Below are 57,249 nucleotides of genomic sequence, written 5' to 3' on the forward strand. Positions count from 1 at the left end.
AAGGGAGGGAAGGAGGGGGGAGAAAGAGGGGGAGGGGGGAGAAAGAGTGACAAGGGAGGGGGGAGAAAGAGAGTGACAAGGGAGGGAGGGGGGAGAAAGAGAGTGACCTTCCCTGCCCTTTGCGTAAGCCGCGTGCCGTGACGTCACGCGGAGGCACTGGATCTTGGGTGAGTTCCCACACTTTTTTTCCCAGGACTTGACCCCTGCTCTGCGGTCATTTGTATGTTATTCATATTGCATTTTATTTTTATTGAATTTTATTGCATGTGATTGTATTTTATTATACCTTTTTGAACCATATGTTGGTTGATATTAAGTACCTCGATAAATAATTATTCTTCGATTGAACCACATATTTGAGTGCCAGCCTTTAACTTTTTTATTCTATAATCCATTTTACTGATTGGGTGATCAGTTTTCAGGCTAGAGCACCAGTCCCTGTTGGAGAGGTGGTGAGCTATCCACTATTGTGTCATTAGTACTGTATAATGTTGCAGTTTTTCCACACAAGGATTTGCGAAGAAAAAAAAACCTGCACCTCATCCATAACGTGCAGGTAGCCATATTGTTTTTGTTGAGTGATCCCTATGATCATACAGAATGACACATCCTAGCAATATATAGCACCACTTTAGAAGATGGGAATACCTATTAAAGATGCAGCTTTGGTAAGTGCTAAATGTGTGTATGTGTGAACATCCACTTGGATGATGATCCTCTCTGACTTGCCGCCTACATTGTGGCGTTGTCTCATTATTGCCGGTTGAAATTTCTTCCAACCCCTTAAGGGCATCTGTCAGTGGATTTGTAGTTAGGAAACTGGCTGACCTGTTACATGTGTACGCTTGGCAGCTGAAGGCATCTGTGTTGGTGCCATGTTCATATGTGCCAGGATTGCTGAGGAACATTTATTAAAGGGGTTGGCCACTTTCTGGTTATCGATGGCCAATGTGTTTGTGAGATGATTTTATGGCACTAACTAATATAGTCTTTGTTGAAATTATGCACCATTTTATAAGATGTGCTTAGTTGTTTACAAAGTCTTTTGTGCTGTCCACAAGATGGCCGCCAATAGAGGGTCATGTCACCAGGCAAATCATTTCATGCGATGTCTCCTCCATTTAAAGTCACTGCACCTGACGTCTACACTTGTTCTGTTAGGAGTTTAGTGTAGGTGCAGTGTGTTTCATTGGCGGAGACTTCACATGGAGGTGATCTGCCTGGTCACATGACCCTCCATCAGCGGCCATTTTATGGACAGGACCTCTGTGTGGACAGCACAAATAACTTTGTAAACAAGGGAGAATACCTTATGAACTATAGAAAATAATTAGTAAGTGCCCTATAATCATCTCACAAACACATTGATCAACAGTAACCAGGAAGTGGCCAACTCCTTTAACCCCTTAAGGACCAGGCTGATTTTTGCAAATCTGACCAGTGTCACTTTATGTGGTGATCACTTTAAAACGCTTTGACTTATCCAAGCCATTCTGAGATTTTTTTTACTCCACTTTACCAGTGTCATGAAGTACAATATGTGACGAAAAAAAAAATCTTTTTTATTTATAAAAAAGCCAGATTTACCAAAAATTTTCAATTTTCCAAGTTTCAATTTCTTTACTTCTATAATACATAGTAATACCTCCAAAAATAATTAATTTACATTCCCTATATGTCTACTTCATGTTTTGGATTATTTTCAGAATTACATTTTATTTTTTGGGGACGTTACAGGGCTTAGAAGTTTGGAAGCAAATCTTAACATTTTTTAGAAATAAAATTTTCAAAAACCCACAGTTCAGGTTTGAAGTCACTTTGTGAGGCTTACATAATAGAAACCACCCAAAAATGACCCCATTCTAGAAACTACACCCCTCAAGGTATTCAAAACTGATTTTTACAAACTTTGTTAACCCTTTAGGTGTTCCACAAGAGTTAATGGCAAATTGAGATAACATTTCAGAATTTTCTGGCAAATTTTCCATTTTAATCAATTTTCTCCAGTAACAAAGCAAGGGTTAACAGCCAAAGAAAACTCAATATTTATTGCCCTGACTCTGTAGTTTACAGAAACACCCCATATGTGGCAGTAAACTACTGTACGGGCACACGGTAGGGCGTAGAGGGAAAGGAGCGCCGTGTGGTTTTTGGAAGGCAGATTTTGCTGGACTGGTTTTTTACACCATGTCCCATTTGAAGCCCCCCTGATGCACCCCTAGAGTAGAAACCCCATTTTGAAAACTACGGGATAAGGTAGCAGTTTTGATTGGACTATTTTTAGGGTACATATGATTTTTGGTTGCTCTATATTACATTTTTGTGAGGCAAGGTTACCAAAAATAGAAATTCCGACATTTCATCTCTATTTGCCATAAACTGTTGGGGAACACCTAAAGGGTTTATAAACTTTGTAAAATCAGTTTTGAATACCTTGAGGGGTGTAGTTTCTTAGATGGGGGTCACTTGTGATGAGCGAAGTGACGTCCTCAAAGGTCCTATTCCTCAAAGAAGGCAGAAGAGATGTCGACTGCGCGAACAAGTGGATTAAGGCGAGTTAATTTATTTTTTAACCCCGCCAGTCCTATTGTACTATGCATTCTGTATTCAGAACGCTATTATTTTCCCTTATAACCATGTTATAAAGGAAAAATAATAAAGATCGGGTCCCCATCCCGATAGTCTCCTAGCAACCGTGCGTAAAAAAATTAATTTAAAAACGCGCTGATCAGCGGTACAAAGCTTGTCAGCGGTGGGGTCAGCGCATGCAAAAAAAAACATGGGGGGGGGTCTAGGGTCACACAGCTGAGTGCTGTGGACCCTAGACACCCGATCCAGGTGCTAGACTGCAATAAAAAAAAACTCCTCTCTCTACAGCTCCACGGACCTGTATGAGGGAGGATCTCCGGCAATTCAAACTGCCGCTCAGCCCACCTACCTGCCCAGCCGACCAATCAGAAGCGATCCTGAGAGGTGGCGTGACAGCCACCTCTAAGGACGGTGATTGGTGGTGTATTCTCACCACCGATCACCGTCCTATTCCGGGTTATCGGGTCACCAGAGACCCGAATAACCCGGAAACGCAGCAAACCGCAGATCTGAATTGACCTGCGGTTTGCTGCGATCGCCGACACGGGGGGGGGGGTCACAGGACCCCCCGGGCATTGTACCAAGGTGCCTGCTCAATGATTTGAGAAGGCACCTTGTTCCGATCACCGTGCGGCGGTGATCGGAAATACACAGGGCGTACAGTTACACCCTGTGTCCTTAAGTACCAGAACATCAGGGCGTACCTGTAAGAGGTCAGAAGAAGAATTCTGGTGTAAAATGCACCAAAAAGAATGGTGTTTTGATTTGCACCAAATAGGTCAACTGTTTTCTCCAGAATTTTCACCAAAAAGAATGCATCATGCCAGAAATTAGTTATAAATGTCAAAGTGGGCGAACTATCACAATTGTCGCCGTTTACGCCTCATTTATCATCCTCATATGGGGAGAAATGGCTCAAATTGTTGCAGACAATTAAGCCAACTTATGTGGTGGTGTTTTGTGTAAAAAGTCGCCTTTAAAAGGGTTCTGTTAGAAAATTGACATTCAACAAAAATAAAACAACAAAACAGTCCAGAGTCTGAGAAAAGTCGCAATTTACCACTGGAAATGTCGCAAATATGCTTCAAAAGTCATCAGTGCGGTCTGGCAGGGTTGGATGAAATGGCACTAAAATGTTGCAAATCGAGAGAAATAGGCGGAGAATCAAGTTTAGATTTAAAAAAGTCACATTTTAAAAAGTGGCGTGCGCCTTGTGATATAGGAGATGAAACCACTTTTGATTTGTAATTGTGTAATTTGCGTCACAAAAAAAAACAACACACACTAAAATTGATAAATGTCCCCCATAAATTTTGAATATATGCAACTGAGCCTCTAGGAGCAACAGGGGCGTTGCCGTTACACCTAGACGCTCAGATCTCTCTGCCACAGTCGTGCCCTTGATTGACAGTACTTTATTTCGCTAACAATTGGCACATTATTATTGCATCTCATTATTCCCATGTCAGGATCTTTATTAAGTGTCATTTTGTATGCGCTATTGCAGTTGTTGTAGCCCTTTATTTAAAGTGATAGTGCCTTACTATAGGTATTGAGCTCTTTTTATCATTGTTTTATACTACGCCCCGGTTTTTGGACTGTGTAGTCCAAACGCTGGGGGGGGATTCAGCAGACAACTTCCCCCCCTTCCTGTTCTATTTTTTATAAATGCTAGTTTCTGCTGTTCTAAGTTTAAGATCCTCTTTCTGATAAAGGTTTCATTTCTTCTGTCTTTGTGGTTTATGTGACGCCCGGCTGTTGGGCGTCTACCAATAATCATGGTATAACATTGTCTGCTAAAATTCTATAAAGCAGATTACTGATTACAACCATTGCATGCATCAGCCTTCTCTATGCACATTACGCTATTTGAATTCGGAACCCATAATCATAGACGCAGGGGTAATTGCCCTCACAATATATCAATAAAAGGATTTTTATTTTATATTTTTGGGGAAAGGGGGGGGGGGGGTTAGATTCATGGTGTTGAGCTATTCCTAGTTACCATATGGTTATATAATGAAGGACATTTGGGAACTTTGACAGGGCCAGACAGTGTAAACATGATCACGCCTGGCCTCAACTTCTCCTAAGTCTCGCACTGCGCTGTGCTCTTCAGTATCTGACAGTACAGCGAGCCTCTTTTCTGTACTGCACCCGTGCCGGGTACTGATACGCACAGTGCTGTGCAAGACTTTAGGAGAAGTCAGGGCCAGGTGTAATCACGGTTTCACTGTGCAGATAGCGCAGCAGGTGTAGAGAGCAGAGCCTCTATTGCTCTTATAGAGGCTCATTTGCATATATTAAAACTTAGGTCAGCCATTTTCATAGGTACAAATCTGCTAAAAGATGCTCTTTACGGCAAATTATTTATTAAACAAAAAACTAAGAACACAACACCACTTCCGGGTAAAAATGTACCTTAATTTGCAGTGAAATAAAAAAAAAAAAAAAAAATGCAATAATCACATTTACTAATTTGATGGCGGCAGTTTGGCACACCTAGTTTTAGAAAAGGACACTGCACCAAGCTTGCAGAAGGGCAGTAGCTTGGCTGGAAAGAGACATGATTTAAGATGCTACATTTTTTCACCAAAATTTCACTAAAACTTTAGCAAATGATACCGCCACAAAGTAAAGCAACCAATAGGTGCTATGAAGTTAAACACGGGTGTCTATCCCTGCACCAGACATCATCCAGCCTGAGCCACTGTGATAAATTTACACATCTATAGGATTAGTAAATGTGACCCACAGTTTTGCCTTGTGCTTGAAACCTACAACCTGCCTTCTACAACCATGTACTTCCTCATGGATTTGTCAAGGATTTGCTCTGGAAAATATGAAAACGTACAAGAGAAGCCTAGAAAATAAAGCACCTTTATTTACAGATCTTCGTACTTTCAATCATTTCCATGAGGGATTCATAGTCAGAAAATTCACTAAGATCCTGAATCATCTCATCTAAAAGTTCATCACCCAACAAGAATCCATCAATGTTGTGCACAGACTTGCCAATCCGATGGTCTGTAACACGGTCCTGAGGGAAGTTGTAAGTACGAATTTTTTCTGACCTTCCTTTTGTCCCGACCTAGAGAAAGCCATTGACAATATATGAGACTATCCCTTTCAAAACAAGCATCAACTACATAAATGAAGCTACCTAGGATTACCCCAGAAATGGCACCCTGGGGCTTGTTGAATTACAATATTACAACACAGTCAAGTCACATTATTACGACTACTTTTGATATCGGAAGTGTATAGCTCTTGAAGCAAGTCACATGTGGTGAGCTGGCTTGGTGGATATATAAGGTGTGTGATTGGCTGTCTGGACACATATCCCTTGTTCCCGTGATTGGTGAAAGGGCCAAGTTGCCAAAAGGGCTTTTAGTCCAAGGGTTGCCTACCCCTGGTGTAGCAGCTCAACGCCAAAATGAACCAGGGGTCTACCAATAGTTCAGCAAGCCCTACTGTGTATAGAGCTCCAAAACAGATGGATGCTCACTGGGCCTCTGCAAACAAAGTTGCATCTGCAAAAAAAAGGCTTTAATATTTGCAGCATTAGTGGAACTAGACCTCCACTGATTGGCAAAGTTTTCTGCTTCATTGAACAGATCAGGTGAGAAACCTCAGAGAACAAACACCCTGCGACCATTGCTGGAAGAACACAAGCTGGTGGTGACAGCGTTGGTCTGGGGAATGTTTTTGTGGTATTCTCTGGCCCCACTCATTCATGAAAGGCACTCAACAGATTTTTGGGTATGAATCCATCCTTGCAGATCACGTACACCTATACATACCGATCGTCTTTGCTCTTGTGGATGGGATCTTCCAGCAAGACAATGTGACACATGGCTAGAAATATTGCACATTGGTTGGAAGAGTGTGACAAACACTTCCAAGTACTACCCTGGCTCTCAAATACCCCAGACTTGAACTTAATTAAGCATCTGTGGGACCACCTCGATCATCGTGTTTGATCTTCCCTCAAGCACTCTCCAGCAGCTGTGGGATGCACTGCAGTCAGCAGATAGCTGTGACAACCTACCAAGACCTTACTGAGACCCTTCCGGCCCATCTAAATGCTGCACACAGCGGTCACTCTGGGCAGGAGAAACAGTGGTTAGTTGTCAGCTATCTCATGGAGCCTAGTGCAAGTTGGTCTACTGGATGAACTCACATTCCAAGCCACAAAAACATTTGTCGTTTTCAGGGTTATTTACCTGGATTTTTCTTGCATTTTGTCGTTTATTAACCTGCTCTTCTAACTTCATGTTGTATAACTTTGCACTGAGAACTTTCATGGCAGTCTCTTTGTTTTTGATTTGAGATCTTTCTTGCTGGCATTCAGAAACTATGCCTACAAAAAACAGAAAATATAATACAATATATTCCTATTTACTTTGTACTTACTGGAAAATCAGTCATTCCCTATTAACCACTTCAGCCCCGCTAGGTGAAACCCCCTTCATGACCAGAGCACTTTTTACACTTCGGCACTACACTCCTTTCACCGTTTATCGCTCGGTCATGCAACTTACCACCCAAATGAATTTTACCTCCTTTTCTTCTCACTAATGGAGCTTTCATTTGGTGGTATTTTATTGCTGCTGACATTTTTACTTTTTTTGTTATTAATCAAAATGTAACGATTTTTTTGCAAAAAAATGACATTTTTCACTTTCAGCTGTAAAATTTTGCAAAAAAAACGACATCCATATATAAATTTTTCGCCAAATTTATTGTTCTACATGTCTTTGATAAAAAAAAAATGTTTGGGCAAAAAAAAAATGGTTTGGGTAAAAGTTATAGCATTTACAAACTATGGTACAAAAATGTGAATTTCCGCTTTTTGAAACAGCTCTGACTTTCTGAGCACCTGTCATGATTCCTGAGGTTCTACAATGCCCAAACAGTACAAACACCCCACAAATGACCCCATTTCGGAAAGTAGACACCCTAGGTATTCGCTGATGGGCATAGTGAGTTCATAGAACTTTTTATTTTTTGTCACAAGTTAGCGGAAAATGATGATTTTTTTTTTTTTTTTCTTACAAAGTCTCATATTCCACTAACTTAAGACAAATAATAAAAAATTCTAGGAACTCGCCATGCCCCTCACGGAATACCTTGGGGTGTCTTCTTTCCAAAATGGGGTCACTTGTGGCGTAGTTATACTGCCCTGGCAATTTAGGGGCCCAAATGTGTAAGAAGTACCTTGCAACCAAAATGTGTAAAAAATGGCCTGTGAAATCCGAAAGGTGCACTTTGGAATGTGTGCCCCTTTGCCCACCTTGGCTGCAAAAAAGTGTCACACATCTGGTATTGCCGTACTCAGGAGAAGTTGGGGAATGTGTTTTGGGGTGTCATTTCACATATAACCATGCTGGGTGAGAGAAATATCTTGGCAAAAGACAACTTTTCCCATTTTTTTATACAAAGTTGGCATTTGACCAAGATATTTTTCTCACCCAGCATGGGTATATGTAAAATGACACCCCAAAACACATTCCCCAACTTCTCCTGAGTACGGCGATACCAGATGTGTGACACTTTTTTGCAGCCTAGATGCGCAAAGGGGCCCAAATTCCTTTTAGGAGGGCATTTTTAGACATTTGGATCCCAGACTTCTTCTCACACTTTCGGGCCCCTAAAAAGCCAGGGCAGTATAAATACCCCACATGTGACCCCACTTTGGAAAGAAGACACCCCAAGGTATTCAATGAGGGGCCTGGCGAGTTCCTAGAAATTTTTTATTTTTTGCATAAGTTAGCGGAAATTGATTTTTTTGGTTTTTTTCTCACAAAGTCTCACTTTCCGCTAACTTAGGACAAAAATTTCAATCTTTCATGGACTCAATATGCCCCTCAGCGAATACCTTGGGGTGTCTTCTTTCCGAAATGGGGTCACATGTGGGGTATTTATACTGCCCTGGCTTTTTAGGGGCCCTAAAGCGTGAGAAGAAGTCTGGAATATAAATGTCTAAAAATGTTTACGCATTTGGATTCCGTGAGGGGTATGGTGAGTTCATGGGAGATTTTATTTTTTGACACAAGTTAGTAGAATATGAGACTTAGGCTACTTTCACACTAGCGTTCGGGTTTCCGTTCGTGAGCTCCGTTTGAAGGAGCTCACGAGCGGACCCGAACGCAGCCGTCCAGCCCTGATGCAGTCTGAATGGAGGCGGATCCGCTCAGACTGCATCAGTCTGGCGGCGTTCAGCCTCCGCTCCGCTCGCCTCCGCACGGACAGGCGGACAGCTGAACGCTGCTTGCAGCGTTCGGGTGTCCGCCTGGCCGTTCGGAGGCGTGCGGATCCGTGCGGATCCGTCCAGACTTTCAATGTAAGTCAATGGGGACGGATCCGTTTGAAGATGCCACAATGTGGCTCAATCTTCAAGCGGATCCGTCCCCCATTGACTTTACATTGAAAGTCTGGACGGATCCGTCCCAGGCTATTTTCACACTTAGCTTTTTTTTGCTAATATAATGCAGACGGATCCGTTCTGAACGGAGCCTCCGTCTGCATTATTATGAGCGGATCCGTTCAGAACGGATCCGCCCGAACGCTAGTGTGAAAGTAGCCTTAGTAAGAAAAAAACAAAAATAAACAAAAAATTTCCGCTAACTTGTGCCAAAAAAATTGTCTGAATGGAGCCTTACAGGGGGGGGTGATCAATGACAGGGGGGTGATCAATGACAGGGGGGTGATCACCCATATAGACTCCCTGATCACCCCCCTGTAAGGCTCCATTCAGACGTCCATGGATCGGATCCGCAAAACACATGCAGACGTCTGAATGGAGCCTTACAGGGGGGTTATCAATGACAGGGGGTGATCAGGGTGATCACCCCCCTGTCACTGATCACCCCCCCCTGTAAGGCTCCATTCAGACGTCCGCATGATTTTTTACGGATCCATGGATACATGGATCGGATCCACAAAACACATGCGGACGTCTGAATGGAGCCTTACAGGGGGGTTATCAATGACAGGGGGTGATCAGGGTGATCACCCCCCTGTCACTGATCACCCCCCCTGTAAGGCTCCATTCAGATGTCCGCATGATTTTTTACGGATCCATGGATACATGGATCGGATCCACAAAACACATGCGGACGTCTGAATGGAGCCTTACAGGGGGGTTATCAATGACAGGGGGTGATCAGGGTGATCACCCCCCTGTCACTGATCACCCCCCCTGTAAGGCTCCATTCAGACATCCGCATGATTTTTTACGGATCCATGGATACATGGATCGGATCCACAAAACACATGCGGACGTCTGAATGGAGCCTTACAGGGGGGTTATCAATGACAGGGGGTGATCAGGGTGATCACCCCCCTGTCACTGATCACCCCCCCTGTAAGGCTCCATTCAGACATCCGCATGATTTTTTACGGATCCATGGATACATGGATCGGATCCACAAAACACATGCGGACGTCTGAATGGAGCCTTACAGGGGGGTTATCAATGACAGGGGGTGATCAGGGTGATCACCCCCCTGTCACTGATCACCCCCCCGTAAGGCTCCATTCAGACATCCGCATGATTTTTTACGGATCCATGGATACATGGATCGGATCCACAAAACACATGCGGACGTCTGAATGGAGCCTTACAGGGGGGTTATCAATGACAGGGGGTGATCAGGGTGATCACCCCCCCTGTCACTGATCACCCCCCCTGTAAGGCTCCATTCAGACATCCGCATGATTTTTACGGATCCATGGATACATGGATCGGATCCACAAAACACATGCGGACGTCTGAATGGAGCCTTACAGGGGGGTGATCAGGGAGTGTATATGGGTGATCACCCGCCTGTCATTGATCACCCCCTGTAAGGCTCCATTCAGACGTCCGCATGTGTTTTGCGGATCCGATCCATGTATCCATGGATCCGTAAAAATCATGCGGACGTCTGAATGGAGCCTTACAGGGGGGTGATCAATGACAGGGGGGTGATCAATGACAGGGGGTGATCAGGGAGTGTATATGGGTGATCACCCGCCTGTCATTGATCACCCCCCTGTAAGGCTCCATTCAGACGTCCGCATGTGTTTTGCGGATCCGATCCATGTATCCATGGATCCGTAAAAATCATGCGGACGTCTGAATGGAGCCTTACAGGGGGGTGATCAATGACAGGGGGGTGATCAGGGAGTGTATATGGGTGATCACCCGCCTGTCATTGATCACCCCCCTGTAAGGCTCCATTTATACGTCCGTATGCGTTTTGCGGATCCGATCCATGTATCCGTGGATCCGTAAAAATCATACAGACGTCTGAACGGAGCCTGACAGGGGGGTGATCAATGACAGGGGGGTGATCAGGGAGTTTATATGGGGTGATCAGGGGTTTATAAGGGGTTAATAAGTGACGGGGGGGGGGTGGGTGTAGTGTAGTGTAGTGTAGTGTGGTGTTTGGTGCGACTGTACTGACCTACCTGAGTCCTCTGGTGGTCGATCCTAACAAAAGGGACCACCAGAGGACCAGGTAGGAGGTATATTAGACGCTGTTATGAAAACAGCGTCTAATATACCTGTTAGGGGTTAAATAATTCGGATCTCCAGCCTGCCAGCGAGCGATCGCCGCTGGCAGGCTGGAGATCCACTCGCTTACCTTCCGTTCCTGTGTGCGCGCGTTCACAGGAAATCTCGCGTCTCGCGAGATGACGCATATATGCGTGACTGTGCGCAGGGCTGCCACCTCCGGACCGCACATCTGCGTTAGGCGGTCCGGAGTTGGTTAAAGGGCTGCTGGGAATTCAGCAGCAGATGGGGCCAACGGAAGAAATAGAGCACTTCTGGCCCTGTCTATCAAGAGGAGATGGGGCGTGTCTACAAGCGGCAGATGCAGCGGCTACCAGCAAGTACACGCCCAACGTGCTGGTAGTGAAGATATTTGCATATGATAAAAGTATGATTTTTACAAGAAATAAGCCACAGACAAAAAGGTAGGACATGTATGATTGCACTCAGCTGACATTACCAAATCGCTAATGTCAGATAATGAAAATTGCACAATGGGGGGGGGGGGTGACAGACAGAAGCCCTTTGACCTCTTCGCATCATTAAGCCTTTTTTTTCACCTCTCTCCTTGAGTTGCAGCCCGATTTATTCTCCCTTTTGATCTTTAATGGTGCATGCATACTGTGAATGGTGAAGAGTGGTGTTTCACCGACTTTAGATGACATATAGGGTGGATTGGGGATCAAAAACTACGTGACCGGTTCTCTTAACTGTGATTGAACCCTTTCGCTGCCCGGGGCTTTCACACATTTTGCAGCTCTGGTAGCCAGGATCATTTTCGCAATGTTCACGTATACAAATAAAACCTAAATTACAAAATGAAATAAATCCTCAAACCCATATATTTTTGAAAAACTGATCCCTGGCACATTGTCAAGTTGCTACCCGAGAGCTTGTGCTCTCAAAATACTGGAACTTAAAGGGGTTGTGCCAACAGCTTTTTAAACAATTAGGCATCTTTAACACAAACGTCCCGGGCAACGTCCGTGCAGCTGCCGGAACGGATCCAGACCCATTCAACTTGATTCGTCTGTACAGCAAAAAGATAGAACAAGTTCTATTTTTTTGCGGAACAGAAGCGTAATGTAGTGCTTCCGTGGAGTTCTGTTCTGTGCTTCCGTTCCACACTGTACCTCCGGATTTGCGGATGCATTCAAGTGAATCAGGTGTTTTTATTTTATATATAAAATTGGCTATAACCTACGAACTTCTGATTGCTTGTCTCATAGACCATAATAGAGAACTACACAAAACAAAAAAAACGCAGCACTTTCGGTTTCGCTCCTATTTTGCATGAGCTGAACTCAAAGATCTGAAACATTTTATACATACACAAAGGACCCATTACTGTCAAATATTGTTCACAAATCTGTCTAAGGCATCATGCACACGACCGTTGTTTTGGTCCACATCTGAGCCACAGTTTTTGCGGCTTGGATGCAGACCCATTCACTTCAATAGGGCCGCAATAGATGCGGACAGCACTCTGTGTTCGGTCCGCATCCGTTGCTCCGTTCCGTGGTCCGCAAAACGGACAAGAATAGGCAGTTATATCAAAGGCTGTCCGTGCCGTTCCGCAAATTGCGGAATGCACACGGACGCCATCCGTGTTTTGCGGATCCGCAATTTGCAAAACACACAACGATCATGTGCATGTAGCCTAAATCTGTGTTAGTGAGAACTTCTCCTTTGCCGAGATAATCTATCCCACCTCACAGGCATATCAAGGTGCTGATTAGACAGCATGAATATTGCACAGGTGTGCCTTAGACTGCCCACAATAAAAGGCCACTCTGAAATGTGCAGTCTGATCACACAGCACAATGCCACAGATGTCGCAACGTTTGAGGGAGCATGCAATTGGCATGCTGACTGCAGGAATGTCTACCAGAGCTGTTGCCCGTGCAACAAATGTTAATTTCTCTACCATTAGCCATCTCCAAAGGCGTTTCAGAGAATTTGGCAGTACATCCAACTGGCCTCACAACCACAGACCATGTGTAACCACACCAGCCCAGGACCTTCACATCCAGCATTTTCACCTCCATGATCGTCTGAGACCAGCCATCGGACAGCTGCAGCAACAATCTGTTTGCATAACCAAAGAATTTCTGCACAAACTGTCAGAAACAGTCTCAGGGAAGCTCATCTCCATGCTCGTCGTCCTCATCGGGGTTTGGACCTGACTGCAGTTAGTTTTCGTAACCGGGCAAATGCTCACATTCGATGGCGTCTGGTACGTTGGAGAGGCGTTCTGTTCACGGATGAGTCCCGGTTTTCACTGTTCAAGGCAGATGGCAGACAGGCTGTGTGGGTTAGTGGTTTGCTGACGTCAACGTTGTGGATCCAGTGGCCCATGGTGGTGGTGGGGTTATGGTATGGGCAGGCGTATGTTATGGACAACAAACACAGGTGCATTTTATTGATGGCATTTTGAATGCACAGAGATACCATGACGAGATCCTGAGGCCCATTGTTGTGCCATTCATCCACGTCCATCACCTCATGTTGCAGCATGATAATGCACGGCCTCATATTGCAAGGATCTGTACACAATTCCTGGCAGCTGAAAACATCCCAGTTCTTGAATGGCCAGCATACTCACCGGACATGTCACCCATTGAGCATGTTTGGTATGCTCTGGATCAGCGTATACGACAGCATGTTCCAGTTCCTGCCAATATTCTGCAACTTCGCACAGCTATTGAAGAGGAGTGGACCAACATTCCACAGGCTACAATCAACAACCTGATCAACTCTATGTGACGGAGATGTGTTGCACTGCGGGAGGCAAATGGTGGCCACACCAGATACTGACTGGTTTTCTGACCAGAAAACTTGAATGGGTCCGCAATTCCGGAGATGCGGAATGGAGTCACGGAGTGCTTCCGTGGTGTTTCTTTCGATTCTGCACCGCAAAAAAATATGACGTCATATTTTTTACGATGCGGACTGACCACGGACCCATTCAAGTTGACTAGGTCCGGCCTGCTGCACGGATGTTGCCCGTGCATTGGGGACCGCAATTGCGGTCCCCAATTCACGGAACGGATGTGTGCATGAGGCCTTAGACAGATTTGTGAACAATATTTGACAGTAATGGGTCTTTTGTGCATGTCGAAAATGTTTCAGATCTTCGAGTTCAGCTCATGCAAAATAGGAGCAAAACCGAAAGTGCTGCGTTTATGTTTTTGTTCAGTGTATTATGGTCTATGAGATTTTTATTGCCTGTCTGTGAAGCTGTGCCTCTTGCACAGCTTTACACAAGCAGCTTACCATGACATTCCTTCAGCATGCCCCAGGCTGTCATGGTAATCAATTTCACTGTGGGGGCGCCGATTGGAAGGCAGAGGGAGCCACCTCCCTCTTCCTAATCTCACAAATGCCAAGATCGCTATTGACCTTGGCATCTGAGGGGTTAAATGAACGGTGATGGCGCCATCGTCGATCCCAGCCTGGCACCCCAAAATGCCCGGGCACCTCATACAGGTTATACTTGCCCTGCTCCCCGGCACCCACGTTGCTCCTGTTGCCTGCGTGGCTGGCGCTGCATCTCCTCGTCATGTTGGATCAAAACTTCCAGCTAGGGGGAGGAGGGGATATTTGCCAATAGCTGGCCACGACAAGGATGAGCCTTCCTAGCATTGTGGGTGATGTTTTGACCTGCGCAAAAGGGAGATGCGGGGGCCGAGCGGGCATCAGGAGAGACACGGGTGCAAGGACCAGGATAAGTATAACTTGCACGATGTGCCTGGGCATTTTGGGGGGCATTATAGGGGTTGCATAACATCTTTAAGGGGTTAAAGTAAGACCACGCTCATATCTGTAGCTGCTATACAGCCCGAGATAGAGCCATTAGTAGAAAGAACAAATCTCATACGTCCTTGGCTACTGAAGTGCCACCCCACAAGGACATATGATACACATCCTTGACAGGGAAAGGGTAGAGATATATATCGCTGCAAACTGCCAATAATTAAAGAAATAATAATACTACTACAATACATGACAAGGAATCCTAGTACCTAGTATCCAATGTGGCCTTACAACCATACATGTTTTCTATCAAGCACATTCAAACCGTGTGCGACTAGGTTTTAAAAATACTTTCATTTCTTTTTGGGAAACTTAAAGGGGAAGCTGTCAGCACCAAAATGGACCATAAACCGCCAGCAGGACCTTAAAGCTGTTGACATCAGGTTTTTTAATGATGTTCTTGTCCAAGATGTGACTTGCATCATCGCTGTAAAACAACTATTATTCCCCCGCAGGTTGCATGCAAATGAGGTTCTTGAAGTCAAGGGGGCTGCGGCCTTCAAGTCAAGCTCACCGTGCCCCCTTCCAGCCCGTTTGCTTTTGACTGATGGCCTTTTGGATTATTTCAGGCGAGATTACATCCTGAATTTTCAGGCCCCTTTTTACACGGGGCGAGAATTCCACGCGGGTGCAATGCGTGAGGTGAACACATTGCACCCACGCTGAATCCGGACCCATTCACTTCAATGGAGCTGTTCAGATGAGCGGTAAATTTCACGCATCACTTGTGCATTGCGTGAAAAAAAGGTAAATTACTCTTACCGGTAATTGGATTTTCCAATAGCCTCCACAACGGCATTCACAGGAGGGTGTCCCCGACTCCAGGACAGGAAACAACGAGGAAGCACAGGATTTAAGGAGTCTCCTCCCCTTACCTTACCAGTCATTAAGAGAGGACACAGAAGTGATGCATAACAAATTATATATTATAGTAAACAAATTACATCATTCGTCTACATTTAAAGTTTGGGAGGGAAACCAATGCCGTTGTGGAGGCTATTGGAAAATCCAATTACCGGTAAGAGTAATTTACCCTTTTCCCCGGCGCCTCCACAACGGCATTCACAGGAGGACTAACAGAGTAATCAATATTAGGGGGGGGGGGGGGCCACGACAGATAGTACCTCACGACCAAAGGACAAGTCCTGATCCTTTACTACATCTAGCTTATAGTGCCTAAAAAAAGTCATAGGGTTGGCCCATGTGGCGGCTTTGCAGATCTGTTCCAGAGGGACCGCTTTCGTTTCTGCCCAGGATGAGGCTACTGCCCTTGTAGAATGAGCCCTTAATACCTCTGGTGGCTGACAGTTCTTGGAAACATAGGCAGAGGATATTATGTTCCTAATCCACCTAGCTATGGTTGACTTGCTAGCCGCTTGCCCCTTATTAGGGCCCTGAAATTGCAAAAAGAGGTGGTCCGATTTTCTAAGCGGTTTGGTGGCTTGAAGGTAAGAAAGGACTGATCTCCTGACGTCCAGATTATGGAGAGTTCCCTCCGAATCATTAGAAGGAGACTGAAAAAACGAAGGTAGGGAGACTTCCTGTTCACGATGAAATCTGGATACCACCTTTGGGAGAAAGGCAGGACAGTGCCTGAGGATTATACGATCATCCAGAATTGTAAGATAGGGAGGCTTGCAAGAGAATGCTTGAATTTCCCCCACTCTTCTGGCAGAGGTTATGGCAACTAAAAAAGCCGTCTTCATGGTGAGGAGCCTTAGAGGGATATCAATTGGCTCAAACGGAGGAGTAGCGAGAGCAGAAAGAACCAGGCCCAAATCCCAGGGAGGAATCACCGGACGAGGGAGGAGCGAAGTTCTTCCTGCCCCCCTCCAAAAAAGCTTGACCAGAGGGGAATCTGCTAGTTTTACGTCCAGGAAGGCGCTGAGCGCGGAGATCTGAACCTTTAGAGTTGACGGGCGGAGGCCTTTTTCTAGCCCCGCTTGCAGGAACTGGAGGACCTGAGGAACATCAGGAAAATCTACACTTCCCAAGAAGGACAAAAAGGCATTCCAGGTTCTCAGGTAGATCCGGGAAGTTACGGGTTTCCGGCTTTTGAGCATCGTGGAGATAACTGCGTCCGACAGGCCCTTTCGTTTTAGCAGGAGGCGTTCAGATTCCAGGCCGTCAAACTAAGTTGCTTTACACTGGGGTGATTTACTGGCCCCTGGTGGAGTAGGTCCGGGTTTGATGGCAGTGTCCAATAAACACCGGCTGACAGTTTGAGCAGGAGTGGAAACCAAGCCCTTCTTGGCCAGAAGGGGGCCAAAATAATTACATGGACCTCTTCTTCCTGAGCCTTTACCAGGACTCTTGAAATGAGGCTGAATGGAGGGAAGGCATAAAGGAGCTGTTTTGGCCACGGCCTGGAGAGGGCGTCCAGCCATACCGGATGATCCTTTTGTGAGAGGGAACAGAACTTTCTGACCTGCCTGTTGCTTTTGGTGGCGAACAGATCTAACACTGGGGTCCCCCACATTTGGCAGATCTGGCTGAAGACGTGGTGATTTAAGGACCATTCGGCCTCCCTTATGAGATGTCGACTGAGATAATCGGCCACCACATTTTTTTCCCCCTTGATATGTACCGCCGAAAGGGACAGAAGGCTCTTTTCTGCCCAACAAAAAATGCCTTTTGATACTTCCGCCAGTGAGCGACTTCTGGTTCCCCCTTGCTTGTTTACATACGCCACAACTGTAGTGTTGTCTGTTAAAATTTTTACGTGTCTTGGAGAGGGAACTTTGTAAAGGGAAAGGAGAACACTGTGGACAGCTGACAGCTCTTTTAAATTTGAGGAGGCGTCCTGCATGTTTTTTCCCCAGGATCCCTGAACTACCGCTCCTGAAGAATGACCTCCCCACCCTGAGCTGCTGGCGTCTGTTGTAATGACCATGACATCTCTTGGGCGCCAGTGAACCCCTACGCTCAGGTTCCCTTTTATTCTCCACCAAGTTAGTGACTGTTTTACCTGTCTGGGAACGTGGACCTTTCTGTCTAGAGAGGAGTTCTTTCCGTCCCATGAAAATAGGAGAAAGGCCTGAAGGACTCTTGTGTGACTCTGGGCCCACCTTACTGACGGGATTGCGGCTGTCAGCAGTCCCAGCACCGCCATGATGTCTCTTATCGAGGACCGATCTTTGCTGGAAAAAAGAGACACTGTCTGGATTAAGTGAGACTGTTTGTCTTGAGGAAGAAAAGACATTAGACGCCTTGAGTCCAACAGCACCCCCAAAAACACCTTCTCCTGACTGGGGATAAGGTCTGACTTTTTGGGATTTATTATCCACCCTAGAGTTGTAAGACAGTCCTGGATTTGCTTGAGGCAGTGAATGTAGAAGTTGGCGCGACTCCGCAAACACCAGAAAGTCGTCCAGGTATGGAACGATCTGTACCCCCTGAAGGTGAAGAAACTTAATGACATCTGACATTATTTTTGAAAAAACTCTGGGGGCAGAGGATAGGCCGAAAGGAAGGGCTGTGAACTGAAAATGGGACAATCTTCCTTCATAATAAAAAATATGCCTGTGGTATATTGGGACGTGGTAGTAAGCGTCCTGAAGGTCGACGGTAGCCATAAAGCAGTCCTGCGGAAGGATCCGAGTGGTAGATTTTATGGTATCCATTTTGAATCTCTTGTAAATGATGGACTTGTTTAAGGACTTCAAATTTATTATTTTTAGGCGAAAGGAGCAGTTTGGTTTCTTTATCAAAAATATAGGGGAATAGAAACCCTTGCCGTGTTGTTCTTCCGGAACAGGGATGAGGACTCCTTTGAGGATTAATGTAGCTATTTCTGACTCTAGGGATGCCTGTTTGTCGGGCTGTTGCCTTTGGTTGATACAAAAATGACCTGTGGGTGGGGAAACAAACTCTAGCTTTAGGCCTTCCTTTACGGTACGAGTGACCCAAGGGGAGGCGTGAATTTCTTGCCAGGCGGAGGAGAATTGCTTTAGTCTGCCTCCTACCTGAGTTAGTGTGTCACTGGGTAGGGCGGGTAGAGGCTTCTGGCTTAGAAGGGTATCCCCTTCCTCTACCTCTAGAAGGTTGCCATCTTTTTGAGCCGTCCCTTTTACTTTGATCTGATCTTGCCCTTTTTTGACTTTGAAAGGAGCGTCTCTGTTGGTAATAACGGTTATCAGAGGGGAAACCTTTTTTCCTATCGGAGGCTTTCTCCAGAATGTCGTCAAGAGCGGAGCCAAACAATCTATCCCCCTCACATGGGATGGAGCACAGGCGGTTTTTAGAACCTGCGTCCCCCGTCCATGAACGGAGCCATACCGCCCTACGGGTCGCATTGGCTAGAGCACTGCTTCTAGCAGAGAGTCTAACCAAGTCGGCCGAGGCGTCTGCTAGAAAATTGGATGCTCTTTTCAGGGAGGGAAGGGAGTTTAAGATCTCTTCTCTGGGCGTACCCCCCGACAGATTGCTCTCAAGCTGGTCTAGCCATACCGAGAGGGTTCTGGCCGTACAAGTGGACGCTATGCTGGGGCGCAACATCGCTGAATTTGTCTCCCAGGATTTCCTGAATAGATTTTCACATTTTTTGTCCATTAGGTCTTTTAGGAGACCCATATACTCAAAAGGCAGCGAGGATTTATTTGAAATACGGGCCACAGGTGCATCTATCTTGGGAGTTTTGTCCCACAAATCAGAGTCAGTTTCCGAAAAGGGGTACTTGCGCTTAAAGGCGGCCGATACAGTCCACCTTTTATCAGGATCCCTCCATTCCCTAGAAATAAGGGCTTTGATATTATTGTGGATGGGAAAGGATCTCTTCTTTTTCTCCCCCAAGCCCTGAAAGATTTGATCATGAAGGGACTGAGTCTCTTTAACATCTTCCAATCCCAGGGTAGATTTAATATCCTTCAGTAGGGACTGCGTTTCTTTGGGAAAGCACATAGGCCTCCCTGCAGCCTCCTCAGAGGATAAGGAGACCTGATCATCCTGCAATTCCCCGTCATCCAGATCCACTTGTTCTGATAACTCCAGATTTAGGGAACGGGAAGGCCCAGGGGAAGGCGCCAGTTGTCTAGAGTCAGCTGCAGCCTTAATCTCCTCTCTAATGAGGGTTCGCATGGACTGCACGAAGGAAGGGGATTCTTCAGCGATAACCCTTTCAATACATCTAGGGCAGAGGGTCTTTTTTGGGTCCGACACCAGGCCCTTACGGCAACCACCACACTTCCTGCGCCCCGAATCCCCTTTGGCTTTAAGCTTCCTGGACTCACTGTCCTAAAGGGGATAAAACAAACTTTGTATAGGCCAAAAGAGGGACCCGGAGTAAGGGTGGTGAGGGGTCAGTATAGTAAAATTACGGACACCCAGCGTGTAGGGGGAGGAGAGGTACGGGACTCCATAACCCTATATACCTATGAGGAAAGACATAAGGAATAGGGATTACTCCTCCCCGGGAGGAGGCTTACCGGGCTGAGGGCCGAGACAGCGGGATCACCGGAGCGCTTGGATGATTCTCTGTCGCTGGAAGGCATCCTGCAGATCACCAGTGGAGGTGGAAGCGAACGCCTCTTTTTAAAACTCCCGCGCCGCAGGAGCTGTCTCGCGAGAATCTCTTGCCCAGGGAGATCTCGTTTCGCTGACGTCACCACGCCAGATCCCGCGCGAGTTCCGGCGGACTCGCAAGCCCGGGGATGCCTGAAACCAGGGCTTACTCCGGAGGATAGAGGAAGGGAGGCAATGCGTCCCCGGGGTCCCCCAATCCCTGCACCGACCCTCCTGAATGACAGGGACCTTTAAAGACCAGGCCGGTGCGGTATCCACCTTTTCCTAGACAAGCCCAGGAGTGGCTTCCACGCACGTCCGAGGACAGGAAACAACGACTGGTAAGGGGAGGAGGCTCCTTAAATCCTGTGCTTCCTCGTTGTTTCCTGTCCTGGAGGCGGGGACACCCTCCTGTGAATGCCGTTGTGGAGGCGCCGGGGAAAACGCAGCATGTTCTATATTCTGCGTTTTTCACGCAACGCAGGCCTCATAGAAATGAATGGGGATGCGTGAAAATCTCAAGCATCTGCAAGCAAGTGCAGATGCAATGCGATTTTCACGCATGGTTGCTAAGGAGACTAGGGATGAGTTACCCGGGATCCCATTTACTTTATTATTTTCCATTATGGCATTCTTTAATTCAGAATGCTAAGTAAAAGGTCCATTGTGGGGTAAATAAAAATAAATAAATAAATGTAACTCACCTCATCCATTTGATCGCGCAGCCGGGCTAGTCTTCTTTCTTCTTGCAGGACCTGGCTGGAAAAGGACCTTCGGTGACATCATCGCACTCACCACGTGGTGAGCACGGTGACGCCAGCGCAGGTCCTGCTGAATAAAAATAGAAGTACCTGCAATCTTCATTCAGCAGGACCTGCGCTGATGTCACCACGCTCACCATGTGGTTAGCGCAATGATGTCACCGAAGGTCCTTTTCCAGCCAGGTCCTGCAAGAAGAAGAAAGAAGATGAGCCCGGCTGCGCGATCAAATGGATGAGGCGAGTTACATTTATTTTATTTTATTTTTTTAACCCCACAATGGACCTTTTATTTAGCATTCTGAATTAAAGAATGCTATTATTATTTTCCATTATAACCATGTTATAATGGAAAATAATAAAATATACAGAACACTGATCCCAAACCCGGACTTCAGTGAAGAAGTCCAGGTTCGGGTCTGGGTACCAGTCAGTTTATCATGCTCGTGCAAAACACATTGCACCCGCACGATAAAAACTGAACATCGGAATGCAATCGCAGTCAAAACTGACTGCAATTGCGTAGCTACTTGAACGATTTTCCCTGATCGCAGACACAACACATCCGGACAAGCTTTGTCTGCAAGGGGCCTTACAGTGATGATGCACCCCGGACATCTTACACAAGAACATCATTAGAAACCTGATGTCAACAGCTTTAAGGTATGGCTGGCAGCCTATGGTTCATTTTGGTGCTGACAGGTTCCCATTAATGCGAACAAAGCAATACAAAAAAATAAAAATCAGTTTAGTCAGTTCAGAAATTAAAGGGGTTGGTGTCACGGTACCTTCTGTGATAGAGGTTAGAAGATCGGAGAGACTGACTGTCCGTTAACCTCACGTGCAGTCTCTTGATTCTCAGTGTTGTGGTTTAGTAATGACCACACCTGTTGACAGGTGCACCCATGGTCATTACTGCTTTCCCTACTTAGTTTGGGCTTACACTTCATACCATGCGGTTGATATTCTCTGCTTGGATTTGGAAGAGTTAGTGTGTGGACCTTGTAAACTACAAATTGGCGTGGTGATGAAAAGCAGGAAGTGCTCAACCCCATATGCACTGTTAATGGCAATCCCCAGCAAAAATGCATACAATGGAGGATGTCCCATACAAAAAAAAAAGTAAAATTGAGAGATTAGCCAACATATCCTGCTTGGAGGACATGTCTGAGCCCGAGCACCGCGCCAAGGTTTCTCAAGTAGCTTGGGACCCAACGTTAAACCTAACTGGGCTGTATGGGCAATACTAGGAGCCACTGTAGGGTTGGACGATATCAAAAATATTCAGACGATAACGATATTAAAAAAATTATCGCGATAACGATATATCGCGATAAATACCCGTTTTAAAGAAAAAAAAAACACGGAGACGTTATACTGTAGGGGGGCGGCCACAAGGAGACGTTATACTGTAGGGGGGCGGCCACAAGGAGACGTTATACTGTAGGGGGGCGGCCACAAGGAGACGTTATACTGTATGGGGGCGGCCACAAGGAGACGTTATACTGTATGGGGGCGGCCACAAGGAGACGTTATACTGTATGGGGGCGGCCACAAGGAGACGTTATACTGTATGGGGGCAGCCACAAGGAGACGTTATACTGTATGGGGGCAGCCACAAGGAGACGTTATACTGTATGGGGGGGACACAAGGAGACGTTATACTGTATGGGGGGGACACAAGGAGACACTATACTGTATGGGGGCAGCCACAAGGAGACACTATACTGTATGGGGGCAGCCACAAGGAGACATTATACTGTATGGGGGCAGCCACAAGGAGACCCTATACTGTATGGGGGAAGCCACAAGGAGACGTTATACTGTATGGGGGGGACACAAGGGGATGTTATACTGTATGGGGGGGGCACAAGGAGACGTTATACTGTATGGGGGCAGCCACAAGGTGACATTATACTGTATGGGGGCAGCCACAAGGTGACACTATACTGTATGGGGGAAGCCACAAGGAGACGTTATACTGTATGGGGGCGGCCACAAGGAGACGTTATACTGTATGGGGGGGACACAAGGAGACGTTATACTGTATGGGGGGGACACAAGGAGACTTAATACTGTATGGGGGCAGCCACAAGGAGACGTTATACTGTATGGGGGCAGCCACAAGGAGACGTTATACTGTATGGGGGGGACACAAGGAGACGTTAAACTGTATGGGGGGGACACAAGGAGACTTAATACTGTATGGGGGCAGCCACAAGGAGACGTTATACTGTATGGGGGAAGCCACAAGGAGACGTTATACTGTATGGGGGCAGACACAAGGAGACGTTATACTGTATGGGGGCAGCCACAAGGAGACGTTATACTGTATGAGGGAAGCCACAAGGAGACGTTATACTGTATGGGGGCAGCCACAAGGAGACGTTATACTGTATGGGGGCAGCCACAAGGAGACGTTACACTGTATGGGGGCAGCCACAAGGAGACGTTACACTGTATGGGGGCAGCCACAAGGAGACGTTATACTGTATGGGGGGCCGCAAGGGTACGTTATACTGTATGGGGGGGACACAAGGGGACGTTATACTGTATGGGGGGGCACAAGGAGACGTTATACTGTATGGGGGGGGGCCACAAGGAGACGTTATAATGGACTATGGGGCAGCAGCCAGCAGGAGACATGATGATGAGAGCAGCAGCCACAAGGAGACATTACAGTATGGGGGCAGCAGCGCAGCCACAAGGAGACATTACATACAGTATGGGGCTTGTGGGGGGCAGTAGCTGCCCCCCCATGTCTTATGGACACCTGTGTGACTGTGACTTGCCACCTGCCACCACCATAATTCCTCCTTGTTCATCATGTCATGGGGGAGGTACTGGAGGGACTCATGATGGCTCACTCACGATTCTTTTAACTAATAAACTCTCAGACAATTCTCTGAGTCTGCAATAACTATACATTGTAAGTCCCTCCTGACCTTCGGTTCACTGGAGACTGAGCCGACTCTGTCCTGTACTGCGCTGCTCAACTCAGCCTGGGGGCGTCACCTGATTCCGACGTGAGACGTCAGTCGGTGGGCGGAGGCAGCACATTCGGAGCAGGAAGGAGGAGCGGCTGCTAGAAGAAACTGGTAGATAATGATAGGGGAGGGCAGCCGCGGACGCAGTTTTAAAAGCGATGACGTCACGAAATATACCGCGGTATTAAGGAAACAGCGATATCGCCATATCGCCGTTTTTTTTTAATACCGCAGTATATCGCCCAACCCTAGGAGCCAGTGGGCGAATTATAGGAGGGCAAGGTCCGAATCACGGCAATCTCCCAGTAACCTCCAGTATGTGACCATGCATACAATGGAAGGAGGCAGAGAGCTCTGAGCCCCACCCAAGACTAGCTGATATAGTTATCAGTTATTGATCGCAGTGTGTGTACAGAGATAGCGGTCACGCACTGATAATTCCTCCCTCCTGTACTGATAGGTATGCACAAGGCTGCAGGAGTTTTATTCTTCCCACAAATATACAGCTCAGCTCCTCCTGCTCTATAATATGGTGCTTTCAGATTGCATAGCATTTTTGGTGACAGGTCCTCTTTAAAGTGCTGTTTCCAGTACATCTGTAAAAATAGTGATAAAGTGGCCAACTCATTTAAAGGGGTTGTCCAGGATTAGAGAGTAATGGCAATTTTATTCCCAAAAACAGAGCCAGGCCGATCCATGGCTTGTGTGGACTACTGCATTTCAGCCTTTTACCAGACACTGCCCTTAAATGGGTGAGGTACTGTATTTTGAAGAAAACAGCCATGATTTTCTAATCCTAAAAAGCCCTTAAAGACGTTAAAAACTGAACAAAAGAAAACACACACAGACATACAGGTCAGTGACAGCTGAAGTCTGAAGGTGGATTTACACGGACCGATATTGGAGCAGATTATCAGGAATGAATGTTCCCGTGAACAAGCAAAAACACTCGTTCAGCGAGTAATTCGGTCGTTCGTGCAGGCGCATAAATGATCATTTCTGGGTAGCAGATTGTGCTGTCTAAGCTGCAATCTACTTCCCAGAAACAATGCAGCTGTATGGGGACCAGCGATGGCTATAGCGATCCCTCATCCTTATACTGTGGAGGTGATCACTGCACATACATGTACAGTAAATGTAGCGGTCCCCTTCACTGAACAAGCAGCCAACTTCCCTACAATAAGGGTATGCAAATCCGCCTTCACTTCCTGATGTTGATAAAGTTATGCAAAAAAAAAAAAGGCACATCACTAAACAAACAAGACATCATAACAGGGCTCACCTACCAGTTGGTACGTGCACAATCCTTACAGCACTATCTGTAGTATTTACGTGCTGGCCTCCGGCACCACTTGCTCTTTTGGTTTCAATACGTAAATCCTTGGGATTAATCACTAAATTAATCTGCAGACAAATGAAATAGTTTTTTTTTCTCAATATGTTAGCAATAAATCTGGCTTGTGTCATGTTTTTAATGTTGCTCAAATGATTTGTGTTCCGGTGTTCTGTCAGAAAACCTTACCTCGTCAGATTCAGAGAGCGTTGGTTGACTCATGGATGCGCGCATGGACACCGCGCGTGCGCTCTCAGGGGTAAGGAGATCTGACTGTATTTTGCCTTGTTAAATCTCCTTACCCTCATACTGCGCAAGGGCGGATTGTAAAAATCTCCTTACCCTCACTACACAGCTGAAAACGCGCTGTGTAGTGAGGTTAAGGAGATTTTACAATCCGCGCGTGTGTAGTATGAGGGTAAGGAGATTTAACAAGACAAAAGACCATCAGATCTCCTTACCCCTAAGAGCGCATGCACAGTGTCCGTGTGCACGTCCATGAGCCAATGCTCACTGTAATTTTACCTTACCCATGCCCTGGTACTGCACTCGCGCGGAGGTGCCATGGTACTGCACTTGCGCAGAGGCTACAGCTGTAAGGCCACAGGTTGGGCATCCCTACACCAAAATCAGTCCACCATAAGCATTGTAGTAGTCACTGGAGGTTTGGGCTTAAAGGGGCTGTCGAGTCTTGTACAGAGAAATCTCATAATGTTGTTCAACTTTCTAATATACCTTTTGTTTGAAATCACTCACAGATTTTAAAATCTTTGCGTACATGTCAGAAATGAAAAAGGTACCCATACACTTTCGACAGTGTGCGGCCAGCAGCTATTTCTCCTGACTCCACCATACACATGCACGCCTGGTTTGGCCAAGCCTGCATGAGTTTTCAAAAGCAAGAGAGGAGGAAGCTGCTACTAGACACATTTGGCAGCAGATTCTCTCCTGCCAGAACAAAATTCTTCTTTCCCTCAAAATCATCTGTCACTTCCAGAGGCCCCCATACACAGTCAGCCAGCCCTGCTGAAATTGGGGGGTTCAGCAGACGATAATCTAATGTGTTCTCTAGGATGCAAAAACTGATGACCTCTCCCTAGGAGAGGTCATCAATCTCAGGTCCCAATCAGAGGTTTCGGGGTAGATCTGGCACCACAAGTAGGCTCCAGAACTATACAGCTCCAACCACAGTGTAGTGGATGGAGCTAGTTACTGCAGTGCTACTCCCATTCACTTCAATGGGAGCGACAGTGCATTAACTGGCTCCATCCACTGCACAATGGAGGACGCTGTGTAGTTTGGGGTCGGAGATACGCCTGAAAAGCTGAGCAGTGGAGGTGCGGGGTGTTGGTCCACTGCCAATCTGACATATCTTAGGTAAAGGTGATCAACTGTTAAATCCTGGGGAGACCCTTGTAAACAGAAATATATTGTCTGCTGATTCTCAAGATTCCCCCTATTCAAAAGCAACACATTACAGATAGAACTGACTGAAAGCAAACATTTACTTTAAAGGGGTTTTCTAGTACATAGTTAATACGGTTGGAAAAAAAAAAAAAGACCATCAAGTTCAACCAAGGGATAGGTGGGGATGTGAATGGTAAAAAGTATGTTTTAAGTAATGCCCTCAACTGAAAAAAATAATAATAATAATCATTTTGACCTGCTCCCCGCCGCTCCGGTCATCCATGTTCTGGTCCCCAGAGGGTTTAAAGCCGGCGCTGCATAGTCACATGCTCTGCTGCAGCCAATAACTGGCTTCAGCGGTAGAGTGGCCACAAGCAGCACATCAACGCTGAAGCCTGTCATTGGATGCAGTGGAGCATGTGACCATGCAGCAGCCAGATATAAACACCAGAACATAGACACAGTAGAGGCAGGGCGGAAGACTGGAGCGGCTGGGAACAAGTCAATAGGATTTTTTCATCTATTACATTTTTTATCATAGATTAACAACTAGGGGTGCACCGAAATTCCGGCGGCCGAAAATATCGGCCGAAAAATGGGCCTAATCCATTTCGGCCGATATTGGTACATATTGGCAGAAAATATGGTTGGTTATATACGTTCGGGCGGCCGGCCGGCGGCGCCCCTCATGCTGTGCCTCCTAAACGCTTGCCGCTCTAAAGAATCTCCGGCTCAGTGCTGCGCAGCCTGCTGTGTCTGCTCTGTGCTACTGCTGTTGTTAGTGTAGCGTGTCCGAGCTCTGTTCGTTCCGCGGTACAGGAGCTTTTGTTTCCTGTACCCGGCCGGACTGACAGGAAGTGCTCACTTAGTGTGCACTTCCTGTCAGTCCGGCCGGGTACAAGAAACAAATGCTCCTGTACCGCGGACCGAACAGAGCTCGGCCACGCTACACAGGCTACACTAGAGGTGACAAGGGAGGGGGAGGGGGGGTGTAAAATGAGAGTGACAAGGGGGGGGTAGAATGAGAGTGACAAGGGAGGGGGGGTAGAATGAGAGTGACAAGGGAGGGGGGTAGAATAAGAGTGACAAGGGAGGGGGGGAAATGAGAGTGACAAGGGAGGGGGGGGGGGAAGAGAGTGACAAAGGAGGGAGGGGGAGAGTGACAAGGGAGGGAGGGGGGCTCCCTCCCTTGTCACTCTCCCCCTCCCTCCTTTGTCACTCTCTTCCCCCCCCCCCCTCCCTCCCTTGTCACTCTCATTTCCCCCCCTCCCTTGTCACTCTTATTCTACCCCCCTCCCTTGGGAGAGTGACATTTTTTTTTAAAATAACCACTTTGGGTGGCATTGTGTGTATAATATCTATGTATCTGTTTATATTTATCTGTTTATATTTTAATTCACTTTCCTTTTTTTTTTACTTAAAAAAAGTATTTTAAAAGTATTTGGGCAAAAAGGCAGTTTCGGTTTTCGGTCAAGGGCATCCTGAATTTTCGGTTTCGGACCAGAATTTTCATTTCGGTGCACCCCTATTAACAACCTTAATGTATGTGTATATATATATATATATATATATATATATATATATATATATATATATATATTTATAATTTTTCAGATAACACCTGTACCCTTACTGCAGCAGTCTGCAGTAAGGGTACAGAGGGGTGGTAACCAGTTCGGGGGGAGGTGGGGGGGTGTACCTGCACAGACTCACTCTATCCAATCAGTGCCTCTATTTTCAGACTGTGCAGGGACCTCCCCCGACTAGGGATCGACCGATTATCGGATTTACCGATATTATCGGCCGATATTCAGGATTTTGAACGTTATCGGTATCGGCATTTATTTTGCCGATATTCCGATAACGTCCTGGGAACACAGATCGCGCTGCTGACAGCGCTCTCCGTGTTCCCTCAGCAGCAGCACAGGGGAGAAGGAGCAGTGTCTCCTCCCCCTGTGCTGCTGCTGCCGCTCCAGCCAATGGGAGGACAGGGGACAAGAGGAGGGGAGGAGCTATGGCCACTGCGCCACCAATGAAGCTTAATCTCACATTAATTCATATACAGGAGGCGGGAGCTGCAGGATCACATAGCCGGCTCCCGACCTCTATGAGCTGTAGCTGCGATCTGCGGTAGTTAACTCCTCAGGTGCCGCGGATCGCAGCTACAGCTCATAGAGGTCGGGAGCCGGCTATGTGATTCTGCAGCTCCCGCCTCCTGTATATGAATAAATTAGAGATTAAGCTTCATTGGTGGCGCAGTGCGCCCCCCCAAGCCCCCCGATATCAGACATTGGTGGCGCAGTGCGCCCCCCCTCCCCCCCCAATATTAGGCATTGGTGGCGCAGTGCGCCTCCCCCCAAGCCCCCCCAGTATTAAGCATTGGTGGCGCAGTGCGCCCCCCCTCCCCCCAGTATTAAGCAGTGGTGCGCCCCCCCCACCCCAGTCGCAGTGCGCCCCCCACAGGATTCCCTCTCCCCTGCTCCTCCGATCGGAGCCCCAGCAGTGTAATGCTGGGGCTCCGATCGGTTACCATGGCAGCCAGGACGCTATTGAAGCCCTGGCTGTCATGGTAAGCTCCATGCTGCTGTGTGCACAAAGCACACAGCAGCAGGGACAGTGTGAGCTCCTATTCACCCTGATAGATCTCTATCAGGGTGAATAGGACAAGGGTTCTAGTCCCTAAGGGGGCTAAAAGTTAGTTTAAAAAAAAAAAAAGTAATAAAAATAAAAACACCAAAATATTAAATATAAATGAAAAAGAAAGATTTACAAAAAAAATAAAAATACACATTAACAATAAACATTAATTTTCAGCAGATTTGTGGGAATTTTTTTTTTTTTTTCAAAAATGAAAATTCCCAGAATATCGGTATAAATTATCGGCTATCGGCCTGAAAGTTCACAAATTATCGGTATCGGTATCGGCCCTAAAAAATCAATATCGGTCGATCCCTACCCCCGACCCCTCCCAAACTTGTTACCACCCCTCTGTACCCTTACTGCAGACTGCTAGAAATTCATTCATAACGTCAAGCAGAAATAATACAGGAATGGCACAACATGGAGCCATAAGAATAGATGCTCCAGAATTGTTATTACAGGGGGAAATGCATGAAGCTATTACACCAGGCATGTCAGGAGAGGGGTTAGGTCCTCTTTAAACAGGAAAGGTAGATAACAGTGAATTACCAATTTTAAACTTTCTGTGAACTCCATTTTTGAAGCACAACCCTCACCTCACTTGGTTGTGGCAGAATAGCTACAGTCATAGTACTTGTATGAGTCCGTCCTTGTTTCTCAGTCCTGGGGACTCTCTGAACTCTGTGCACACCACCTTCATATTTCAAGTGTTTATAAGCATCAAAACCACCCATACTTGCTGTTGCATGCCGCACTCCTCCTGAAATACAGACAATATTGATAGGCATGACCAAGGTACAGGACAATACATCCACTAGGTGGCGATAAAAATATTTTGCTGCATTATTCACCTAAGTCACTGTGAAAATATTCCAGTATGTCAAAGCTCCAGTTTTTATAGGCGGCATAGCGCTGATACATATCAAATATTTCAGCAGTGAAGAGCATGGCCTCTTGTCCTCCGACACCAGCGGTCACCTCTAATATAAGATTACAGTCGTCAGCTTCGTCTTTGGAAATTAACAGACAAGCCACCTGTACAATGCAAATCATTAAGAAAATGTGATATATACCATATAATGCGAGTGATGGTGTAAGAACACATGTTTACATGTGGCGTTATAGTAAACTGGCAGACTATAGTGAGCGACAAAAGATGTGGTAAATAGTCAGCGGGTAGGTCATCAGTATCTGATTGGTGGGGGTCTGACTCCCAGCACCACCGTCAATCAGCTGTTTGAAGAGGCTGCGTGGCTGTGGTGAGCACCGTGGCCTCTTCCAAGGCCAGTGATGTAGTGTTCATTGGTCACGTGGCCTAGGCACAGTTGTTTCATTGAAGTGAATGCGGCTGAGCTGCAATACCAAGCACAGCCACTATCTAGTGAACGGCGCTGTGCTTGGTAACCTGTGAGGAGGCTGATGTGCATGCTGAGGCCTCCTCAAACAGCTGATCAGTGGGAATCCTGGTTGTTGGACCCCGGCCAATGTGATATTGATGACCTGTCCTGAGGTCATCAATATCAGAATCCCAGAAAACCTCTTAAAAGGGGCTGTCCTCAGGATAGGTCATCAATATCAGATCCCTGATCATTGGATCAGATGCTGGGAGTCAGCCCCCTGGCCGATCAGCTCTTTGAAGAGAAGGCCACGTTTGTACGAGCTCTGCCATCTCTTCACTCTTTACCTGTTCGCAGTGGTAAGCAGGTGTAATTACAACTATGCCGTCTTCACTTCTATGGGGCGGTTCTGTAGTATTCACTTAAATAGGAAGAAGCTGTCCCATTGAAGTGAAAGGGATGGCTTAGGTGTAATTACACCCGCTCACCACTTCGGTTGCGACGGCGAGCAGGTAAACAATAAAGAGAAGGCAACTCTGAAACGAGCGCTGCTTTCTCTTCAAGTAGCTAATCAGCGTGTTTACCAGGAGATGGCTCCTCACCAATCTGATATTGATGACCTATCCTGAGTATAGGTCAATAAGAAAGAAAAATATATAAAAAAATAAAACAAAAATCATACAACCCCTTTAAAGACTCTCCCATAGAAATTAACCCAATTCAGTCTATTGTCTCTGTGGCCCATGTGGCTGCTGTAAATGCTGTTAAAGGCAGCTCAGGCAAGATGGCCACCTTTACAATCTTGCATAGAAAATAGGATAAAAAAAATACACAAATCAGAAAATAAAAATGTTATTAGAAAAAAAGAATACATATATCTGTTTTTAATTGGCAGACAAAAACTATAGGCGACACATGTCCTTTAAGTTGGCCTAGTGGTCAGCAGAGGTCTGTCTCAGAAACCCATAGCAATCAGTTGTCATCTCAGGTGGAAGGACATGGCTAACCGTACATGACTGTGCCAACTCGAATGAATGGTCGCATATGTAATACAGTATGGAACCCTCTTTATGTTTTTATTTTAAAGGGAGAGTGATCAGGTCACAATGTGATCCCACCTCCAGCCTTTTAATTGAGGAGTTATGTAATGATCACATTTAGGAGAGTTACTGGCTCTCCTTGCTGAGACCAGCTGTGTATTGAGATGTAATGGCAATGTTTCATGGGAAGATACTATGCAAAGGGGCATCTCCCAGAGAAAGAGAACCATCTCACTAGTGCCACCTTCTGGAAGAGTCCCTCTAGGAGTCAATGTTCAAAACAGCTGGCTGTGGGTGGGTGTTTGGCTTGGCTATTTTTCCTCATTGTGTCCCAAGGCTTGTAAACAAGTTAGACATTGACAAATAGGGAGCCATTTCCAAAAGGTGGCGCTAGTGAGACGGTTCTCTTTCTCTGGGAGATACCTCTTTGCGTAAAATGAAATATATCTACAAAACAGGAACTCAAACTACTGTGAAGTACAATGGCCAGTGTGAGAACCTTTACTACTTATTTCTTTTTGCATAGATAGTAAAATGTCAAATAAAAATGTATGCATTTAACAAACTAAATTTTCATTTCACCATGTACAGGACCCATCACAAGGATAGTGAAAGAGAGAGGCACCATGAAACCATTGCCACCTTCCTTTGTAGACTGCCCAGCCAAGGAGAACAGAAGACATTAGGTACCAGCAAGCCATGTCCAGAGGCAGTACATGAAGCTCCTGGGCTCCAACTGCTGTCCCATGGACACCCTAAGGCACCACAACCCAGTGAAAGACCTTCATCTCAGCACCTCCTATAGATACCCCACTTTACTAACAATCCTGGGTGCCAAAGCTCTTGAGTAGGTTGACCCAGACCTTCTAGAGGTTTTCAGGCACAGAAAAAAAACAGAAGTGGATTTGAAAGGAATTAGACATGGAAAGGAAGGACTTCTACTTCTCCTTCCTGCTGGATCCACTTATGGCTTTGGCTGAAAAACCTGCCTCAAAACCTCTTCCAAAAAAAACTCTGTGTAAGGCCCCTTTCAGGCGAGCGGGTGTGACGCTGCGGACTCTCAGCGCAGCACCCATCCTGAACTTCCAGCACTGCCGAGGTTGCATAGCATTGTATTGTATTGATTTATGACGCTGACATAATGCGGTCACTCGTATCCAATACATTCCAGAACTGTAACCGTTACACAGTATTATAAAATCAATAAAATGCAATGCGACCCCAACAGTGCTGGAAGGGTGCTGCACTGAAAGTCTGCAGCGTGACACTCGCTCGTCTGAAAGGGGCCTAGACATACCCCAATATTCCCATAATATATATTTTGACTGGATAAAAAAATAAATAAAAAAAAAGTGCTAGGCCTCCTGCACACAACCACATTCGTTTGGTGGTCCGCAAACCTCGGATCCTCATTTTCCACAGTTCCAATGGCTATTCTTGTCCGCAAAACAGCCACACGAATCTGAAAAAAAGGCGGACGTGTGTATGGCCGCATAGGAAATCTATCTGCAAAAAACGGTTGTGTGCATGAGCCACCCTCCAAAGGGTTGTTTCACTTCAGCAAGTGACATGTATCATGTAGAGAGAGTTAAAGGGAGTCTGTCACCTAATCGGAGCGTTTTAGAGCGCTCAGATCAGGTTATAGACTCTTTGACCCTCATTACAATGGTGCCTTTCTTTTCTGTGTCCCTCGTCGAGATCAGGAAAAAGACACTTTTTAAACATATGCAAATTAGCTTCTGCAAGTGCCCAGACCCTCGGCGATGTGCCCCAACACACCTCTTTCAGCCCTCGGGCCCGCTCTTCTTTCCTATTATTGTTTACTGTTGTGCCCATTCACAAGAAAGGTAGTAGGGAGGAATCTGGCAACTATAGGCCAGTAAGCCTGACATCAATAGTGAGGAAATTAATGGAGACTATACTTAAGGAGAGGATTGTGGAACATCTAAAATCCCATGGATTGAAAGATGAAAAACAGCATGGGTTTACTTCAGGGAGATCATGTCAAACTAATCGGACTCGCTTTCAGCTTCTGCGCATGCGCCCGGCACCCATAGCTTTCTATTGGGCATGCGCCGGATCTCGGAAGGTCGGGGACTGCAGAAGCCGCCCAGCTAAGTGAATATTGATGAGCTGGGCGGCGCTTCAAAAACGGCGGTTGGGCTGATGCTGGCTGGGCGCAAGAGAAGCTGAAACCCCGCCCCTTGGGCAGAAAGAACAGAGATTAGTTCAGGTTATAAAACATGAGTTAACTGTATTCATAATGTGGACAGGGGGGATACTTATATGTTTTTAATGCACATTAGAAGACCTGTGCATGGATATGTACAGCTAATTATGGTTATTGGGCCTGTCAGTGTCCCTTTAAGCATGCATGGGATAGGCATAAGGCCATCCTTCATATAAGATAGGGCCAGGGGCTATTCATAGTATTTAGTATATTGGGCAGACTAGATGGGCCAAATGGTTCTTATCTGCCAACACATTCTATGTTTCTATTACCTCCTCCTCTGCTTCCAGCCGGCAGAAGTCACGAGCGGCACCAGAGGATGGCAAGTCTCAGCGCAGTTGGCCCGCACCAGCGCACTGCTCTGCCCATTATGGGCAGAGGAACAGCTTTTCATATTGCGCATGCGCTGGCCAACTAAAGACAGCTGCGCTGAGACTTGCCGGCCAGCCGTCCTCTGGTGCCGCTCGTGACTTCTGCCGGCTGGAAGCAGAGGAGGACGTAATAATAGGAAAGAAGGGCAGGCCAGAGGGCTGGAAGGGGTGTTTTTTTCTGGGCACATCGCCGAGGGTCTGGGCACTTGCAGAAGCTCATTTCCATACGTTTAAAAAGTGTCTTTTTCCTGATCTTGACGAGGGACACAGAAAAGAAAGGCACCATTGTAATGAGGGTCAAAGAGTCTAGAACCTGATTTGAGCCCTCTAAAACGCTCCGATTAGGTGACAGACTCCCTTTAATACAAGGCACTAATGTATTATTATCCATATTGCTTCCTTTGCTGGCTGGATTAATTTTTCCATCACATTATACACTGCTCGTTTCCATGCTTACGACCACCCTGCAGTCCTCTCTGGTGACTGGGATTGTGGGAGCTCACATAGGTTAGTGCTTTCCTTATAATGTGCAAGCACGGCCATGGCTGATGGACTGCAGGGTGGCCATAACCATAGAAACGAGCAGTGTAGAATGTGATGGAAAAATTAATCCGGCCAGCAACGTTGACAATATGGACAATCACAATACATTAGTAAGTGCCTTGTATTAACTTTCTATATAATAAATGCTATTTGATTAATTGACACGACCCCTTTAAAAGGCGTTGTCCAGGTTCAGAGCTGAACCCGAACATACGCTTATTTTCATCCAGGCAGCACCCCTGATGTTGGCTAGATCGCGCAGGGTACGGGCTCTTTTGTTTACAATAACACACTGCCATGTGGAAGCAGGGCAAAGGCATTTTCAAGAGTCCCGGTGACGTACCGGGCTTTCCATAGGGCTGCCAGGAAGCCCAGTGACGTCACCGGCTTTGATGGGCGTGCTTTAGCGCTGCCCTAGCCGTTTTACTGGCTAGGGCAGCGTTAAAGCCCGCCCATCTGTCCCTGACATCACCGGGCTTCCTGGCAGCCCTATGGAAAGCCCGGTACATCACCTCGACTCTTGAAAATGCCTTTGCCCTGCGCGATTTAGCGCAGGGCAAAGGAGAGCATCGGTGCATGAACTGCTCCAATGCTCAAGTCAGGGGGGCTGCCGGGGTGAAAATGGAGGGATGTCCGGGTTCAGCTCTGAAGTGCAGGTCCCAGCTCAGCGACCTGGAACATGGGGGAACTGACTGGGCAACGCTCCAAATTTGTTCTTGTGCATGTTACCTCCACTAAAGTCTATAGGTGTCACAGAAAGGGTTAAGCAACCAGAGGTGCGGCCCACACCTGCCCTGTGGATAGGCCAGAAATGTACTGTCCTCTATTCCCTACCGACCTGTGGGACAGTTCAATAGCATATTACAAACGGGTCAATTTCTTACCCCATTCCGAAAATTAGATAAAAAAAGCGCACTAGTCACCATATACTGCAAATATTCAGGAGGTAAACAGATACTAGTGATACAGAAAAGTGAAGACGTGGCGACCAATCACAATCCAGCTCTCACTTTTCAGTGACACTTTGGAAAATGAAAGCAGAGACCCAATTGGTTTCCATGATCAACATGCACTCGGTGGGTTCTGCTTGATCGGTAACTTGATATGTAGATAATCGCACAGAAAAAAATGTTTCTACGTCTACTACACCTGGTATTTCAGGTGGATGATCTCCTCCTCACAGGAAGCCATGTCTGTTGTCGCCAGAGATTGCAGATCTTCATTTTCCTCTGGAAATAAGTGAAAGCAGAACAATGAGTGAAATCATATCTTTGATAACCATCTTCTGTGCACCGGCCCTGGCCTCCGCCCCTCAGGGCGCGTTCACACACAGCGGGGGGAGGCAGTCTGGCCGGGTCACGTTACGTGTGGGTGGGGGGGGGAGGCAGTCTGGCCGGGTCACATTACGTGGGGAAGGGGGGGGGGAGGCAGTCTGGCCGAGTCACGTTACAGGGGGGTGGCACGTATATGGGGGGAGGCAGTCTGGCCAGGTCATGTCACGGGGGGGGAGTCGCGTTACGTGGGGGGGGGAGGGGGGGGGAGAGAAGTCATGTATATGGTATATGGGGGAGGCAGTCAGGCCGGATCACGTTACAGGGGGGGGGGAGGCAGTCTGGCCAGGTCACGTTACGTGGGGGGTGGAGGATTCAGTCTGGCCGGGTCACGTGACGGGGGGGGGGGGGGGCAGTCTAGCTCTGAGTCACGTTACACGGGAGGGGGGGAGGCAGTCTGGCCAGGTCACGTTACAGGGGGGTGGCACGTATATGGGGGGGAGGCAGTCTGGCCAGGTCATGTCACGGGGGGGAGGCATTCTGGCTGAGTCGCGTTACGCGGGGGGGGGGGGGGAGAGAAGTCTGGCCGGGTCATGTATATGGTATATGGGGGAGGCAGTCTGGCTGGGTCACGTTACGAGGGGGGGCACGTATATGGGGGGAGGCAGTCTGGCCAGGTCACGTTACGTGGGGGGTGGAGGATTCAGTCTGGCAGGGTCACGTTACGTTGGGGGGGGGGAGGAGTCAGTCTGGCCGGGTCACGTTACGTGGGGGGGAGGCAGTCTGGCCGGGTCATGTCACGTGGGGTAAGGGAGGCAGTCTGGCCGGGTCACGTGGGGGGGGGGGGAGGCAGTCTGGCCGGGTCACGTCATGTGGGGGGGGGGGGGAGGCAGTCTGGCCGGGTCACGTCACGTGGGGGGGGGGAGGCAGTCTGGCCGGGTCACGTGGGGGGGAGGCAGTCTGGCCGGGTCACGTCACATGGGGGGGGGGGCAGTCTGGCCGGGTCACGTGGGGGGGGGGAGGCAGTCTGGCCGGGTCACGTGGGGGGGGAGGCAGTCTGGCCGGGTCACGTCACGTGGGGGGGGGGGGAGGCAGTCTGGCCGGGTCACATCACGTGGGGGGGAGGCAGTCTGGCCGGGTCACATCACGTGGGGGGGAGGCAGTCTGGCCGGGTCACGTTACGTGGGGGGGGAGGCAGTCTGGCCGGGTCACGTTACGTGGGGGGGAGGCAGTCTGGCCGGGTCACGTTACGTGGGGGGGAGGCAGTCTGGCCGGGTCACGTTACGTGGGGGGGAGGCAGTCTGGCCGGGTCACGTTACGTGGGGGGGGGAGGCAGTCTGGCCGGGTCACGTTACGTGGGGGGGGGGGGGGGAGGCAGTCTGGTCGGGTCACGTTACCGGGGATGGCTGTTCCTATCATCCAGGTGGGGGGGGGGCCTCTGGCAGGATAATGTTACGGGGGCGCTGTCTGGCCCTGTCACAGTAAGGAGGGGGGCCCTGGCAGGGTCAGTCACTAGGGGGGGATTAGCCTGGCGGGGTCAGTCACTAGGGGGGGATTAGTCTGGCCAGGTCACGTTGCTGGTTATGGCTGTTCTTATCATCCAGGTGGGGGGGCCTCTGGCAGGGTAATGTTATGGGCGCTGTCTGGCCAGGTCACAGTAAGGTGGGGGGTTCTGGCAGGGTTAGTCACTAGGGGGGAATTAGTCTGGCAGGGTCACGTTGCCTGGGAGGGCTGTTCCTATCATCCAGGTGGGGGGGCCTCTGGCAGGGTAATGTTACGGGGCGCTGTCTGGCCAGGTCACAGTAAGTGGGGGGCCTCTGGCAGGGTCACGTTGCCGGGGAGGGCTGTTCCTATCATCCAGGTGGGGGGGCCTCTGGCAGCATAATGTTACGGGGGCGCTGTCTGGCCCTGTCACAGTAAGGAGGGGGGGCCCTGGCAGGGTCAGTCACTAGGGGGGATTAGTCTGGCAGGGTCACGTTGCCTGGGGAGGGCTGTTCCCATCATCCAGGTGGGGGGGCTTCTGGCAGGGTAATGTTACGGGGCGCTGTCTGGCCAGGTCACAGTAAGGTGGGAGGTTCTGGCAGGGTAATGTTACCGGGCGCTGTCTGCCCAGGTCACAGTAAGTGGGGGGTTCTGGCAGGGTAATGTTACGGGGCGCTGTCTGGCCAGGTCACAGTAAGTGGGGGGTTCTGGCCGGGTAATGTTAAGGGGCGCTGTCTGGCCAGGTCACAGTAAGGTGGGGGCCTCTGGCCAGGTAATGTTACGGGCGCTGTCTGGCCCTGTTACAGTAAGGAGGGGTGGGGGGGGGGGGCCCTGGCAGGGTAATGTTACAGGCGCTGTCCGGCCAGGTCACAGTAAGGTGGGGGCCTCTGGCAGGGTCGCGTTGCCGGGGAGGGCTGTTCCTATCATCCAGGTGGGGGGGCCTCTGGCAGGGTAATGTTACGGGGGCGCTGTCTGGTCCTGTCACAGTAAGGTGGGGGTCTCTGGCAGGGTAATGTTAAGGGGCGCTGTCCGGTCAGGTCACAGTAAGGTGGGGGCCTCTGGCCAGGTCACGTTGCCGGGGAGGGCTGTTCCTATCATCCAGGTGGGGGGGCATCTGGCAGGGTAATGTTACGGGGGCGCTGTCTGGTCCTGTCACAGTAAGGTGGGGGTCTCTAGCAGAGTAATGTTACGGGGCGCTGTCTGGTCCTGTCACAGTAAGGTGGGGGCCTCTGGCAGGGTAATGTTACGGGGCGCTGTCTGGCCCTGTCACAGTAAGGAGGGGGGGCCTCTGGCAGGGTAATGATACGGGGCTTTGTCCGGCCAGGTCACAGTAAGGTGGGGGCCTGTGGCAGGGTCACGTTGCCGGGGAGGGCTGTTCCCATCATCCAGGTGGGGGGGCCTCTGGCAGGGTAATGTTACGGGGGCGCTGTCCGGCCAGGTCACAGTAAGGTGGGGGCCTCTGGCAGGGTAATGTTACGGGGGCGCTGTCCGGCCAGGTCAGTAAGGTGGGGGCCTGTGGCAGGGTCACATTGCCGGGGAGGGCTGTTCCCATCATCCAGGCTGAGGACCCACCTGCCAGCTGCTGGAGCTCCTGCACTTCCCTCTCCTTGCTCCGCAGTTCCCGCAGGACAGGCAGCACCCGCTTCAGCTCCGGCACATGACTCCCCTCTGAGCCCGGCACCACCACGTCGCCCCCTCCTCCCGCTGCCCCCCATTCCTCCAGCCGCCTGAGATAACCGCTCCAAGCATCGCTCCTTATCAGCTCTTCTAGGAGTGGAGAGCGGACATTATCCGATACCGCCCGGCTTCCCAGTATCCCCTGCCGCAGGACGGACCACCTAATTATTACATTAGGGACGTTCCCCCAAACGTTTCTGGGTAAGGTGCGAACTCCGCACAGAACACACCGGGCGGCGCCGAGCAGCATGGCTTACACGCACTTTCACCTCTAACCCGCACGTCAATGACGGAGGTCATCTTGTGGTTGGCAACTGGCAGCGGTTGGCATACACTGGCGCCACCGTGCGGCGATCTTTGGGTGATGCAACACGGCTGCTGTAATAAAGCGAAAGCGTTAGAGAAGTAATATTTACTGTCTGTAGAAAACTAGACACAAGTCCTTAAAACCAGATGAATACATTTCTAGTAGGAACGTTTTACAAAGTATTCGCCAGCTTTATGGTTTTCTATGCACCTTTGCCTACAAGCCAATCATTTTGTTCTTAAATATGACCACATGTCAACACCGCGCTCTTTTTATCTAGGTGCCCACATGTATAATGTGCTTATTCTATATGTCTGAGCAGTTTAGGTTCATCTTCCTTTGCTGCTTGCCTGGGGAAACGCGTTGGGAAGTGAAGATTTCAGCAGGGACAACCAGGGTGCTTCAGGGTTTAGCCACCAATAAGTGGGGTCGCCCCTCTCGGGACGGGTGCTCCGCTTTTAGGGACTGGGAGGGAGAGCGGTAGGGTCACCCTAGGGATAGAAGATCTTCCCCATCCCCTCTTATGGGCTGTTACCCCTGAAGACCAGCGGGGCTTAAGGGAATGGTAACCGTGAGTTACGGATCACAACTAACGGCGTTGCTCTGCATTGTTACGAGTATCTTATCTGCTGGTGTCCTGCTGATCTGTGGTTATACACGTGCTCCATATGATTATATATCTCAGTGCGGGCACGAGTAAATGATTTAATATTATCTATGTACAATTGATTTGGGGGTTTTGTTCTATTCTTAAACGTATTTAGTAAAAGTTAAATTTTAGGGGTATTTTTTTCTGTGGTATAACTCTCAATTTTTCCCCTATTGCAAATATATTTCTATACTCTGTGGCCACATGTCAACAGCCCATTATTTTAACTGGGAAAACTAACCATAGCAGTCACATGACCTTCTTAGGCTACTTTCACTTCTGCGCCACAGAGACCCGGCCAACCGATCCTGCAGAGAATGCCGGGAATCAGCTGGACACAAACCCGGTGTAGGGCTGGAGCAGCCAATGGTAGGCAGGGACAGGGACGAGCCTCCTTAGCATTGCAGTTGACGCTAGGGAGGCCCGTCCCCAACTGCAGTGGCCGGTCATCCCCAACACCGGATGTTTTTATCCGAAGCAGCGGCGGTGCCAGATAAGTATATTCAATGTTAGGGGCCCGGGGCATATGGGGGAGCTTTTTATAGTCTCGGATAACCCCTTTAAGTTGTCTATAACGTGATATAATAATCGTCCAAAATGTAGGTGATCAATTGTCTGGTCGTTTGTATGAAGGATCCCACCGTATTAATCATTTTAAAACATAACTTTTATTACGCAAAGAACCAAAGAAGTTACCAGATGAAAACAGATAATATAGGAGGTGTCATAAGCATCTCCGATTATGCCACCAAGAGGATATATTTTTCTCTTGGTGACTTTTACTCTATGATTAAAAGATGCCTCTAGTACCCTACTGGGTACTGGGCCGTCTCTACCCTGGTGACAAGATGAGACACAGTTGGACATGGAGACCTACAGGTTTCGTGTGGTGTCCTGAGGCACGATTACCCACAGATGTTGTAGCTGGTCCTGTGAATCCTGCACACTCGTGGTTTGCTGAAGCTGGAGTCGCAGCTGGTCACGTAAATGCTTGATTGGCGATAAATCTGGTGACCGGGCAGCAAAGGAAGTGTTGCGATCTGGTGGAGATTTTCCTGGAAAACCCTTGCTGCGTGTAGATGAGCATTATCCTGCTGACAATTGCCAGTTGTAAGCCCTGCAATGAGAGGCAACACATGTGGCCGCAGGATGTCCTGCACATATCGCTGGGCTGTTAGTGTCCCTCATATCACTACTAAGGCTGAGTTCACACTTCAGTTACTTGGTCAGTTATTTACATGAGTTATTATGAGCCAAAACCAGTAGTGAAGCCTACACAGAGATCAGGTATAATGATTTCATTTACACCTTGTGAGGAATATGGATTCATATTTACTGTCAGCCATGTTGCCACACCAGCCATCAGCTGAAAGATAGCAGAGGTAGAGAACTCCACAGGGCTTCTGGCTTCAAGGAGGCCACATGCGTACAAATTCACACCTTAACCAGCCAGTACGGAGGCCAGCTAATCCTACAGGAAAACATCTCTATAGGGGTCTCAGCCCTTGCTCAGATCTATCATTTCCCCACAGACATCATGGAATCGGCAGTTCATAAGGAATTATGAATCGCCCGTCCATAGGTTGGGGGGTCAGGTGCTAGGGAGAGGAGATATACATCTCCCCACAGAAACCAAATAACGGTACCATTCTTGGACTCTACTGGTAGCCAGAACCCAGTCGGATCCTGTTAGCTATTTTTCTCAGGCAGGTTATGATGGTTATATAATGAGGCTTCAGACCTCCACACCCGTGAATATTTCCCTGTGCAACGAATATCCCCTTTGCTTCTGATCAGAGAGATAAGACAGCCCTGACTCAACATAGGTTGTCAATATCTGAAATCTTTATTTTCCAGCACATAGTTATAGTGTTTCTTGGGGGTGGGAACATTGTGTCCTTCCAGATCCAATTGCACCAATCCTCCTAGAACTCAGCAGGCATTGGGAACCATGTGTTTATCAATATACAGTTGAAACTTTGCTAAACAATGCTGACATCTGCTATATACAATACATGAAAGGGTTATTTTACATTGAACAGGTTTTTCTCTCCATGCTAACAAGTCAAATAGGAAATCACAGGTTCCTGTCAATGTATGTGAGGTGAGATGTTAAATAGCCTTTTGGTCAGGAAGGCTGCTATTGTGTCCAGGACTGGCAGAGGGTGTAAGATATGTTAATGCAAGGTACTGTATTTCCATAAGAGATGAGGCTTGTATAATATATGTCTAATCTGTGATGTATCAAAAGTAAGATTATGAAAATCCCTTTCAGATCCATTGGTCCCAGAACCACCTGCCTGCGACATTCTGGTCTGGAGCTATGAGCCCTAATCGGTTTTGTGGCTCATTTGCTCCCAGCCCCAGAACAGGGGTAGTGGACCCCTCACAGAGGCCGGGAGGTGAGGGGCCGTCTACAGGTTAAGGCTACATTCACACGTCAGTATTTTTCTATAATCCGAATTTCGGTCCGTTTTTTGCAGATCCGTTGTTCCTGAAAATGTTTCCGTATGTCATCCGTATGTCATCCGTTTTTTGCGGATCCGCAAAAAACGGAAACATGTATACATTCAATAATCAAATAAAGTTGTTTGGATTTCTTTGAAAAAAAATTGAAAAAAAAAAAATTTGCTATGTGGTTTCCAGGAACGGATTCCGCAAAAAACTGACATCCGAATGTCTTCCGTTTTTTGCGGATCTATTGACTTTGTATTGTACCAGGATCCGAATTTTGCGGAAAAGAATAGGACATGTTTTATATTTAAACGGACATGCGGAACGGAACAACGGAAACGGACAGCACACATTGTGCTGTCCGATTTTTTCCAGGACCCATTGAAAATTAATGGGTCCAGATCTGGTCCTGATCTGTTCCGCAAAAAACGGAACAGATCAGGAAAGAAAAAACGGACGTGTGAATGAACCCTAAAAGGCTTGTTCCAGAAAGCGGGCGCATCTTTCTCTGAAAGGGGGTCACATCGTGCCATGTTTTTGGAGAGACCTGGAAACTGCTAACATCACTTCCCCCATGTGACCGCAGCCAAGGACTATTCCACAATCATAACCCAAAGGAACATTCATCTACCCGCTAACTGACTTGTACTCTGTAATCCTGTTTGTACCATACTACCTGTATTCATAACCTCAGACCACTGTATATATTCTTTGTGTATAGTGTGTTATCTAGTGTGCCCTTAAGGAAATTAAATATATTATTTAATCTTGTGCTATCTTGTATCTCAATCACGAATCCCCACGTCCATGTTTCGGCCTACTGAGGGTTGGTTTCTCACCCTATATAATCCCGTCAGCGGACCGGGCTTATATCAAACAAGAAGCTGTGGCAGATTTCCCGTGCTGAGGAAGCGATGTTTCACTGGGGCAGTGACCAGGCTCCCTCAGCTAGTTGCGTCTGTGCCCGTGTGGACAGGAGGAGTCGGTGTAAACTGTACCAAGCTGACCTTACCCGCTCCTCCGTGAGGGTGTAACATCACGCCTTGTTAACCCGTGATCATACCTAATCTCGTGAGCTCGACGTAGTTGCCATCAAGCGGGCACGAGGTGTGGTATTACTCACACACCTATTCTGTGTGTTTGGCTCACAATAACTGACCAAATTTAGGTCCCTTTACACAGGACAATATACAAGCAGACTGTCTGGAAGAAAGCATTCCTTCCCAACATTCTGCTGATCGCTAGCGGAGGAGACTGGTGCATTTACATGCAGAGATCTCCTCCAGAGTATGGGGAGGAGCGATTGTTAATGCCAATGCTCGTCCCCATACAGACTCATTGTTTCCCGGCGGCAGATCTTGTTTACACAATCTGCCACCGGGAAACAAGGATTTTTGTGCTGCACTAATGATCTAATTACCTGATGAACAAGCATTTCGCTCTTTCATCAGGTAATCGGCAGTGCATTTACATCGCCAGATCACTGCTAACGATTGTTACTATGAACGCTCATTAGCGATGATCTGTTCAATTCCTTTGTAAAGGGCCCTTAACTGAAGTGTGACTGAATGTTGTATGCAGTGGCTCCCTAGATCAGCACACCAGCAGTTGGGGCAGTGTGCCGCTCAACAGCAAAGGCAGGATTGAAGCCATCACCACCAAACCTGACCATCATGGAATTCCAAACAAAACCTGGATTCATCACTACAGACAATACGGTTCTAGTCTGTAGCAGTCCAGGTTTCTCGTTCATAACACCACTGCAAATGAAGGCGACAATGGCTGGCTGTCAATGGCAAGACACGTTATGGGCACCGTGACACCAGATTTCCTTCTAAGCACCGGTAAATAGTCTACTCAGAGTAATGTAGGTGTCACCTATGTCTGGATGGAGGACAACGAAACTGTGGGAGCTCCTCATGCTTGTTGGTGGATCAAACAATCCTCTCTACAGATGGTTTGTCTGAGACATCCAGAGCCTGTTGTGTATTTATTCCCTCACGTAACCACTGCCCCCAACAGCTAGGCCAGACCTGCTTAAATGGTGGGCAATTAATTGAAATTACTATCCTGTTTCTTTCAGTCCAACAATCCACACCCTCTCAGTCTGTCAACTGGGCAAAATGTTATTGAGAACATCATAGAGGCATGTCTAGTAGTCAATCTCTTGCCAAAAGGTACACTACCCAAAAGAAGCCTCTGAGAGCTTTTTAATAGGGAAGTTTGCAAGTACTTTTATGTGCTCTTGTGGCAAGACCCAGTGTCTAATCAGACCACACCTGTAATCATTTACATATCTGAGACATAACTGCATGCCGAGATTTTCCAAGGATTCTGACATTTCCATCTGGGTACGTTATTTATTTTTTAACAGTAAAATTGGATGGAGCAGAGATGACATTTAACTGCATAATTAATGCAAATGTGCACACATCCTTGGATAAGGATAATGGGGGGACTTATCAATGGTGTTGAAATGTGTGTCAGTGTATTAATACGTCAAAATGGTGTGGTGATGGCGACAGTATAAGTGCTGGAAGCCATGTATATCCCACCCAGATACCTCAGCTGGGTGAGATAAATAAAATCCAGAAAGCTGCAGGGGTTTCAGCAAAGCGTTGTTTGCTGAGAGAGTTTTGTTTACATTTTGTTCTGGGCTGGATTTCATTTGGACTGGTGGATAGGTTTGGTAGTGGGATCTGCCAGTCCTCACCCTTCCAGTATGGGTGTTGTCTTTTACTTGAGGTGATTTCAGGTGAAGCCTGCTGTAATCAAAGAGGGATAAAACCAACCCTCTGTAAGTCTGAGGAGAAAAAACTTGGAAACAGAGGCCTACAGAGTCTCTGGGTGGTCTCAGCCAGGAGGGCTGAGGGGCCACAAAGCTACCTGTAGCGGGATCTCTTCCCTATCTGGGCTTGTGTTCGGTGAGCGAATCTGCCAATGCTTGAGCCTGAAATGCTGAATACAAGCTGTGCTTAGAAGTGAGTCACGGAACGTACTGTGTATTAGTTAGAAACCAGATGGACAGGTGTTTATTTTTGATGCTTATGTTTGTGCGGGTGCTGAAGTGCCAAAATAAAGCACCAGTTTGGACATTAAATCCTGTTGTCTACGAAGAAGTCTGTGACCCCTGAGAGAGAGCGATCCCTTACAATGGCAAATTGCACTAAATTTATCAAAAAGACACGTGTCATAATAAAGTCGGTGCAACTTGTCAGGCTGTTTCATGGCCCCAGTTACCAATCGTTGGTTTTCCCACTGCCCAAGGCTGGTGTCAAACATAGGTTTTGTGGGTGTTTTTGATGTATTTTTTGTGGCATTTTTGCCTTCTTTTTTTTTTTGAGTGGCAGTATTTCACCCTTGAGGTTAATTTTTGGGGTGAATGGAATTTTCTAATTGCTGCACCATTGATTCTAGCTTTTTTGCCCTATTGCCTAGCTTTTTTTTTGGACGTGTTTTTTTTTTCCATTTATTGCTTAAAAATTTTTTTTTTGCAAAAATTGTGTGCTGACAATTTTTTATGGCGTTTTATGGTGTTGTGACGAATACCGTACCCCAACTGACGTCGGATGTCAAATATGTAGAGCCAGCGAGTTACGGTATAGTCGCTGGTTACCAAGGCGTGACGTTATGCCGTCCCTGAGGAGCATGTAAGGTCAGCTTGGTAGAGTGTTCACAGACTCCTCCTGTCCACACGGGCACAGAGAGGCAACAAGCTGAGGGAGCCTTTTCACTGCTCCAGTGACAGCGCTTCCTCAGCCCGGGAAGACTTCCACCAGATTCTCGTTTGATATAAGCCCGGTCCACTAACTGGATTATACAGGGTAGCATATAAATAGGCTGAAACACGGACATGGGGATTCGCGATTGAGATACCAGAACAGCACAAGATGAAATTATATATTTAATTGCCTTAAGGGCTTACTAGACATAATACAATATACACAGAAAATATATACAGTGGTCTGAGTGGTAAATACAGATGGCGTAGTACAACAGGGTTAAGCAGAAATTCAGTTTACCAGATGGATGAGTCCTTTGGGTGGTGATGGATAATAGGTTTCTAGAAGGCTTGACTGTAGTCACATGGGAGGCAGTGATGTCAGCCTTTTCCAGGTCCCTTCCAAACACGTATGCAGCATGACCCCCCTTTAGAAGAAAAGATACGCCCGCTTGCTGGCACAAGCCTTTTGACCTGGCTCTTCCCCTCCCGGCCTTTGGGAGAAGTCCACTCCCCTTCTCCTGGGGCTGGCCGCAAATGAATCACAAACCCGATTATGGCTCCAGACCAGATTCCAAGCATAGTACCGTTATTTAGTTTCTGTGGGGAGATATGTATATTTACTCTTTCTGGCATCCCACCACCAAACTATGACCACGGGCCTGTTCATCGTGGCCACAGGGACACAAATATGTATCTGCTTTAGGTCTGCGATGGAAGGGCGATTCATAATTCCTCCATGATGTCTGATATTGTTTATTGAACTGGGAAAGGGCCTAGACTCCCTGCAGGGAAGCTTTCCTGCAGGATCCGTACTATCTGAATGGAGGTGAGAAATTGTAAACAAAGGTGGTCTTGCTAGACGTTCTTTGCCATTTGGCTGGGCTTTGAAGCAGGAGTGGAGTTGACTACCTCTGCTATCTAACAGCAGATGGCTGATGTGGGAACATGGCTAACAGTAAATAATAATCCATCCTCACAGGTGTTTTTTATATCAAAGCTTTATTCAGATACAGCTCTACACAGAAAGTAACATCTAAGTGGGACTCATACTTTCTTATAATGAAAACAACAATTAACAGGTGGTAAAATCGCTGCAAATAAAACACTACATACACCATTAACATAAATTTCAGCTCCTGCAGGTCATACCTCCAACCCAATATCAGCCATCCATGCCAGGCGGGTACTTGAATTTCCTCCAGGGATTTGAATTTGCTCCAGGGACTGGAGGCTGATAACCGTTTTTGGCACTGTATTAACTCTTTTGAAAACTATTTTCAGGGAAACAAAGCCTCTCCTACCCTTCCCATGGGCATTAGCTCCAACCCAGCAGAGGCCAGAAAAATGTTTATGACCATGTGCCAACACCACTGGAGCCAGAGATTCTTCATTCCCAGGCTCCAGCTGTGACTTCTAGGTCCAAGGGCACAACCTTGAACTGCAGCTGAGGATCTTGCATTACCAACTGTGGCCACTGGTCACCTGCGCTCCAGCTATGCAAGTACCAAGGCCACAATTATGGAGTCACACCAGACTGCTCTCTTATTGACCTAGGAGAAGATGATGAGTTCTTCTCCCTGATTTGAAGAATCTTGGAACCTGAGAAAGGTCATCAAATGGTGAGAAAAATTGGCATGTTTTATGGGATGCTCTTTGTTGGCCCTACTCCTTCCGCCCTATCCATTTCAGGGGGACTCCACCTACATTCATTAATAATACCGTTCAGCAATGTTCCAAGCACCTGTACCCCAGGGGTGGACTCAAACAGCATCTGTGTCCCTTGTGTTCCAGTTCTTCAAGCAATGTTCCAAGCAAGTACCTGTTACCATAGACTCAAATGCACCTGAGTGGTGGCGTGGCCTGGAGTCTGTGTTACTGTGACTTTTTATTTTCTGCAGAGCTGCAAGCCCAGAGCTGTTTTTTGTTTCCCTTGATGCAGACAACAAAAGACTCTCACAAAATTGAGCCCTGCAGCCAGGGTTCATTTAGTTAGTTACTTCGGGAATGCCCTCCTAAGGACTATCCCACAGACATTTGCTTAGCATATCTCGCACAGTATGTAGATAGGGCGGCTTGCCTTTTAGCAAGGGTGTGTGCAGTACCCCAGACTTTCGGGTATGGGCAAAATGTGGTTTGTTATATAATGTATGTAATGTTATGTCATGTTCACACTGTACACCAGCAGATGAGATATCAGGAATGGGGCTAACAACCCCATTTCCCCCCATCTTGGCATAAATGAGCTGGTCCTACTTCCTGCCAGGAGAGGGGAGTGTTAGCTTGGACAAAGAGGAGTAAGGAAGCACATCCTATTGCTCCTGCTCCAAGGGCCTTAGGGACCAAAGAACCAACTCATCTGTGAGACCACTACTCCACATAGGATCCAAGAATACAAAACTACACATATCTTCAAAGATACAGCATTTACAGTCAACAGACTGACCAGCTACCACAGCTATACCGATCTAGATCACATCTAGGCCAGGCCAACTCAAGAAAGCCTGCATTACACAGTGGACACCTAAAGCCACAAGTGCCGGTGTTCAGCTATTATCCAGAAGTTCAGGAGAGAGACATCAGCAAGATAGCATACTAGAGGTGTTATTTACCAGCCACCATACCTCATTATCTGGGAAGAGAAATTGCACTGTGTACTGCTGGATGTCCTACAAATCCTATTTAGCACTTAATAAAGAGAGACTTTTATTTTTCTACTTCTGACCTGATTCCTTATACTACCTTTTCACTGCACCAATCCACATGGAGCAACAACCTGAGAGAGTATACCATGGCACATCATCTCATCAGGGCCACTACCATTCCTATTCTCTACACTGTCTCCTCAGGGGCTCACTACAGGGCCTATCTGGTTTATTTCTTTATATTAGAACCACACTACTGTATATTATGTCATTATACAGTCAGGCCCATAAATATTGGGACATCGACACATTGCTAACATTTTTGGTTCTATACACCACCACAATGGATTTGAAATGAAACAAACAAAATGTGCTTTAACTGCAGACTGTCAGCTTTAATTTGAGGGTATTTACATCCAAATCAGATGAACGGTGTAGGAATTACAACAGTTTGCATATGTTCCTGCCACTTGTTAAGGGAACTAAAGTAATGGGACAGAATACTAATCATAAAATCAAACTTTCACTTTTTAATACTTGGTTGCAAATCCTTTGCAGTCAATTGCAGCCTGAAGTCTGGAACGCATAGACATCACCAGATGCTGGTTTTCATCCCTGGTGATGCTCTGCCAGGCCTCTACTGCAACTGTCTTCTGTCCTGCTTGTTCTTGGGGCATTTTCCCTTCAGTTTTGTCTTTAGCAAGTGAAATGCATGGTCAATCGGATTCAGGTCAGGTGATTGACTTGGCCATTGCATAACATTCCACTTCTTTCTCTTAAAAAACAATTTGGTCGATTTTGCAGCATGCTTTGGGTCATTGTCCATCTGCACTGTGAAGCGCCATCCAATAAGTTCTGAAGCATTTGGCTGAATATGAGCAGATAATATTGCCTGAAACACTTCAGAATTCATCCTGCTGCTTTTGTCAACAGTCACATCATCAATAAATACAAGAGAACCAGTTCCATTAGCAGCCATACATGCCCACGCCATGACACTACCACCAGCATGCTTCACTGATGAGGTGGTATGCTTAGGATCATGAGTAGTTCCTTTCCTTCTTACTCTTCTCTTCCCATCACTCTGGTACAAGTTGATCTTGGTCTCATCTGTCCAGAGGATGTTGTTCCAGAACTGCGAAGGCTTTTTTTAGATGTCGTTTGGCAAACTAATCTGTCCTTCCTGTTTTTGAGGCTCACTAATGGTTTACATCTTGTGGTGAACCCTCTGTATTAACTCTGGTGAAGTCTTCTCTTGATTGTTGACTTTGACACACATACACCTACCTCCTGGAGAGTGTTCTTGATCTGGCCAACTCTTGTGAAGGATGTTTTTTTCACCAGGAAAATAATTCTTCAGTCATCCACCACAGTTGTTTTCCGTGGTCTTTTGGTGTTGCTGAGCTCACCAGTCCATTCCTTCTTTTTAAGAATGTTCCAAGCAGTTGTTTTGGCCATGCCTAATGTTTTTGCTATCTCTCTGATGGGTTTGTTTTGTTTTTTTACCCTAATGATGGCTTGCTTCACTGATAGTGACAGCTCTTTGGTTCTCATCTTGATAGTTGACAGCAAAAGATTCCAAATGCAAATAGCACACTTGAAATTAACTCTGGAGCTTTTATCTGGTCATTGTAATTGGGATAATGAGGGAATAACACACACCTGGCCATGGAACAGCTGAGATGCCAAATGTCCCATTACTTTTGGTTCCTTAACAAGTGGGAGGCACATATGCAAACTGTTGTAATTCCTACACCGTTCACATGATTTACATGTAAATACCCTCAAATTAAAGCTGACGGTCTGCAGTTAAAGCACATCTTTCAAATCCATTGTGGTGGTGTTTAGAGCCAAAAATGTTACAATTGTGTTGATGTCCCATTATTTATGGACCTGACTGTGTATCTTCAATCTTCAGATTTCTATATTCAGATTAGTTTTTTGCCTCTTAAGTGTTTAGGAAAAAAAGGATGTTTCAAACAATCAACTGTAAGTGTCCTTCTTGGACCGTCTAAAAAGTAAGGGGGTATGACGTGGGGATATTATGGTAAGAATAAGTTACAGGAAATCTTGATATGAGTTTGGCCTTATTTACACATCAGTGATTCACGCCTACGTTCTGTCTGTGTTCTCCATGGTCATTGGCTGGATCCATTGAATGCTATATGCAAATTCAAATCATGTTTGTTTTCTGCAGACCAGCAGGCGGACTATGTGAACAATTTATACGTTTTCTGTATACACAATGGTTTCCTATCTGTTCAGTAAGGTTCATCACTAAGCACTTTTAGCTATTTATCCTATTTGTCTTGTTGAAATATAGTAGCCCCTGGAACATGACAATGACCTCTCATCCAGTTGAGGCAATCCCCCCGAAACAGGTGTCTGCAGATTATGTACTGGCTTGGCTTTAATCCTATGTGTGTCTCAAGACCTGTTTAAAAAGTGAAAAATTGACTTATTGCAGGGGTCTACAACGTATTCTGGTTGGGTCCACATTGTCAGACTGAACCGACGTTAAAGAATAGAGACACCTTTGTAAAAAAATAAAATAAAATCTTTACACTAATTAATTTATTTTGTGGGGAAAGTCATTTCTCCAATTGGTTGTGTTTATTTTTATTTTTTAGTTTTTGTTCTACAGCCTGTTGTGCTTCCTATGCACAGCAGGCTGCTCTCAGTGAGTTTACAGAGAATCCAGAGCGCGCCCTGTCTCCTTCTCCCTCCTCCCCCCTCCCCCCTTCAGGATGGCAGAGCTGTGCAGAGTGTCAGCTGTAACGGCCGTTTAACCCCTTCCATGCCGCGATCCTTAGGGACCGCTGAGAACATTGCGAACTGACCATCACTGCTAACCATTGGGCTGCTGCTTGAAGGGAAATTGCCCCACTCCTTCTGAGAGGTGGCACAAGTCCCCCCACCCACCCCCAGTTCAGGATGGCCGGCGTGGCAACAAGCACCCCCCGTTTGCAGAGCGGCAGAGTGTAACCCCCCCAATACCCTCTTCCCCCACTGGCAGTGTATTGTAGAGGCATCAGACCCACTGGATCTTCAAGAACCAAGTGGGTCTGGGTCAAAAAAGTAAAAAAAAAACTACTTTTACCGCATATTGAACGCCATAAGAAAAAAGAAAAACTATGATGGAATTGCAATTTTGCCCACCACACTTCCCAAAAAATGATATGAAAAGTGTTGAAAAGAGTCACATGTTCCCCAAAATAGTACCAATTAAACCGTCATATCATCCCGCAAAAAATTAGGACACCCTACCTAAGACAATCCCCCCCCTCCCAAAAAAAAGTTAGGGCTTTCAGAAAATGGAGACACTAAAGCATGATTGTTTTGTTTCACAAATGCTTTTATTGTGTAAAACCAAAATATATTTAAAAAAACTGACATACAGACAGACAGAAACTCATTTATATATATATATATATATATATATATATATAAAAACGAAGAAAGGACAGCACTCCAAGTAAAAAGTAGTGGTCTTTAATCACCCATGTGGATGGCAACGTTTCAGCTCAAACAAGAGCCTTTTTCAAGCAATGAACACAGTGTATGCTGGGGTATATATAGTCCAACCCCCATTGCATCATGATACAATCAATCAACAATCAAGAATAAAAATAAAGTGCAAAAGTGCATAAATAGTATAAAAATGCAGGTACAAATATATAGAAATCCATAAGCGAACATATCGCTGTAGTGGTATAGCGAATATATAATATACATATATTCTAATAACCTACAATAAGATAATTGGTGCTTAAAACCAGGTGTGCATAGAGTGGGAGGAACAAGGAATAATGACGTTACAAAAAAGGGGAGGAGAAAGCGGTGACATACCCAGCGCCGCACATCGTGTCTGACATGTCGCATATCATTGAAGCCGGCGTTCTGCCACGAGCAATGCGCAGACTCCAAAGAGCGTCCGGTCACGGTATGACGTCACTACCGGTCCTCCCAGAGACATGCGCACTGCTACTAAAGATCCTAGTCGGCCATATTACAATAGGTCAATGTGTCCCAACACCGTGTGTGCGCATGTCCATATGGAAATTAGATAGGACAGCGCAACCAGGCGGAGAGAGCCGTGTCATTTAACATGCATTTTAAAGGGGACAACCGGAGAGCTGTAGCTCAATGGCAGTACAGATCCAGTGCTATAGGGGCAAAGTGCAGGGGAGATCACGGCGGATTACGCCGTGACCCTCATACACATCGCCCAACCATCCCCCATAGTCACATTATTATACCACACAGTGTGGGATCACACAAATTATGTAACAAAAAAATAGCCAACAGAAAATGGAAAAAAGAATACAGATAAAAAATGGATCTAGATAGCTAAAGACATGTAGACACTGTGTATATGCACCGGGTACGTCCCACTTGTCAATTCCGCAATGTCATTCTTCTCTGTGAAAGAAAGAAGAAGAAGAAAAACATAATTAGAAAAATTGGCTTAATTGTGTTCATAGTCCACTATGTAACACAAAAGGACAGTCGTATATCGCATATAAACAAATAAGGGCAAGCCGCCTATCTAAACATAAATCCCTGGATTATAATCCACATTAAGTCCGTTGGGTTTCAAACTATTAAGAGTGTAGATCCAAAAAAGTTCTCTCTTTTTTAGGATCAACACTCTGTTACCCCCGCGTCTAGGCATGGGTACATGATCAATAGCCCAGCATTTAAGATCTTTTTCGGTATGTTTAAATTCCGTAAAGTGTTTGGCAACAGGGAGATCCTTTTGTTTTTTACGTATAGATAGTCGATGGTTATTGAGCCGCGTCTTAAGATCTGTCGACGTTTCACCCACATACAGTAATTTACATGGACAGACCAAAACATAAATCACATGATTGGAATTGCATGTAAGGTGGAAACGAATCAAATGTGAAACTCCAGTGGTAGGATGGATAAAGGCACTGCCTTTGCCCATATATTTACAATCAGTGCAACACAAGCAGGGAAAACAACCCTTGCCATATGTGGTCAAGGAAGATTGTATAGACCTGGATCTAGGGCCAATGTCAGCTCTAACAAGTTGATCACGCAGGTTTCTGGACCTGCAATATGAGAATAAGGGAGGGGATCTAAATTTCTGGATCCCACTGTGACACCCTCCCAAGATACCCCAATGTCGCTTGATAATGCGATTAATCTCTTCACTTTGTTCCGTGTATTTGGAGATAAAAGGGATCCGAGTTATAGACCCCTCAGATGTCTTCCTTTTAAGGAGGCTAGTTCTATCCAAACTACGGACCTTGTTGATATGGGAATCAAGTAGTTGGGTAGGGTATCCCCTTTTACGAAATGTACTCGCCATATTGTTTAAAGATGAATCTAGCTTATCAGGCTCTGAAACAATGCGTTTGACCCTAAGGAATAGCGAGAAGGGCAAATACTTAAGCGTGTTCCGTGGATGGCCACTATTATAACAGAGAAGGGTATTTCTGTCAGTGGACTTAGTATAGAGGTGTGTATGCAATTTCTCCTCACTAAATGTGATCGTAGTATCCAAGAACTGAAGTTCAGTTTCAGAGTGGACCAAAGTAAATTGAAGATCTTTGTTGACACTGTTTAAGTAAGTATGAAACTCCATCAATTGGACAGCACTGCCAGTCCATATGAAGAAGATGTCGTCGATGTATCTCCACCACCGCAGCAATTGGCTGCGGTGGTGTGATACATAGACAACATCCTCCTCAAAGCATCTCATAAAAATGTTGGCGTAGGTCGGCGCTACGTTTGAACCCATCGCCACGCCTCTTTTTTGTTGGAAAAACGTATCTTGAAACAAAAAATAATTATTTCTCAAAACAATCTGTAACAAATCAATAATGAATAGCCTAGCTGCCACCGTATAAGATGAAGAATCAAGCATGCGGGAAATGGCGTCAATACCTAGATCATGATTAATAGAAGTATATAACGAAATGACATCAAAAGATGCCAAATGGACCTCTTGGACACCGGTAAATTCAATCTCATTCAACTTGCAAAGGAAGTCAGTCGTATCTTGAACATACGACTCAGCCCCTGTTGCAAAGTCATGCAGAACCTTATCCAGAAAAATGGCAATACAGCTAAATATGGAGTCCGAACCAGAGACGATAGGACGTCCGGGGGGATCGATGAGAGATTTGTGCACCTTGGGAAGTATATATAGAACCGGAGTTACCGGATGTTCTACAGTGAGAAAGGTGCACAAATCCTCATCTATAGTACCCGCCAAAATGGCGTCTGCCAAACTTTTCCTGATAAGTCTTGCTATCTCAAATTTAGGATCAATCTGCAGGACAGAGTAAACATTAGTATCATCCAACTGACGTTGGATCTCAGCCACATATTTACCGGTGTCCAAGACGACCACTGCGCCACCCTTGTCCGCAGGCTTGATTGTCAATGAAGTATCTTTTCTTAATTGATCTAAAGCTTCAATTTCCAACCTAGATAGATTTGGATGTTTAAAACCAACATTATTGTATCTCAGTCTATAGGCAGAAACATCAGATTTGACAGCAGTGATGAATGCGTCAATAGAGGCCTCATTAATATATGGAGTAAATTTACTCTTAAGAGACAGATATAAGAGATATATATATACACACACAGTGCACAACTGCCTCTAGCTAAAGAGTTATATACTGCAGGAGTAACCCTAATATATATAAATATTTATATCTCTTATATGCAGGTGAAACTCAAAAAATTTGAATATTGTGCAAAGTCTAATTATTTCAGTAATGCAACCTAAAAGGTGAAATAAATATATGAGATAGACTCATTATATGCAAAGCGAGATATTTCAAGCCTTTATTTGTTATAATTTGGAGGATTATGGCTTACAGCTTATGAAACCCCAAAGTCTAAATTTTGAGGTACCCTTTGCTCAGGGGGTATGGATTAATTAGCTGACTAGAGTTGGACACTTTGAGACTAGAATATTGAACCTTTTCACAAAATTCTGATTTTAAGCTGCATTAGGCCTCTTTCACACGGGCGTCATGTTTTTTGCGCGCGAGTGCAAAACATTGTCATGGGTTTTGCACTCGCGTGAGAAAAATCGCGCATGTTTGGTACCCAAACCCGAACTTCTTCACAGAAGTTCGGGCTTGGGATTGATGTTCTGAAGATTGTATTATTTTCCCTTATAACATGGTTATAAGGGAAAATAATAGCATTCTGACTACAGAATGCATAGTATAATAGTGCTGAAAGGGTTAAAAAAATAAAAAAGTTAACTCACCTTATCCTCTTGTTCGCGTAGTTCGTTCCCGGTCTGTTCTTTGCTAGCTGTGGGCTTGGGCTGAATGACCTGTGGTGACGTCAGATCACATGCTCCAATCACATGGTCCATCACCATGGTGATGGAGCATGTGATCTGACATCACCACAGGTCCTTTAGCCCAAGCCCACAGCTAGCAAAGAACAGACCGGGAACGAACTACGCGAACAAGAGGATAAGGTGAGTTAACTTTTTTATTTTTTTAACCCTTCCAGCACTATTATACTATGCATTCTGTAGTCAGAATGCTATTATTTTCCCTTATAACCATGTTATAAGGGAAAATAATACAGTGAATAGACTGTCACCTAGAACCCATGCGTGAAAATCGCACCGCATCCGCACTTGCTTGCGGATGCTTGCGATTTTCACGCAACCCCATTCACTTCTATGGGGCCTGCGTTGCGTGGATTATCGCACCGCAACACACAAAGAGGAGCATGCTGCGATTTTCACGCAACGCATAAGTGATGCGTGAAAATCACCGCTCATGTGAACAGCCCCATAGAAATGAATGGGTCCGGATTCAGTGCGGGTGCAATGTGTTCAACTCACGCATCGCACCCGCGCGGAATACTCGCTCGTGTGAAAGGGGCCTTAATGCAATTCCTTTTAAGTTGCATTACTGAATTAAATGGACTTGGATGATAT

General features: G+C 46.6%; 1 protein-coding gene across 1 annotated transcript; it reads right to left on the reverse strand.

Moving 5' to 3' along the window:
* Nucleotides 1–5,450: 5,450 nt before the first annotated feature.
* MTRF1L (mitochondrial translation release factor 1 like) lies at nt 5,451–39,818 on the reverse strand. Its single transcript, XM_044290866.1, has 7 exons — nt 39,418–39,818; nt 36,242–36,321; nt 30,423–30,606; nt 30,168–30,331; nt 25,478–25,595; nt 6,816–6,952; nt 5,451–5,680 (listed from the first exon to the last, which is right to left on the reverse strand). Exons 1-7 carry the CDS (start codon nt 39,770–39,772, stop codon nt 5,471–5,473), a joined length of 1,248 nt encoding a protein of 415 aa, XP_044146801.1. The 5' UTR covers nt 39,773–39,818; the 3' UTR covers nt 5,451–5,470.
* Between the last annotated feature and the right edge of the window lie 17,431 nt (nt 39,819–57,249).

Source organism: Bufo gargarizans, chromosome 4, assembly GCF_014858855.1.
Source record: "Bufo gargarizans isolate SCDJY-AF-19 chromosome 4, ASM1485885v1, whole genome shotgun sequence".
NCBI classification, from domain to species: domain Eukaryota; kingdom Metazoa; phylum Chordata; class Amphibia; order Anura; family Bufonidae; genus Bufo; species Bufo gargarizans.

What these genes read in the sequence shown, in the direction of transcription:
- MTRF1L (XM_044290866.1), bottom strand. Translation starts at nt 39,772, where the DNA reads ATGCTGCTCGGCGCCGCCCGGTGTGTTCTGTGCGGAGTTCGCACCTTA. An exon ending in TCATCCACCTGAAATACCAG is followed by an intron (nt 30,607 to 36,241) that starts GTGTAGTAGACG and finishes TGCATTGTACAG; the next exon opens with GTGGCTTGTCTGTTAATTTC. An exon ending in ATATTTTCACAGTGACTTAG is followed by an intron (nt 30,332 to 30,422) that starts GTGAATAATGCA and finishes TCTGTATTTCAG; the next exon opens with GAGGAGTGCGGCATGCAACA.